The sequence below is a fragment of the Onychostoma macrolepis genome, chromosome 10, assembly GCF_012432095.1.
Source record: "Onychostoma macrolepis isolate SWU-2019 chromosome 10, ASM1243209v1, whole genome shotgun sequence".
Classification (NCBI taxonomy): Eukaryota; Metazoa; Chordata; class Actinopteri; order Cypriniformes; family Cyprinidae; genus Onychostoma; species Onychostoma macrolepis.
In genome coordinates this window covers 25,343,884-25,415,972 of record NC_081164.1, presented here as the reverse complement: position 1 = coordinate 25,415,972, position 72,089 = coordinate 25,343,884, and the positions used below count along the sequence as shown (strand labels likewise).

Genomic DNA, 72,089 nt, shown 5'->3' with positions numbered 1-72,089 from the left:
TCAAGAAAAAGATCCTGAGGTTCAGGAGCGGATCACTCAAAGTCATGACCACCGTATGAGCGACGAACACCTAATCGCAGTGAACTGAAAGCAGTTTGAATTGAAGTGCCAAACAGGGTTACCCTTCGCAGGGAATTTGATTGACAGGTGATCTGACCAATCATAACACTGAATCTGCTTTTGTCTGGCAAACAAACCAGACAGGACAGTAGATTAACATCGGTGGACTTGAACTTGAAAACCATACATTGACGTCTTCGCAGTTAAAACAAGATACCTTCTGATGTTTATTTCATGCTTTAACTACACTCTTAAAAATAAAGGTTCCAAAAGGGTGTTTTTGCATTGATGCCATAAAAGAACCATTTTTGGTTCCCCAAAGAAACTTTCAGTGAACAGTTCCTAAAAGAAACATTTTGAAGAACATTTTAAAAAATCTAAAGAAACTTTTTCGACTTTAAAGAACCTTTTCTGCAGGTTCCATGGATGTTCAAGGTTCTTCATAGAACCATTGATGCCAATAAAGAACCTTTATTGTTAAGAGTGTAGTAAAGAGGAAGAGACGATCGGTTCACGAAGTAGGGTTGCAAAAAGGTGGAAAATTTCGGAAACGTTCCAGAAATGTTCGAAAATTTCCAGGATTTTTTGGAATCTCCCAGGGATTTTTGTAAAGTTTCTGGAAATTTACTGGAAATGTTCTACCCTTTTGCAACCCTAGATCATGTGCAGCTTGAACTGAGGCGTTACAGTGATTTGTCACGTACACACTGCAAGTTTCAGGAGTGATCACCGCATTTAAATGCAGGAGTGAGTCCCGTAAATTATCGTTCCATGTGTGTACGGAACAGCAGTCACTCCTGCATTTATAACCATAGCAACATTTTGTCATCTTGCATGAGTGAATAAGAATTTAGATACTGTTTGGTATCGGTCATCTTTTTTTTTTTTGGCTAAAGACTTTTTTCTACGTCGGTTTTAACTAAACTACCGCTGATAGACATGCTGTGTTTTGTTTCTGCTCGGGAGGCTGTTTTAGAGAGCGCTGTCTTGCAGTGTTGCCATGTCCTCATATTTAGAGTTTTTAGGCATGTTGTTTGGCCTTAGCTCATAAAGCTAGGCACTTTATGGAGTTAAAATGGTCTGTTGCGGATATGAGATTTATGTTTTTGGTGTTACAAAACAAAGCATTTGGGTGTTTTAGTGTTTTTTTTTGTGCTTGTCGATTTAAAAAAAAAAAAAAAAAATTCTGTGAAGATCTGGCAACACTGACACTTTACAGCAGTAAATATTTTACTGTATTTTCTTGCATCTCACATACAGACGAATACACATTTCTGATGCGCGATTAAATACATCATTAACAACTAGTTGTTCAGTTCCGTACACACTGCATAGAATTTCTGTAAATGTGGTTGTCACTACCTGTATTTTAGTGAATTTTGTGTGTACTGAACGCGATTAAGGAGTAAAAGGTGAACTGACAACCGAATTTAGCTGCATTGTGTACGTGGCTATTAAAGAGCCACAAAACGCTATTTATTGTTTGAATTTCTTAAAAATTGACCTCGTTTCATACCAGAGGTAACCTGCTCGGTCTTGTTTGTCGGCACGTTGTCAGTTTCCGCTTTGCTCTGCGATGTATTTTTCACTGCGTGAGAACAAGAGAGCGGCATGGCTTGTCGGACATAGCAACAGTAACTAAGGGGGGCGGATCTTTGCAAAGGATCAATTGTAATATGGATTTTGAAATTCCTTGTTCAGTGGAACAAAGTTCAAAGAAATGCTCATATTTCATATAAATATAATTTATAATGGGTTCTAAATCTGTTGACGACAAAAGGGAAACATTTCAAGGTGGTTTTCTGCCAAAATAAGCTCTATGGCTTAATGTTTGAAAGCAAAGAAAAAACAACCATAAATATTAGTATTTTAAATGTACTGTTGTTATATATAAAATAATAATCATAATAAATATTATTATTATTTTTGTTGTAATTATTATTTTATACATTATATATATATTTATTATATAAATTAAAATTATTAGGAAAGTTCAGTAGTATTATAGTGATGTCTTTTTACATTCATTTTTATAATTTGATATAATAATGATAATATTAATGCTAATAAGTAATAATAGTAACAAAAATAAATTGCGATTTGATGTGTTTCCCCAATTTGTTCTGCCTTTTTTTTTTTTTGGCTGGTAGAAAATTGTTATTTCTTAAGTCACGGGCCATTGCCAGATCAGGCAATATAAATATACAAACATTTCCCTAATAATGCCTTAATTTACCCCAAAGTCTTCCAAATTGGGGCCAAACAGCATGAAGCAGCTCACAGATCTTTATTTCTGGTCTGTTTATGCTGGACTCGTGAAGTTTCTCTGTTGTGTTGAATTCCTTTAAATTGCGGTTCAGTATATTCCTCTTCCTGTCATTCCAGTTGAGATTCCTGTTGAATATCCTGTGTGTTTTGGCCAATTCAGTTCAAATTCACTCTTTAATTTTGATGAATACCAGTGACTGATGACACATCTGATGTGTAGCAGTGTCATTTTCAGCGGTGCTTCTGGACTGAACGTGGCTCATAATGAGACGGTGATGCTTTAGTGCTTGTTTGGGGAGAATCGGATGATAGACTCGCAGACTGAGAGAAACTCAATACGGCTCTGAAGATTCACTCTTACTGACTTCACATGTTGTCTTAACACGCAACACTCAAAAAACAGAAATGAAACCCCGCTGAATGCATCACACGTGTAAATGCCTGTAAATGTTCCCTGTATTTATGAATGTAAACTGTAAATAAAAACCTGCGGCCACGTCTGCAAGATCAGACTTCACAACTGTGCTGCTGAGACCCTCCATCACCGTCGTGTGTGTGTGTGTGTGTGTGTGTGTGTGAAGATTGAGACTCGTAACAGTAGGACAGAGTTCATGTTCAAACTAAAGCTATTTGAGCATTTGTGAGGAAAAAAAGCAGAAGAGTTTTTCTTCTGTGGGACACAAACGAAGCTCTTCATAACAATATGCTCTCAATCTGCATGTTAACCCTTGTGCATCATTTTAAAAAAAGCTACACAGAGGTCATAAAAATATTATATATCCATGTTTTTGTTTTTTTTACTTTCACTGACATAGATCGTTTTACTACCACGAGTCCTGATTATAACTACTACTACGTTTTGAAATGAATCAATAAATGATTTTCCATATATTGAATGCTAAGCAGGTTTTGGGGATTATTACAGTAATATTTGTGCAGTGTCAGATAAAAACAAAATACCATGCACACATACAAACCACACTCTGATGTCTATACAAACTTGAATTCTTGAATTCAATTGGCCTTTTTTCCCCAGAAATGTCAGGAAAAACTATCAGAAAACAGGGATGAAGTGAGTATTTGCTCCCTAGGCTATACAGTAAAAATTTTAAAACAGTATAATATTTAAAGCCTTGCCAATAGAATGAAAGCCTTATTAATAAAGAATGAATGATTGGATGCTTAAATGGCACTGGGATTAAATATTGCCATTTAATGGGTTTCAATGGGGATATTTTTGTCTTTAAGATCCTGAGTGATGCTATTTTTGTCAAATAAATTTATTAAATATTAACGTTCCAATAAAAATACAAACTTTTTGGCCAATTTTATGCTGTTTGGATTAACAGCCAAAACGATCAAAACAAACAAAAATGTTGCACAAGGGTTAAAGTCCCGATGAAACCGAAGTAGCGACAGACTTTTCTTCCGTATTGTGACACATCAGTGTGTAGCAAATTATTGAAAAAGAATAACTGTAGGGCGGGACTTGGTTCAGTGCTGCAGCTGTTGATTGGCTGTTGAGATGTGGGCGTGGCTCTCAAAAGTACTTGCCGGGGCGGAGCTTAATGAGAGCACTTAATGATTGGAGAAGACCTGCAGAGAGAAGATCCAGTTATGACACTCTAATTAAACATTACGACCTCAAAAAATTAAACATGCATGGATGAATTGTTCACAATAACATGCTTTTAAAAATAGAGGACATGCCAACTGTGTTCCACAGAAGAAAGAATGACATGAGGGTGAGTAAATCATGGTGGAGTTGATATTTTCAAAGATGAACTACAGGATGCATGTAGAAGTTTTGCTGATTTGATCTGATGTATGTTTTGTAGGTGTGTTTGTTTGCAGTGATTGTGAAAGAGCCGCATTTCTGGCCTGTGCATTTCCTCTCACATAAACACTTCTTCAGCGCAATAACGAGCTCCAGCTGGAGCAGAACATCCCGCGCTCGCCGCTTTATTAACGCGACGCTGCAGGGAATGAAAGCATTCGAACTGCTGAAGCTCACAGACTCAGAGGAGGGGATGAGGAACAGAGAGCCATTGAGAGAGCTGACGGACGGACGGAGGGAGGAATTCTGGGAGTTTGCATAGTTTAAGGGCCGTTTACAAGACACCGTTTTCAACTTAAAACGGAAAACTTTTTATGCGTTTTGGCTGTTCATTTACACGATAAAAAGGTTTTGGAAATTATACTGTCAGCATGCATATTACATGATTGTGTAGTGTTTCTTTACAATGTGGCATCGCCAACCTACTGGTCTGGCATGAACACTGCAGTGTTTTTAGTTGTTTTCGTGGATCTGTGTGAACGAGGATCGTTCGTCTGTAAACGAATTTTTTCAAAAATGCAAAATAAGTCGTTGTCTGATTGAGTCTCTACAGATGACCAGTGTTATTTTAGTATTGCTATACTATTGTTAATATTTTGAATCAAATTTTATTTTTTTTCTGTTTTCTATTTTCATTTCAATTTTAGTTAATGTTTTGGTAAATATGTTGTGTTTCAGTTTATTATTTATTTTAGTACTTCAAATGAAATGAAAATGAGAAATGTTTCCTTGGCAACTAGCAGCAAAAACATAAGTAAAACAATTTTTTATATATATATTTCAATTTATTTTAGTTAATGTTTATTTTATTTCCAGTAACAAAAATGGTTTAGTTTTAGTTAATAATAATAATTTTGAACTTGAACCACACTGCAAAAAAAAAAAGTGTCCTCTGTATTTTTGTCTTGCAAAAATCTAAAAAACCTTAAATCAAGATACATTTACCGGAGATGCAAAATGACTTAAGATATTAAGTTTTGTTTAAAATGTAACATTAATAAAATCTTAAAATAAGAAATATCTCCCGGTGTGGTCAGAAAAATAAATTGAATTCAAAGGGAAAACAAGATTATTTTTCTTGTTTTAAGCAAAAGATTTCAGAATACAAAACTTAATATCTTTAGTCATTTTCTTTCTAAGTAAATAGATCTTGATTTAACAGGGTTTGTTTTTTATATGTTTGAACTGGAAAACAAAACAAAAACACCAAGTAAGAACATCTTTTTTTTTGCAGTGTAGCCAGAGTATTAACCAGCAAACATCTCTGATACTTTGCCTGTGCTGGTCAATCATCTGGACAGGAGCTAGCCAGCATAAACCAGCCACAACCAGTACAGTGAGACAGAGAGCAGCGTGTGTGTGTGTGTGTGTGTGTGTGTGTGAGTCGCTCCATCTGGAGGTGGTTACAGAGGCATGTTCCCTTCAGGGCCAAGAACCTGGAGCATTTCCTGTGAGAGCCGGAGAGAGCAGGGGAGGAAGACGAAGGAACGAGAGGAGAAAGAGGCGTATTAGCCGCTCCCGCAGCACATCTGGACTCTATCAGAGGAGACGGAGACGTGAGCTCACAGATCAAACCTTCTCTGACCTATTTCTGCTCACGACGCTGCTGAGATTCTCCAGAGCTCCAGAACATCAACCACCTCCTGTCCTGCTCTCTGAGAGTCTACACACACACACACACACACACTGATACACATATCACAGACTGGGATCTGAGCCAATCACATGCTTCCATACTGCTCTTACTGTGAATGCAGTGTGTGTGTGTGTGTGTGTCCTGACAAACTGCCAGCTAACAGGGAAAGTTATGTACAAACCTTCTGGAAACATTAATTGAAGGATAGTTCAAAGTTATCAGCTCTTCAATAATATTCTCAAAATGTTATCACAAAAAACATACTTTGTTCATCAAATTTTTCTTCTAAAATATTTTAGTTGGACGTTCATCTAACATTTTTTTAAATGTTACTATTTGTTTCCGAGAACATTCAAAAGTAACATTCCCATAATGTTTGCAAAATGATACAATTGTTCCCTTAACCTTCACATCATCAAGAAAAACATTTAAAACACTGAACATTTAGAGAACATTCATAAATAACGTTTTCATAACTTAATGGGAACGATAGCAAAACGTTCTTAGAACATTTTTCTTAACTAATGTTCTCAAACCAGCACAAAAAACTTTTTGCACCGTTTTTTGTGTGAAACATTTTAGTTAGATATTCATTTAAAATCCTTTTTAAATGTTGCTACTTCAACATTCAGAGAACATTTAAAAGAAACGTTCCCATAATGTTCTCTTAACGTTCACAAAACCAAGAAAAAACATTTTTAAATCATCTACTGTAAAAACAGGATGTTTTGAACATTCAGAAATAATGTTTTCATAACTTAATGAGAACTTTAGCAAAATGCTCTAAATACATATGTTAGTTGTTGGCGTAGAGCAGATCTTGCAGTGTGAAAAATGAACAGCAGATTTTTTTCCATGACTTATGATTTTTTTTATATACAAAATTGGATTAAACTGCAGAATCACAAAATAATGTTTTTTTTTTAATTTTCTTGAGATGTTATGATAACACAGCACATCTTTGCATTATTGAATTTGATAGTAGGCACTAGGTAGTGTGCAGTGTTGACAGCAGTGTGACAGACAGAGTCACTCAGCTTTAACCCCGCCCCCACTGCTGAAAGGGGAGGGGCCCTGCAGATGATTGACAGCTTGACTTCAGCAGCAGCCTGACAGTATCACAAGAACACAAGCATGTGCAAACAAAACGAACCTCTATTTAATTTACATTATATATATATAAATTTGTTATCATAAATTAAAATATAAATGAGAAAAAACATAACAGTACAAAAAATATATATATTAAGAACATTTCTTCTTGCTTCACTAGAATGTTAGAGGAACATTCCATTCTAACATTTTGAAAACATTATGAGAACGTTACATTTGAACGTTCTCTCAACACAATCTTTATTTATGCAAACATTGGAGGAAAATTTAATATTATCATTTTGAACATGTAATGAGAACCTTCTATTGTTACCGATTGAACAGTTCAGAGAACATACAAATAACATCATAATGTTGTTCATTGTCGTTTGAACATTTGCTCTCAGCATTACGAGAACGTATATCAAATATTAATAATGTTATAAGAATGTTCCATAAACATTAAGCATGTTTTCTCCTAACATTTACATTACCTTTATAATATGTTAAAGTTATGGAAACGTTTCCTGTTAGCAGTGGTTGAGGGTCAGAGGTCAGCTCTCATGGTTAAATGTCTCTCTCCAGCATCAGAGGGTTAACCGTGTTCTTCAGGAATGTGAGCAATGGAAACACGCGTCTGCAGTCATGAGATGTTTAGTCTACATCTCGACTGATTGTGAAGGAGAAGATCAGCTGATCTCTCCGTCCTGCACACTGTGTTTAGTTATTAGCTTCATTTGGTAAACTCTTCTCTTATTATCGTGTGTGCTGGGATTCTGGCAGGACACAGTAAACACAATCTACCATCTGACTGTTTTTTAACATTTACATGAGGAATACCGTGCTCTTGTGTTGTACTGCCCCCTGCGCTCGTGTCAGAAACATCCATCGGTTTATCAGTTCATGCATTTCCTGAAAATCAAACCCACTGCTGCCTTGGTGTTTAATTGTTTGTGCCAGAACTGAAGTTAGACAAATCCAGCATCAGACATTAAAATGGGTTTTAATGCGCATAATCATAGGGAAGACATTATCTGCAATGCATCATACAGAAAGTGCAGTGTGCAAATAAAAACACAAACTCTGAAAAAATACATATAGAACTCAAACTACATCATCTACAACTCCAATATTGGGGTTAAATATCAAGGCGGACTGTGATTCTAACAGTCATTATCATCTGCAATTATTCATACATATTTCTGAATGTGCAACATGCTTTCAGTGAACAGATTCATAATGTACATCTGAAACCACTAGAGAAATTTACATTCATATTTCTACATTTGGCAGACATTTTTTTTTTAATCCAAAGCCACTTACATTGCATTGGAAGTATACATTAGATCAGTTCGTGCATTACCTGGGAATCAAACCCATGACCTTGGTGTTGCAAGCGCATGCTCTACTGTTTGAACTAGTTTGCATGTTTCTATGCAATGCATATTACAGTTTGAGAGATATGAATGTGAGAAAGCATTTGGTGTCTGGAGCTTCATGAGCTAAACCTGATGATCATTGTGATCTGAGATGATCCAAAGGGTCTTCAATCTGAGCGTCTGTACAAAGAGTCACACGATAAATGACACTCATTTACTTACATGTGATTAGTTGCAGAGAAATACAGCATAGCCGAAGTGATTTCTCATCATTTTGTTTGACATTTTTCAGAATCTCAAAACTTTTCATTTAAAGCAACTGTATGTAGTTAAGTCTATTTTTGCGACTTCGGAGCCCCCTACAGTTACATGAGTGTAATTTACAACACTGTCGTAATACACGTGCATCGGTGGCTGCCGTAAAGCAATCCGATCTTTTCGCGGAATTTCGTACCCGCTCACCATTTGCCATTGTGCCGACATAATGCCTTTAAAACCGATATTCCAAGGTAAAACCGACATACAGTTGTTTTAAACTAGGTTTAAAGGAAAATAATCATACATATGAATGCTTCATTTATGATGAATGAATATAAATACAGTGAAATGCTGTAGATTTTGGTGTTTTTATCGCTCAGCTCCGGAAACGGGGCGGGGCCGCGTGTGATGATGTCGGCGAAGGGGGCGGAGTCAGTCTGCTGTAGTCGATCTGAATACCAGGAATCGATGAACGTTTAAAATGAGGAACTCTGGAACAAATGAACACAGCGGTTTAGTTCAGTCACATACATACTGGTTATTTTCAGGCTGTTTCATCACACATCTCTTGTAACCTTATATCAAACTATATCAGTTCTAATCTGATAAATGATAAACTTTCCCGTCTCAGAACATTCAAACAAGGTTCTCTCAAAGTTATGAACAAACATTCTTCAGAGTAACATTAATAAGACATTTGTTCAAAGTTACCTGGTTTTTAATAATGTTCTCAAAACGTTAGCACAAAAACATTAATGCATCATCCATGGAACGTTTTTTTTTATTTTGGAAAAGTTTGAGTTGGATTCATCTGATGTTTTTTTAAATGTTACTGCTTGTTTCAGAACATTCCAAGAACATTCAAAAGTAACATTCCCATAATGTTTGCAAGTTTATCAAATGTAATAGAAATGTACTAAAACATTCGCATAACCAGTAAAAAAATATTTTGAATGTTCAGAAATAATGTACTTAACGGTAACGATAAAAAACATTCTTAGAGCATATTTTAGTTAGCTGGGCATAAGGCATTAAGATACTAAGATATTGTAAACATTGACAAAATGATTTTTCATAAGGCTGCTTTGAGACAATGTGTATTTTGAAAAACGCTATACAAATAATTTTGACTTGACAAAATATGATGTATTTCAGCATATAAAATATGACATATTTTTGCATATTACACTTTTAGGCCTATCGCAGTAATCAATATATCGACTTATCGCACAATATATGTACACTGTAAAAAGTGATAAGCTGACTTAACTTAAAAAAATTGAGGAAACCCGTTGCCTTAAAATTTTTAAGTAAATGATAATTAAAAAAATAAGTTATTTGAATTGTCAAGTTCACTTAACTTTTTTTAATTACTATGTACTTAATAATTTTAAGGCAACGGGCTTCCTCAATTTTTAAAGTTGTCAACTTTCACTTTTTACAGTGTACATGACCTCAATAATTTTTGGTGACACAATATATTGCTCATTATATTTAGCCTACATAAAAATGAATGCCAAAACGTCAAAGTTCTTTGCGCATTTTTCTTTTTTTTTCTACTTCTTACTTTGCACTTTTTGTTAGAAAATGTTTATTTACTGTTTGTTCAATACTTTGTATCTAATACTTTGATACTTCATTTCCATGATCTAAATATTCTTAAAAATTAAAAGTTTGTTGTCATTCAGAAGTATGTTGGCCTTCTTGCATTATTATGCTGTTACATTATGATTATATATTCAGTGGCATAAAATGGTCTTTAAAATGACAATAGTATCGCAATATATCGCAGAACAAAAAGTTGTTATCGTGACAGGCCTAGCTGCTTCTATTGTGTTTGTTGTCGTTTTTGGAGATTGTCTCTTTAAATCAAGAACAGATGATTTCCACAGAATATGGTATGACGACAGAATATTAATTCATGGGTGAACGATTCCTGTAACTCGTTCTTATGGATATGAATGGCTGAATCAGCAGGTACTGACCCGTCTGCATTGACCTGCTCCCCCTGCCCGGCGCTGTTGGGCTCACAGTTATCCTGGAAAGGGTCTTCCTCCTCCTCCTCATCGGCGGAGGTCTGTGTGTGAAGAGGAGGCCACTGCAGTCCTCCGCTCTCCTCCTCGCTCTCCTCCGACGGCTCCACCACGATGGAGGGCAAACGCTCCCTCATCTGCCCCGGCTCCAGCTGCTCCGAAGGCTCCGGGAAAATCTGCACCAACACACACGGATCACAGAGAAGATGAGACAAGAACAAGGGGCAGTTCACCCAAAAATGAGAATTCTGCATCATTAACTCTCCCTCGAGTTGTTTCAAACCTCTACGAGTTTGTTTCTTGTGTTGAACACAAAAGAAGGTATTTTGAAGAATGTTGGTAACCAAACAGTTGCCGGTACCCATTGACTTCCATTGTATTTTTTTCCCTACTATGAATGTCAATGGCTACCAGCAGCTGTTTACCAACATTCTATCTTCTGGGTTCAACAGAAAAAAGAAACTTTGGAGCAGCTATGCCTTTAAATGTACTGATAAATGGCGTCCCCTTGTGGCTCTCCAAAGAATAACAGCACTGTGTTCGGCGGAAAACTACAATGTGCACAGGTGAAATAAGGTTTAGTATTTCGTCTTGTTATGTAACAGTCAAATGTGCTCAAGCTTTATAAGCTTTATGAACATTCAGGCCATGCACTTTTCTGAGTGGTTCAAATCATGGAGCACAGAATACTTTATCTGTTATTATCAGAGCATGATTTTGACCTGACATGAAGAAAGTTCCCCAAAAGAAGCACATCACTTTATTGTTACTACTTCAGGGATATAAAAAATTAATTAAAAAAATTATAATAATATTCGGTATATTTAGCAGCAGTTTGATACCAAACAGACATCAAACACAAAATTACAAAGCTTTAAATCCTCCAATACATTATTATAATTATTTTTGCCTGTGTGCAATATTAGTCTCATAAAACAAAAGTACAATTAAATTGTTTCAGATGCTTAAACCTAAAAATAATAATACACTCTCATCCCAGGTAACAAATTTAGATTATAAAAACATTAGGTTTCTGAAAAACATTCTTACAGCATTCTACCAGCTTTATTTTCACCCGTAATAAAATGTTATTTGAACATTTGTTTGTAATCATTTTAATAATGTTTAAATGTCCAGTTTTTGTACAAAGAGTACAGATAACATCAGAATGTTTTCTCTCAACATTATGAGAATATATATCAAATATTAATATGTTTATATGAACGTTCCATAAAAAAAATATTTTAAGAATGTTATGTCCCAACATTCATATAACTTTTAAAGAACATTAGCGTAGTTATGAGAAGCTGGTTAATGCACCTGATATGATGTGAGTTCTCTTCTCTGCAGCCGACGCTGCTCGACACTCGAGTCCTGCGGACCTGCGGACATCACACTGCACACACACACACACACACACACACACACACACACTGCTGAGCTGATGCATGTAAGACTGCAACAATATGACATTCAAGCATCATTCACTGATGCCAGTGTAATTACAGTAAATGTGGTGGAAATGCACTTTTTATGTGTCTCAGTTCTGCAGTATAAAGATGCTTTAATTGTAATAACAGCCACACACGTGCAATGACACACAGCTGTGTTATGAAACACGTTTATAGTGTCAGTGTTAAGAGGAAGAGCTGTAATCCCAGTCAGATCTTAATGAGGGAACAGCTCTTCATGCGTCACTGAGAGTCTGAATGACTCGGCATCACCATCAGTGACTTACTGTAATCTCAACACAACGAGCCGCACCGCTCAGAAACACTGGATTCTGATTGGTCCCTGCTGTCATTCTGTGCTGTCATATGTGTGTCTAAAACTATAATTGATGGCCGTCTCACTGATTTCCTGATTGCCCCGCAGTGACAGCTTTTTGTACCTTTATTTCTGAGAGTGCAGGAATGCACTGCAAAAAATGATTCTCTTACTTAGTATTTTTTTTCTTGTTTTCTGGTATAAATATCTAAACATTCTTGAATCAAGATGATTTTACTGTACAAGTAAAATGACTTCTGATATTATGTCTTGTTTTCTGCAAAAAATATCAAAATTGTGTTAGTTTTTGCTTAAAACAAGCACAAATATCTGCCAATGGGGCAAGAAAATTTTTCTTGTTTAGCCTTTGAATTAAGATGATTTTTCTTACCCCATTGGCAGATATTTTTGCTTGTTTTAAGCAAAAAAAAAAAAAAAAAAAAAGATATTTTTTATAAAACAAGACTTTTTTTGCAGTGTGGTACACTCTCAGAAATAAAGGTACAAAAGCTGTCAAAGGTACATGTTTGTACCTAAAGAGTCCATTTTGGTACCTTAAAGGTACATATTAGTACTTAAAGTGTACATATTTGAACCTAATAGGTACAAAACTGTGCCTTTTGAAAAGGTACCGCCCCAGTGACAGCTTTTGTACCTTTATTTCTGAGAGTGTAGCATATAGTTACTTTGATAAATATCATGCACTGAATAAATACCATATTCATTGACTACTGCATTCCCAAGTTCTTCTAAGAATATCATGGTATTAACATGCATAAGCAAACAAAAACTAAAAAATGCTGCTAAATGAGTTTCACCTGTGAGTTTCTGAGTTCAGGTGGAGTCCTCGGTCTGTGCTCTTCTTCTGTGTTTGTCCAGCGTTCGGTGAATGTCCTCCTGATGTCCTTCCGTCTCTGTTCTGTTCCTCTGGTGAGTATTAGCACGCAGAGAGAGCAGGATTAGAGTCTCTGGAGATTAAAGCTTCAGGTTACACAGGACAGGCTATAAACACACGCTCGCTGTGCCATTGTGAATTATTTACAGTGATGTCTTTATAATAAATGTTGTGATTTTTGTTATTGTGAGTGTCTTCCTTTGTGCTGTTTATTGTGCTGATCCTTAAGGAACTCGGTCGTGTTTGTCTAGTGAGAACACACCACTAGAGGGAAAAAGAGGACAAATAATCACACACCTCACTCTTATAGAGGCCTGTTTCATCCAATAACACTCACAAATACTGTCTTTTCACAAATAATCACAAACCTGATTCCTTTACAAACAGCGTTAATGTAGGCTACAATAACAACACACTGGTTTGCGACAGCTCCTTTACTTTATAGATGTTTGTTTCATGTTGTAAATTAAGAGTGTAAGTAAATTTATTTAGTTTTAAAGATTACACTGCAAAGATTATTCTCTTAGTATTTTTGTCTTGTTTTCTAGTATAAATATCTCAAAATTCTTGAATCAAGATGCATTTACTGTACAAGTAAAATGACTTGAGATATTATGTCTTGTTTTCTGTAAAATAAATAATAATAATAATAATAATAATAATAAAAATTGTTAGTTTTTGCTTAAAACAAGCAAAAATATCTGCCAATTGGAAAAGAAAAATTATCTTGTTTTTATCTAGTCATCTTGTTTAGCCTTTGAATTTAGATGTTTTTTCTTACCCCAATGGCTGATATTTTTGCTTGTTTTAAACAAAATTTTCATAATTTTCTTAGAAATGTTATGTTTAGATATTTATACTAGAAAGCAATACAAAAATGCTAAGCAAAAAAATATTTTTTTTGCAGTGTAATTGATATTTTACTGAAATACAAGATTTATTACAGTGTAAAAATGAGCACAATGAGTCACTCACAACCACACACACTGCAAAAAATGATTTTCTTACTTAGTATTTTTGTATTGTTTTTTAGCATAAATATCTAAACATTCTTGAATCAAGTCTTGTTTTCTAAAACAAGCAAAAATATCTGCCAGTGGGGTATGAAAAATAATCTTAATTCAAAGGCTAAACAAGATGATTTTTCTCACCGCATTGGCAGATATTTTTGCTTGTTTTAAGGAAAAACTAACAAAAGTTTGATTTTTTTAAATTTATTTATTTTTTACAGAAAACAAGAGATAATATCTTGTCATTTTCCTTGTACAGTAAATTAATCTTGATTCAAGAATGTTTAGATATATTTATACTAGAAAACAAGACAAAAATACTAAGTAAGAGAATCATTTTTTGCAGTGCAGAGAAAGAGGAAAGAGAGACACACGCCTGAATAAACAGAGGAAGAGAAGAGCAGAAGAGGATAAGAGAGACAGACAGAGAAGAGTTAAACTCCATTCAAACAAACTGACCAACTTCTGTATTTAGAGAAGCTGTGAGTGACGTGAGTTTGATAGCAGAGCAATAAAGACACGAGAGACAGAACAAAACACACACACAGAGCAGAGAGAGAGAGGCTGAGGGACACACCAAAAAAGGGCTGGAGCTGGAGGTTCTGCTTGCTGGAGAAACACAGACACACAGACAGACGGACTGAAGGACTGGGCTTCAGGAATCATGGAGCACGTCTGTGGATGAGCCGGATCTCCGCCATGTCCACGGGCCCCGGGCCCCCAGGGGCCACTCATGTGAACGAGCCGGATCCGAGCGCGGCGGGTCACGCCAAGGGCCCCGTGGGCCTGCAGACGCTGCTGGATCTGCTGGTTGGAGTTTATCAGGAGTTCAGCTCGACTGCTCTGCTCAGAGAGAAACATGTGCAGCGCTTCCTACAGTGGGGTCAGTACCATCTTCATCCTCCTCTGTGTGTATGTGTGTGTGTGTGTGTGTGTGTGTGTGTGTTTATGTGACATATGACAACCATTACGCCTATGGAGAGTCCCCACAATTCACAAAAACAAACATGTGTGTGTGTGTGTGTGTGTGTGTGTGTGTGTTCAGTCAGACAGGGGGCACAAGGTCACGGAGGTCATGTGATCATGAGACACATTTGCTGGTTTGTAAATGGACAGTTTACCCTATAATTACCATTCTGTCATCATTTACTCACACTTTTATTCTATAAAACCAGATTATGATCACACACTGCAAAAAAAATATTCTCTTACTTAGTATTTTTGTCTTGTTTTCTGGTATAAATATCTAAAATTCTTGAATCAAGATGAATTTACTGTACAAGTAAAATTACTTAAGATATTATGTCTTGTTTTCTGTAAAAAAAACAAAAAATCTAAATTTTGTTAGGTTTTTTTTGTTTTAAGCAACAAAATTTTAATAATTTTTTTTTAGAAATCAAGACATTTTAAATCATTTTACTTGTCAAGTAAATGTATCTTGATTCAAGAATGTTTAGATTATACTAGAAAACAAGTCAAAAATGCTAAGTAAGAAAATCATTTTTTTGCAGTGTATGGCGGTCATCAAAACTTCTACATTCCAAGTCTTCTGAAGTCTTGTGATCATTTGTTCGAGGAACAGACCCAAATTTAGCATGTTATTCACAGATAATCTCAGATTTGCATACAGTATGTTGAGATATGCCATGTGAAGCCAAGTCTCATTTATTTTTTAGTGGTTTATACAATACAGATCGTTAAAAAGCAGCTTCACAGAAATAAACAGGAAAATAATGAAAACAAGGAAGTGTTAATGTTGTGAAATTAATCAATTTCCGAAACAAATTCATATTCCCCATATAACAAAAATATGTTCTGAGAACGTTTTGCTAACATTCCCATTAAGTTATGAAAACTTTATTTCTGAATGTCAAAATCTCAAATTTTTAAATGTTTTAAAAACAATTTTTCTTTGTTATTTGAATGTTAAGGAAACACTCAATTTGATCATTTTGTAAACATTATGGAATGTTACTTGTGAATGTAGCAACATTCATAGAAAAATAATTGCAGAAAAAAAAAATAATGAGCAATGTATAAATAATGTTTTTGTGCCAATATTATACAGAGCTGTATTAAAGACCACCAGACCAGAACTTTGGTCAAAGTTTATATAGTCTTTAATAATATTTATAAAATGGTAGCAAAAAAAAAATAAAAAATTTCATGGAAATTTTTATTTATTTTTTATTCTGAAACTAACATCTAACTTCTTTGTTACTATTTCTTATTTTACTGTAAACATTCAAATGTAACATTCCCATAATGTTTGCAAAACTGAATTATGCCTTTAACGAATTTAATTTTAAATTCTAAAATAATTTTTTTTTTACATTTTTTTAAGTAAAACGTTTAAACTTGAAAACATTGAAACTGGATGTTTTGAACATTCAGAGAACATTCAGAAATAGCATTTAGCAAAACCTTTCTAAAACATATTTTTGTTAGCTGGGATGTTAGAATATGCAAAAGCACTCATACAAGACTACTGTATGACTTTAAGACCTTCATATGAGTCATATTGACTGCTGTTTCCATACTTTAATGATGCTCTTTAGTCATTTGTAAGGCATTTGTTTCTGCTCTCTGTCACTGTATGGAAAAGAGCAGCATGTGTTTGGAATGAAATGACAGAACTGATATTTTTAGGTGATCTGTACCTTTAAGGATCACACGTGTGTGTGTCACAGTGGCATTAAATGACACTTTTAGAATTCAGTTGTCGCCGCACAACAGAACATCCTCTCTCACTCACTCACACACACACACACACACACACACACACACACACACTCTTCTGGTCACACCCTACATGGCGAGAGAGAGACAGGCTGTTGGACACAGTTTTCCATTTAAGCTGCTGGCAGCCAATTCTCTGTTGATTCATGCGAGGGAAACAGCGAACAGCAGGAAGGGAGTGACCAGATCCATACCCAACTTTCCATTTCATCTGTACAACAGGGTGTGTACAGGAAGTGATGTCACATGTGAAAACTCACAGAGCAACAGGTCTGAAGTTTATTTATCACACACACATCCTGACAGAGCCAGCAAGAACAGAAAATATACCATCAACAGAGGATTATTAAAATACTGCGCTCTAATCACATCTATGAAAATGAAAGCAAATTTAAACACACGGCACAGATAATGCAAATGATGCTGGTCAGAGATGTGTTTGTATATTCTAGCAAGTTAAAGGGATAGTTCATCCAAAAATGTTGTTACGAATCACTTTAGGCTGATCTCAAAATTTGAAGAATGTTGGGAACCAAATAGTCGATGGTAGCCATTGACTTCCATAGTACGAAATACTATGGGAGTCGATGGCTACCGTCAATTGTTTGGTTACTTACATTCTTCAAAATATCTTCTTTTGTGTTCGACAGAAGAAAGAAACTCGTACAGGTGTGGAACAACACGAGGGAGAGTAAATGATGACAGAATTTTAATTTTTGCATGAACTATCCTTTTAAGCGGCATACTATTACACAATATGAATTCGTTCACAAAGTGAAAAAGTCTCTAGGAGCCCATAAATTTGTCAAGGCAAATGCTTCTTTGCATCTAATAGAATGCCTTCTGAATGTTCAAAAGTCTAGCTTTTTAAAACGTTACGTTTGTTTGTTATATGAACGTTAAGGGAACATTCCGTTTGAAATTGTGGCAATGTTACTTTTGAAAGTTCTCTGAACATTCTAAAACAAAAAGTAACATTTGAAAAATGTTAGATGAATGTCCAACTAAAACATTTAAGAAAAAACAATGTATAAATAATGTTTTTGTGCTAATGTTTTGAGAATGTTATTAAAGACCAGGGGCCTGTTTCATAAAACAAGTTTACCAAATAAGCCAGGTTTATTTCAGTTAGTCTGACTTAAAACTTGTTTTATGAAACAGGCCCCAGATAACTTTAAATGAGCGTTCTATTATATAAACCTGTGACAATCAAGTAATGTAATGAGAGATTAGACATCACAACACAACAAATGACTAGCAATAATGACAAAACAACAACAAAAGTTTAATTAAACTCAAAACTATAACAGTAACAGCTTCATTTATTCAATGCATTCCAAGAAGTTGTGGACATTTCAGCAATAATGTTCTGTTAGATGGGTTTTATGTACTGTGAAGTCATTTCACAGTACTTGTTTTAACTCAAAAGGCCCTTAAACTGAAAATATGTATTTGCTGAAGAGGATTCAGAAGCTGTGAGAACAGAGCCTGTTGTGTGTTCGGCTGATGAGCGGGTCGTGGTGTTTAGAAGCAGCATGCAGTGTTTACAGTCCTGCAGGGAAGCTCTGGCTCCAGAGTGAAGCTGTCCAGTTCCAGCTCTAGCTCCAGCTGCTGTCTCATGCCTTTCTTTGTGCTGGAAATGTGGAAAGTTCTGTGCAGTATAACAGTTTACGCTGTTGCCTTGGTCTCGCTCGCATTCCTGCAGCCACAAGAGCGGCTCGAGTCCAAGGCTGGAAAACTTGCCTTAAAAAAGTCTCAGACATGAGCGCGCTATTCTTAGTTCATCTGTTCTATTTCTGCACCACGCACTCTTAAAGGCGAACGGGCCGGTGTGCATGAGGCGGGGTCATGTGACGATCATTCTCTGAAGAAAGCAAGAGAACTGAAAGTGCAGCCAAAATAATAATAATAACATATATATATATTAGTGCTGTCAAACAATTAAGCGCATCCAAAACAAAAGTTTTTGTTTACATAACATATATGAGTGTACTGTTTACATGCACGTTTATGTGTATATAAATACACACACATGCATGTGTATATTTAAGAAAAAAGTGTTATGTTTATATATTCAATATATTTATATATAATATAAATTATATGAATATAAATATATACATGTAAATACATGTACATATTTTCAAAATATATACTGTATGTGTGTTAATAAATATACACAATACATACACATATATTATGTGAACAAAAACTTTTATTTTGGATGTGATTAATCGCGAATAATCATTTGACAGCATTAATATATATATATATATATATATATATATATTAGGGGTGTAACGGTACACAAATATGATGGTATACCTTTGTTTTAACGCCACGGTTCGGTATGATTTCAGGGGGAAAAACTAAACTTTTTTTTTTTTTTTTTAATAAACAGTGGTTTACTGAACAAGTTGCTGTTTCTTTAAATACATTCAGTTATAGTTAAAATTTTCTTAGTGATAAAAATCTACCTCAGCTTATGCTTAAAACTATATGGAGCCCTTTTACATTATAAGGTTACAATTAGGCCTAACAACTTAACCCAAACTTAAATTTAATTATTTATTTTAAATAGATGATCAACACTCAACTTTTTGAAAAAAAATATGCAAATATGTAAATTGCACATAATACAGTTTTTAAATTAACTTATAGTTGTTATCTCCAAATGCTGTAAGTGCTGTGCCTTGATAAATGCGAGATCTCTATCAAACAAATCATTCATTTTAAATGACTTTTTCATCACGAATTCGCTTGATTTTTTATTTGTGACTGAAACACGGCTGAAACAGGATGATTTATTATCTCTTGTTGAACTTGCTCCTCTGGATTGTGCTTTTTTTTTTTTTAGCACTCCCAGACTTTCTGGTCATGGTGGTGTTGCTACTGTTTTTAAAAGCAATTTTAAAAACAAAAAATTAAATACAGATGTGTACTCCAGCTTTGAGGTACAGTTAATGAGAATCGACATAGGGGGTCCTGATTTTGATGATAAAGTATTGGATATTAAGACACCTCATCTTGATCCATCTATCCTCAGTAATTTCAGATCTATTTCCAAATTGCCTTTTATCTCAAAAGTATTAGAGAGAGTTGTTTACAGTCAGTTGGATTCCTACATTAGTATGTCCAATGTTTTGGATACTTTCCAGTCGGGTTTTAGATCACTGCACAGCACGGAAACTGCATTGTTGAAGTTTAGCAATGACCTTTTGCAAGTTCTCGATACTGGTTCATATGCGCTGCTTGTTTTGTTGGATTTAAGTGTGGCATTCGATACAATTGATCATAGTATTCTGTTACATCGGTTGGAAAAGTTGGTGGGTATTCAGGGTGTCGCTCTGCAGTGGTTGGCCTCTTATCTCAAAGACAGAACCTTCTCAGTGAGCATTGGGAAGTTTTCTTCTTCGTCGGCTCCTTTGTCATGTGGTGTGCCCCAAGGGTCCATTTTAGGCCCTCTTCTCTTTTCACTTTACATGCTTCCCTTGGGTGCCATTTTTAAGAAATATAAGATCTCCTACCACTGCTATGCTGACGATACACAGTTCTATCTTCCAGCAAAAACTGACAGCAGTGACTCTTTGGATGTGCTTCACGACTATTTTGAGGAGATAAAAGGTTGGATGGCTAATAATTTTCTACAATTAAACAAAAGCAAAAGCGAAATTCTGATTTTAGGCCACTCTAAGACTTCATCTGTTTTTAATTTAGGGTCTCTCTCTGCCAGCGTTCAGCCCTATGTAATAAATCTTGGGGTTACATTTGATTCGTTTCTCAACTTTGAGAAACAAATTAGCACAGTGGTAAAGGGCAGCTTCTTCCATCTGAGATCAATTGCTAAACTGAAACAGTTGTTGCCCCACAAAGATTTGGAGACTGTAATCCATGCTTTCATAACATCACGCCTGGATTACTGTAATTTCCTTTATTGTGGCCTGCCTCAAACTGCAATTTCTCGTCTGCAAATTGTCCAAAATGCTGCAGTTAGGCTTCTTACTGGAACAAAAAAGAGGGATCACATTTCTCCAATTTAGGTTCTTTACATTGGCTGCCTGTAAAGTTTAGAATTGATTTTAAAATAGCTGTTTGTGTGTACAAGGCTTTATCTGGTCTTGCACCAAAATACATCAGTGAGCTTCTGATTCTTTACTCTCCTCACTTGGGTCTAGTAATCAGCTTCTCTTAACTGTCCCACATTGTCGCTGTAAAACCAAGGGTGGTGGGGCTTTTTCAGCTGCAGCCCCTAAACTTTGGAATAGTTTGCCTGTAAAGGTGAGGCTTGCTCCTTCACTAGCTAGTTTTAAATCTGTCCTCAAATCTTATTTGTTTTCTCTGGCTTTTGATTAATGTCAGTTTAAGGCTTTGATGTCAATTTGATCTGATTCTATTTTATGTGTTTATTTTTCATATGATGCATGTTTCCTTTTATGCTTTTTATATACTGTGTTTTATTGTAAAAACTCTGTTGCTTTTAAATGTGCTATAGAAATAAATTTTGATTTAACTTGACTTGACTTATAAATAATACAATTTCTAGACTATTTGTTAAAATATATTCAATTACACACTGGCTGTCATAGCTTAACAGATTAATTTAAACATACATTAAATAATTAAGACTAACAGGTTTAATAAAATATAATGAGTATATGGTGTGCTCCTCTCTTGAATACGGATTGTGTCAAAGCACTTAACAGTATCAAATTGGAGGATAGAGTGTCAGTAATGTACAGGTGCTGGTCATATAATTAGAATATCATCAAAAAGTTGATTTATTTCACTAATTCCATTCAAAAAGTGAAACTTGTATATTATATTCATTCATTACACACAGACTGATATATTTCAAATGTTTATTTCTTTTAATTTTGATGATTAGAGCTTACAGCTCATGAAAGTCAAAAATCAGTATCTCAAAATATTAGAATATTACTTAAGACCAATACAAAGAAAGGATTTTTAGAAATCTTGGCCAACTGAAAAGTATGAAAATGAAAAGTATGAGCATGTACAGCACTCAATACTTAGTTGGGGCTCCTTTTGCCTGAATTACTGCAGCAATGCGGCGTGGCATGGAGTCGATCAGTCTGTGGCACTGCTCAGGTGTTATGAGAGCCCAGGTTGCTCTGATAGTGGCCTTCAGCTCATCTGCATTGTTGGATCTGGTGTCTCTCATCTTCCTCTTGAGATTCTCTATGGGGTTCAGGTCAGGCGAGCTTGCTGGCCAATCAAGCACAGTAACACTATGGTCATTGAATCAGCTTTTGGTACCTTTGGCAGTGTGGGCAGGTGCCAAGTCCTGCTGGAAAATGAAATCAGCATCTCCATAAAGCTTGTCAACAGAAGGAAGCATGAAGTGCTCTAAAATTTCCTGGTAGATGGCTGCGTTGACTGTGGACATCAGAAAACACAGTGGACCAACACCAGCAGATGACATGGCAGCCCAAACCATCACTGACTGTGGAAACTTCACACTGGACTTCAAGCAACATGGATTCTGTGCCTCTCCACTCTTCCTCCAGACTCTGGGACCTTGATTTCCAAATGAAATGTAAAATTTACTTTCATCTGAAAAGAGGACTTTGGAGCACTGAGCAACAGTCCAGTTCTTTTTCTCCACAGCCCGGGTAAGATGCTTCTGACGTTGTCTCTGGTTCAGAAGTGGCTTGGTAGCCCTTTTCCTGAAGACGTCTGAGCGTGGTGACTCTTGATGCACTGACTCCAGCTTCAGTTCTCTCCTTGTGAAGCTCTCCCAAGTGTTTGAATCAGCTTTGCTTGACTGTATTCTCAAGCTTGCGGTCATCCCTGTTGCTTGTGCACCTTTTCCTACCCAAATTCTTCCTTCCAGTGAACTTTGCATTTAATATGCTTTGATACAGCACTCTGTAAACAGCCACACCTTTCAGTAATGACTTACCCTCTTTGTGGAGGGTGTCAATGTTCGTCTTCTGAATCATTGCCAAGGCAGCAGTCTTCCCCATTATTGTGGTTTCAAAGAACAAGAGATACCCAGAATTTATACTGTAGGGATGGTCATTTATTCAAACTCAAATGTAAATATTCTAATATTTTGAGATACTGATTTTTGACTTTCATGAGCTGTAAGCTCTAATCATCAAAATTAAAAGAAATAAACATTTGAAATATATCAGTCTGTGTGTAATGAATGAATATAATATACAAGTTTCACTTTTTGAATGGAATTAGTGAAATAAATCAACTTTTTGATGATATTCTAATTATATGACCAGCACCTGTATAATGATAAGATTATTTTCTCAATTTTCAGTTAAAGGCATTTCATTATTGAATTCAGAGATGTCATTGTCTAGCTCAGTTTAGTTTAAATAGTATCTGTGTAATCAATTCAACGATAATCGCTAGAAATTAAGTCTCCCCAACTGAGCAAGCCAGAGGCGACAGCGACAAGGAACCAAAACTCCATCGGTGTACGATGTAACGAGTACATCGTGTGTTATAGGGAGTGTTCCCGGTTCCGGTTGATGTAATTAATGCAGCCTAACAATCCTTTAACGGATTTGAATAATAGAAGCGTCTTAGTGTGTTATGTGTAAGCCAGGCTAAAGAGATGGGTCTTTAATCTAGATTTAAACTGACAGAGTGTGTCTGCCTCCCGAACAGTGTTAGGTAGATTGTTCCAGAGTTTGGGTGCTAAATAGGAAAAGGATCTGCCGCCCGCAGTCGATTTTGATATTCTAGGTATTATCAAACGGCCAGAGTTTTGAGAACACAGTGGACGTGGAGGACTATAATGTGATAAGAGCTCACCCAAGTACTGAGGAGCTAAGCCATTCAGGGCTTTATAAGTAATTAACAAGATTTTAAAATCTATCCGATGTTTAATAAGGAGCCAGTGCAGTGTTGACAGAACCGGGCTAATATGGTCATTCTTCCTGGTTCTAGTAAGGACTCTAGCTGCTGCATTTTGGACCAACTGTAGTTTGTTGATCAAGCGTGCAGAACAACCACCCAATAAAGCATTACAATAGTCTAACCTTGAGGTCATAAATGCATGTATTAGTATTTCTGCATTTGACGTTGAGAGCATTGGTCGCAATTTAGATATGTTTTTGAGATGGAAAAACGCAGTTTTACAGATGCTAGAAACATGGCTTTCAAATGAAAGATTGCTATCAAACAGCACACCTAGGTTCCTGACTGATGAAGAAGAATTGACAGAGCAGCTGTCAAGTGTTAGATAGTGTTCTAGGTTATTACATGTGGGGTTTTTAGGTCCGATAATTAACACCTCTGTTTTTTCAGAATTTAGCAGTAAGAAATTACTTGTCATCCAGTTTTTTATATCGACTATGCATTCCGTTAGTTTCTCAATTTGGTGTGTTTCACCGGGCCGCGAAGAAATATAGAGCTGAGTATCATCAGCATAACAGTGAAAGCTAACACCATGTCTCCTGATAATATCTCCCAAGGGTAACATGTAAAGTGTAAAAAGTAACCGCCCTAGTACTGAGCCTTGAGGTACTCCATACTGCACTTGTGATCGATATGATACCTCTTCATTCACTGCTACGAACTGATGGTGGTCAGATAAGTATGATTTGAACCATGCTAAGGCGCTTCCACTAATGCCAACAAAGTTTTGTAGTCTATTCAAAAGAATGTTGTGGTCGATAGTGTCGAACGCAGCGCTAAGATCCAGTAGAACTAATAAAGAGATACAACCATGATCAGATGATAGAAGCAGGTCATTTGTAACTCTAATGAGAGCAGTCTCAGTACTATGATACAGTCTAAATCCTGACTGGAATTCCTCACAGATATCATTTTTCTCTAGGAAGGAATATAATTGTGAGGATACTACCTTTTCTAGTATCTTTGACAGAAAAGGGAGATTTGAGATCGGTCTGTAATTAACTAGATCTTTGGGGTTAAGTTGTGTTTTTTTAATGAGAGGCTTAATAACAGCCAATTTGAAGGTTTTGGGGACATATCCTAATGACAATGATGAATTAATAATAGCCAAAAGAGGATCTATGACTTCTGGAAGCAGCTCTTTTGGTAGTTTAGATGGAATAGGGTCTAAACTACATGTTGTTGGTTTAGATGATTTAACAAGTTTATACAATTCTTCCCCTCCCACAGTAGAGAATGAGTGGAATTGTTCCTCAGGGGATCTATAGTGCGCTATCTGATGCGATACTGTAGCTGACGGCTGCATGGTTACAATTTTATCTCTGATAGTATCGATCTTGGAAGTAAAGTAGTTCATAAAGTCATTACTGCTATGCTCTTGGGAAATGCCAACACCTGCTGATGCTTTATTTTTCGTTAATTTAGTCACTGTATTGAATAAATACCGGGGGTTATGTTTGTTTTCTTCTAGAAGAGACAAAAAGTAATCAGATCTAGCAGTTTTTAATGCTTTTCTGTAGGATAGGGTACTTTCCCGCCAAGCTATACGAAATACCTCTAGTTTTGTTTTCCTCCAGCTGCGCTCCATTTTCCGGGCTGCTCTCTTTAGGGCGCAAGTGTCCTCATTATACCACGGTGTTGGACTCTTATCCTTAATCTTCCTTAAGCGTAAAGGAGCAACCGTATCTAAAGTGCTAGAGAAGAGAGAGTCCACAGTTTCAGTTACATCATCAAGTTGTTCTGAGCTATTGGATATGCTGAGGAACTGAAATAAGTCAGAAAGATTATTTATAAAGCAGTCTTTTGTGGTAGAAGTGATGGTTCTACCATATTTGTAACTAGGAGTTGGCTTTAGCTATATGGAATATACAGGAGACTAGATAATGATCTGAGATATCATCGCTCTGCTGCAAAATTTCAATGCCACTGACATCAATTCCATGTGACAGTATTAAATGTAGAGTATGATTTCGACAATGAGTAGGTCCTGACACGTGTTGTTTAACACCAATAGAGTTTAGAATGTCTATAAATGCTGATCCCAACGAATCTTTTTCATTATCAACATGGATATTAAAATCACCAACGATTAGGACTTTATCTGCAGTCAGCACTAACTCCGATAGAAAATCAGCTAATTCTTTAATAAAGTCTGTATGGTGCCCTGGTGGCCTGTATACAGTAGCCAGTACAAACATCACAGGGGATTTATCATTAATACTTGTTTCTTTGGATAACGTTATATGAAGCACCATTACTTCGAACGAATTATACTTGAAACCCGACCTCTGAGAGATACTGAAAATATTGCTATAAATTGTAGCAACACCTCCCCCTTTACCTTTTGGACGCGGTTCATGTTTGTAACAGTAATCTTGGGGTGTAGACTCATTTAAAGTAATGTAATCATCTGGTTTCTGTCAAACAAAGCACATCTAGTTTATGGTCAGTGAACATATAATTTGCAAAAAGTGCTTTTGTAGAAAGGGATCTAATATTCAATAAGCCAAGCTTTATCATGTGTTTATCTGTATTATATCTGTTTTTTATTTGTTGAACATCAATTAAATTGTTACTATTACTTTGGTTTGGATGTTTTCTGTATTTTCTAGTACGGGGAACAGACACAGTCTCTATAGTGTGATATCTAGGTGAAGGAGTCTCTCGCTTGTGTTGGATTTATACCAGCACGTTTCTGAACCGTCCCAGAAGAGGCTCTCCAAGGCGTTTATACAGCGATCTGTCATGCCACATCAAAGACTGTCAAAACGGCATTTATAATTTGAATTTCTTGGAAAAATATATTTTTTTTTAAATACTGTATTCGTTCGGTACACATGCGTATCGAACCGAAAGAGCCTTACCGAAACGGTTCGGTACGAATACGTCAGTGGTGTAGTCTAGTTTTTTGGAGCATACTGTGATTTTTCTCTCCCTCACCCATCCCAAAGCGACACCCCATAAGCACCACTTACTAATGTGTACAGAATGAATCTACATGCAACTGACATCATTCTGAAAGACTGCTTATGTGATATCAACATGTCAATTTATTATAAGCAACACAAGACAGTCAATGACATTTACAGCTAGGGAGACTGGACTGATTTTCTACTGTGTTAATCATCTGCCTGTTTTTAAATTCCCTAGCCTGACCTTCAGTCCACAAGGCTGGCCAGGAGTTCTCATCTCTCTCATCATCTGAAACAAGGAGATATAAACATTGTATTCAGTTTAACTGCTGTACACAGACACACTCATATCTGTGTTATCTCTCCCCTTCTCCTGCATTCATTGATCCGCACACTACTGTTACTGAAGTTATTAGCTAGTTATGTTGGCCTGAGAAAGTCAACATACTGTTGAATGTGTGACAGATGCTTGGGACAGCTGACTGATCTGTCACTGCTCCCCGGGCCATATAGCTGGGGTTTGCGAGGCCCCGGTGCAGGTTGTACCTGTGGGCCCTGTTTGAAATAATTTAATATATGTTTGTTATATATATATTTATTTGTGCTATTTACACAATATTTACGTTTTTTCATGTTTGTAGGTGTCCAGGTACAGAAACCGAATAATCAAATATAAAATAGCATTGCATAGTCTTCACTGTATAAATTAAATATAGATTAATTCTTGTTAAACTACAAAGTAGTTCAGTAAAGAGCTGTGAGTGATTTTCTCTGATTTGATTTCTTGGATTAACATTAAGGACACCGACAGCAGCCAGTAAATTAGGCGCAATCACTTTAAGAGACAATACATCCAATATGATACACATCCGATTTTTTTCTCAAATGTTTACCTTCACTTAAGTTTACGTTTGCTCTCTATGTGTGCACTGAACACAGCGCACGAGTACTCATTTTTCCGCGTCCTGTGTTTGAATGCTTATAAACTCTTTTGGATGTTTAAATGGGCAAGGCATAAAAACACGTGCAAATGATATGCTTTCGTGGCGACTAGCAGCAGTGGCGCATTTTTAGTATGTCCTCAGCCAGTCAGTTGAAATGAAAGAATTGCGCAATAGCACTGGTCATCAACAGAAACACAGCATGATTTTCAAAAAGTCAGTGCTTCGATCGCAACACAGACGGGGTGAATTTATGAATGAACCTATGAAAGTTCTGTCGCAAAGATGTTGTTACAGGCCTTTCCAGTCCTTGAGTTCTCTCCAGCGCTGGAAAGCTGATCCGATATTTACACGGGTCCTACTACTTGCCTTATTGTAACACCGTGTCTACACCGGACGCGAGCGGTACGGCGCGACAAAATACTATAGTACTATACTATATGAAAATGTGATATTTATCTGGTTACCCCAAGGGCATGCAAGATGTAGGTGACTTTGTTTCTTCAGTAGAACACAAACAAAGATTTTTAACTCAAACATGGTGGTGGCTAAGAGGTAAAAAACAGAAACACAGCGTGATATAAATACTGTTCAGTTTCTTGCACAGACTGATCGTTTCGTATCTAAAGGCCTCAATGTATCATCAGGAGCAGCAGGGTTTAATTTGGTTTTGTCTGTGTATTTTTTTTTTCTCTCAAAGCCGTGGGTCCCATTGACTGATATTATATGACTGACAGACTGCAACGGTTTGAGTTAAAAAATTTCGTTTGTGTTCTACTGAAGAAACAAAGTCACCTACATCTTGGATGCCCTGGGGTAAGCAGATAAACAAAAGGGTTATGGTTATGGTTATAGTTGTATTGTGTGAACTTTTCTCTCCTCCGATATTCGCAGCGGAGCCTCTGGTCAGAGAGGTGAAGAAGACTCGAATAAGCAGGAATGACTTTGACATCTTAAAGGTGATCGGCCGAGGTACCTTCAGCGAGGTGAGATGGTTTGTGCTGGTTCTGTTATGAAACGGATGAGTATAAACATATTGACTGAGGTGTAAATGCACAGGTGGCTCTGGCCCGCATGCGTAACACACAGCAGGTTTACGCGCTGAAGATCATGAACAAGTGGAACATACTAAAGCGTGGAGAGGTAAACAACAAAAACTAGTGTTCATCTTCTCTAAAAGCACTTAGATTCCCAGCTAACAAAAATATGTTCTAAGAACGTTTTGCTAACGTTGCGAAAATATTATTTGAATGTTCTCTGAACATGTGAATGATCAGTTTTTAAAAAACATGCAAATGTTTAAGCAACATTCCATTTTTATAATTTTGTTATGTTTATTCTGAAAATGTTACATTTGAATGTAACGTTCTGAAACAAGTAGTAACATTAAAAACGTTAGGAGAAAGTCCAACTAGAAATTTGTGTCAGAAATAAAATGTTCCATGAACAATGTATTAATAACGTTTTTGTGCTAACGTTTTGAGAACATTATTAAAGACCAGGGCCAGATTCACGAACATCTTCTTAAGAAATAAGTTAAGAAATTTCTTGAGATAAATTCCACAAAGTTCGTAAGAATGTTCTTAAGAGCAATTCTTGAAAAATTCTCAACAAGTCATTAAAAAGTAGTGTCACACATAGGCTAATCATGACCGATCATTATTTACATTATCAGTCATCGCTGTCCCTTTGAGAAAACTTGTGCACATCACTATTAATATTCCTACTATGTATTATGTAGCCAGTGTTGTTGTAATACTTAAATTTAACAATTCATTGAAATAACCCAATAAATTCATTAAATAATTCTTACTGTTTGGGATTTTAGACAAGTCTGGGGCTATCCTAACTTTAAGAAGTTATTGACAATGATTTTTAAGATTATCTTCAAGAATTTGAATTCTTCTTAAGTTTTGTCTTAAGAACAAAATCTTAAGAAAAAAGATACGAATATTCTTAAGAAGAAATTTTGGGAATACACAATATTCTTAACTTTTTTCTTAAGTTAGAAAATAAGAAAATGGCAGATAAGAAGAAATTTCTTCTTAAGAATGCTTCGTGAATCCGGCCCCAGATAATTTTGAAAGAATGTTCTGTTAATGTTACTGGAAGAATGTTTGTTCGTAACTTTGAGATAACGTTAACCAAAGTTCTGAGAATGTTCCCTGTTAGCTGGGTTTAATTATAATGGATTGTTAATGGAGAGCTGTGTGCGTTCAGACGGCGTGTTATCAGGAGGAGCGGGAGGTTCTGCTGAAAGGAGACCGGTTCTGGATCACTGAACTACATTACGCTTTCCAGGACGACAATTACCTCGTACGTCACTTCATACAACCGACTCACTGATTCACTGATTCAAGACTAAACACAGCCTGACATGTTAAAACACAAACGTTTCCACCTTAATTTGAATCAAAATTTGAATCTGTAAATAAATTTGAATCTGAACACAAATGGACAAGTTCAGTTGATTTATGTTTTATTTGACCAAAAGTATGACATTATATCACTCATGCCCCTAAAACCACAGGACCTCAGATAACAATTCACTACTCTACCTATATGTATAATATTTAATGTTTAATAACGTATTTGTGTATCAAAAATGAAAGAGTAGGCCTAGTTAATTGTCACTTGGTCTGTTTAGCCAAGCTTTCATAAAAACACACAAAACATGCTACAAGTTAATAAAATAGCACATATTATACATGCATTTAGTATTTAATGGTGTTTGGGGATAAAATTTTACAAGCATTTTTTGGTTTGTAAAGATGACATTTTATATGTTTGAACTAGTTCTTGCATTTACACAGTTTTGACCAGCAGGTGTTGCCAGCATGTGGCGTTTCGAGCGCTTTGAAACAGTGAATCATTTTGCCACGCAACTGATTCAACTGATTCGGTGATTTGAAAAGCTCAGTTTCTTGTTCTTTTCTTTTTTTACTTTTCTTTTTTCTCGATTCTTTTACTACTCAAAAGAGAAAATAGGAAAAAAAAATTAATCTGTGTTTCCTAGCTGTGCTAGCTGAATTTCAAATACGTAAACAAATACTGACCTTAAATCAACCTCTCTTTTCTTTATACAAAGTTGATCTACACAACTATATGGAAACTGTCCAAAGTTCTGTTAATCTCCACATTCATCCTATGTGTCCTCTTAAGGTGTAAATGTATAACTTTTTTGTTAACCTGGCAACACATCTGTATCTGTGTATTCTTTCTTTCTTTCTTTTTCTTCGTTTTGTTTTTATTATCCCGGTCTGAATCAAATGATTCGCAATATGCGCTCGAAAGTCCTGATATGAATCAAAAGAATTGCGAACCTGCTCCGAAGTCCCAATCTGAATCAAATGATTTGCGCTCTGAAGTCCCGAACTGAATTATGATTCGCGAACCCGCTTCGAAGTCCTGATCCGAATCAAATGATTCGCGAACCCACTCTGAAGTTCTGTTCTAAGTTAAATGATTCGCAAACCCATGCTGAATCAAATGATTCACGAACCCGCTCCGAAGTCCCGATCTGAATCAAATGATTTGTAATAGGCGCTTGAAGTCCCGATCAAATGATTCGCGAACCCACTCCGAGTCCCGGTCTAAATCAAATTGCGAACCCATCCAAAGATCTGAATCAAGTGATTTGCGAAAACGCTCCGAAGTTCTGATCTGAATCAAATGATTTGCAAACCCGAAGTACCCATCTGAATCAAATGATTTGTGGACCCACTCCGAAGATCTGAATCAAATGATTTGCGATATGTGCTCAAAGTTCCTCTCTAAATCAAATGATTCGCGAACCCGCTCAAAGTCCTGATCTCAAAAGATTTGCGATACGCGGTCTGTCAAATGATTTGCAATATGCACTCCGAAGCAAAGGGTATAGAAGTCATAAGTTCTTTGTCCAAAGTCCTGATTTATATCAAAAGAATTGCTAACCTGATCTAAATCAAATGATTTGCAAACCTGTTTCGAAGTTCGCAATACGTGCTCCAAAGTCCCGATATGAATCAAAAGAATCAAGAACCTACTTCGAAGTCCCAATCCGAATCAAATGATTTGCTCTCCGATGTCCCAAACTGAATAATGATTCGCGAACCCGCTTCAAAGTCCCGATCCGAATCAAACGATTTGCGAACCCGCTCCGAAGTTCTGTTCTGAGTTAAATGATTCACAAATCCATGCCAAATCAAATGATTCACGAACCTGCTCCAAAGTCCCGATCTGAATCAAATAATTCGCGATTGGCGCTCAAAGTCCCGATCAAGTGATTTGTGAACCCGCTCCAAAGTCCCGGTCTAAATCAAATTCACAAATCCATCCAAAGATCTGAATCAAGTGATTTGTGAAAACGCTCCGAAGTTCCGATCTGAATCAAATGATTAGTGAACCCGCTCAAAGTCCCGGTCTAAATCAAATTTGCCGACCCACTCCGAAGATCTGAATCAAGTGATTCGTGATACTGGCTCGAAGTTCCGCTCTAAATAAAATGATTTGCAAACCCGCTCGAAGTCCTGATCTCAAAAGATTTGCGATACTCGGTCTGTCAAACGATTCACAATATGCACTCCGAAGCAAAGAGTATAGAGGCCAAAAGTTCTTTGTCCAAAGTCCTGATTTGTAAACGTTTTGTTCTAACATTTATGCAACTTTCAAAAAACGTTAGTGAAAGTTCTGAGAACGTTTCCTGTTAGCTGAGTGATAAACAATGTAAAAAGAGCAAATGAGAGAAACAGCCCTGCTGAAAAAAAAAAACATTTGTAATTTGTAATGGTTTTACTGGTTATAATGGGACTTGTATTGGTTTTAATGGAAACTGGACCCTGTGGGTTTCTACTGGTAATTGGTCATCTTCTATTGGTGGCTTGTTAAAACCAATAATTCCTAATGGAATATGTCCCAAAACACACTACAGAAAACCAATTTTTAATGATTTTAATGGTTAAAAGTTGATGGTTTGTAATATTTGTAATGGTATTTGTAGTGGAAACCGTTAGAATTCTCTGTGATGGTTTCTATTGTTTTTTTTCAGCAGGGTGGTGCACACACAAAGAAAGATTCATTCAAAGTGATTCCTTGAAACATGATTCAGTTCTGTCCCAGTGTTTTGTCCCTTCTGTTTGTCATTTGTACAGTTCTGTCTGTTTATCTTTTGCTCTGGTTTATGAGTGTCTCTCCTCCTCTGCTCTGCAGTATCTGGTCATGGATTACTATGTTGGTGGAGATCTGCTGACGTTGCTGAGTAAGTTTGGTGATCGGATCCCGGAGGACATGGCTCAGTTCTACCTGGCTGAGATGGTGATGGCCATCGATTCAGTCCACAGACTCGGTTATGTGCACAGGTATCTGTACTAACGCTGATCAGTTCATCTAAACATGCAAATCATGACAATAAACGATTTGAATATATCTATCTATATATATATAGAGAGAGAGAGAGAGAGAGATAGATATATATAGACAAAGGTGGCATGCGAAAGTTTGGGAACCTTCAGGATTTTTCTGAAGAACAGTGCTCAGTTCAACTGTTCAGAACAAACAAGGGACTCATGAACAACCATCACAAAACAAAAACAGTCGTAGATCATCCAGGTAACCACACACAGTATTAAGAACCAATGGTTCCCAAACTTTTGAAGGGGGTTATTTTAATAATGTCTTGTGCACTATGTGTAAACATCTCTTATGTAAAATATCTTACTCAGGACAGTACTAAATAAAAAATAACATGCATTTTTTTATGATCTCTCTTATTTTGTTAAAATTATTCACATTTTCACAGATTCTACAAGGGGTTCCCAAACTTTCACATGCCACTGTATATATATATACACACACACACACACACACACATGAGTAGCTAGGATGTTGTATAGGAATATTCGGATGTTCGGTTTGATGTCTGCTCTCTTCCTGTAGAGACATTAAGCCTGACAACATTCTCCTGACGGCGGATGGTCATGCGCGATTGGGTGATTTTGGCTCCTGTCTGCGTCTGGAGGATGACGGACTGGTGATGTTTGTCAGACGTAAGCCTACATTCAGTCATGTGTGATTGGCCCGCTGTGCTCATATGTGTGTATATTCTCAGGTCCACTCGTCTCTGGCCGTCGGGACTCCAGACTATCTGTCTCCAGAGATCCTGCGGGCGGTGGAGGGCGGCGGAGGCTACGGCTCTGAGTGCGATTGGTGGGCTCTAGGCGTCTGCGCATATGAGATGCTGCTGGGAACCACACCCTTCTACGCCGAGTCCATCTCTGAGACCTACGCCAAAATAATACACTTCAAGGTAGGGCTGGGCAATGTGGCAAAAAATTAAATCTCCATTTTTTCAGAACATTTGACCGATTCTCGATTTTTAAAATTTTAACTACTCAACTAAAAAATGTAACTACAACATGATTCAAGTAACTTTTTCTTTAATAACTTTCTAGTGAAAGACAATTTTATTCCAAATGCAGCACACATGAAGTTGTCAACATGATGTAAATGTTAATCAAATCACTTGTTTAATATTTTTCCAGAAAAGATGCATGAACTACAACATCTTGTACAAACTTGTCTTATACATATTATGTGTTTAGAAATGATGCGAGGAAAATGCTTTTAAAAAATTCTCAAGAGTCAAGGTAATTCAAATTTAAAATGAAAAACGTATAACACCGGTAGACTATTATTATCTATAAATGGTCTGTAAAAACAATGAACAGCAGCTTTCAGTCTGTCACCGTGAAGCAAACATGAAATATCAGACAAGTAGTTCTTTACAGGTTTTTTATTCGATTGCGCTGCTTTTCCATTGTTTTTTCAATGTAAACAAGGATGCGTTTGACTTGCGCTCGCGTCTCTTGCAGCGTCTCATGCATGAAACGACTTTCTAAAAACACAGTGCTCAAATTAAAAGAAGTTCACTCCCATCTTCTTGCAATATTTCCTATTCCACTGCTGAATTGCATCTTTGTCAACACAAAATCACATTCTGTGTGACTTTAATTTACTTTAGTTACAAAATGGCTTTAGTTAAACATCACGTGTGTGTTTGTGTGTGTGTGTGTGTGTGTGTGTGTGTGTTTTAAATTATTGATCAAATAAGACTGTTATTGTTGTTTTTTTTGTTAGCAAGCCCAGCCCAAGTGAGAAAAAAGTAATGCAAAAGTAATGTAACAGATTACTTTACAAAAAATGTAACAAAGTAACACAATTAGTTACTAATTTTGTGTTACTAATTAATATAACTTTCCCAATACTGTATATTACTGTTATATAACATCTCAAAATAATAATAATATAATTATTTAAGGAATATCGTCCAACCAAGATATTTTTCCATCCATCCACAGTTCTGTTGTGCCGCATCTTATTTGACAGATTTTATTATTTTTTTTAAAAGTGGGAAACGGTTTTGTGGTAATATTTTTCACCTAGCTCTTCTGCGACCAAACATCATTCTAATACAGAAAGACTCTAAATGTTCAGTAATAGCACTGATTTAACTGCACTGACACTATGAGACTAGAACAAACCTGGATTGAGCTGGATAATGGCACTATTGTCTTCTGTAGTGCTGCTTTACAACAGATGAATTTTGCAACATTATCTGTTATTCTCCTGTGTATTACTGTGAAGTTGCTTTGACACAATCTGTAATGTATAAAGCACTATAGAAATAAATGTGACTCGACTTCAGAGAGGAAAGTAGTTTATTAGTGACCACTGGTGAACTTAAAGAACTCACACCATGAGAATCTGACTCTTCCTTGATCATTTTTATTAGTTCATTGTACGATAAAAACATTCTGTATGTTTCAGAGCTTCCTCTTCAGTGAAAAAAAAAGTGAAACTAAACAGTAAAAACAACTCTTTTGACATCAAAAGGTTAAAGGTGAACGTCCACATTTACATGTCAGTGACAGCTGGAGTTCAGGAAACGAACTAGTCCGGTTGGGGAAGCAGTGTGGAGGAAGTATTATAGATGCTATTATTCCCAAACAGCAGGAGATAATGCTCACCAAAAATTAAATGATGTCTGTTTTTGATGAATAGGACAATAGAAGTGTTCATGTAGCTCATACAGTGGAACACAGCACTAAAATATAAGTTATAAAACATGTAAACATGTACACTGTACCTTCAATTCAATATAACTAACATTTACTTTGAATAAAATGTCTGCCTAATGTAGGTCTCTATGAAATTCCATTTTCTGTTCCTGTTTTAATGGTTTGAAATAACTTTTAATATTCAAAAACCACGTCTAATCAATTGAATTCACAAAACAGTTATGGTGCCTTATTTTTCAGAAAATTCTGTTTTATCTGTTTCAATATTTCTGGGTTCTGTGTTTTATGATTTAATACAAATTTATTATCAAAAACCATGGCAATCAAATGAATGTATAAAACTTTAACAATTTGATGAATCTTTTAAAAGGTGGTTAAATTACTTCGTAAAACTCTAAAAATTGTATTAACCCTTTAAAATGTAGTCAAATGAAAATTTTACAATTCCTATAATTTTTTAGCAAACAAAGTGATGCACAACAGAAGTTTTCTGTTTAAATTAAAACATAGAAATGTTTTTTTTATTTTGGTGGGCTGTGGTGAAGAGTTTTAGCGTTTTTGTGTTGTAGTAAATTATTATTTATTACTATTACTATTACTATTACTATTATTATTATTATTATTATTATTATTATTATTATTATTATTTCTGTTTTGAGAAGTAAGCTTTAATATACAATAGTAATATATTTCTGTCATAATTTCTTCGTTAAACTGAACTTTTAATTTATTATTACTACTATTATTATTATTATTATTATTTCGGTTTTGAGAAGTAAGCTTTAATATACAATAGTAATATATTTCTGTCATAATTTCTTCAAGTTAAACTGAACTTTTAATTTATTACTACTACTACTACTACTAATACTATTACTATTATTATTTCTGTTTTGAGAAGTAAGCTTTAATATACAATAGTAATATATTTCTGTCATAATTTCTTCAAGTTAAACTGCACTTTTAATTTGATAGGTTGTCATGTATATCTCTGAGTCTGCCAGCCAATTTTTGACAAGTTCCATGACAGTTTTGCGATTTGCCCATGTTTGTAAAAAAATAATGCCTGAATATGGATGAAGCGTTGACTGTGTGTTTCTGTCTGAACAGGATTATTTTGAGTTTCCTCTGGGGTCGGAGGTGTCCGAGGAGGCGCGTTCACTCATCAGCGCTCTGATCTGTGACAGGAGTGAGAGGTTGGGCTCACAGGGCTCCGGGGACTTCAGAAAACACCCATTCTTTACAGGTTTGGACTGGAGTTCCCTTCATCTCCTCCCTCCTCCGTACCGTCCTGATGTCTCCGACGCCACAGACACCTCCAACTTCGATGTGCTAGACGACTGTTTGAGCAACACGGTACCTGAGCCATCCGATCCGTCACAGAGATGGGGAATCTCAGCATGATCTGACTCTTCTGCTCTTGTGTTCAGGAAAGCATGAGTGACGTGATGGAGCGAGCACCGGTTGGGCTTCATCTGGCGTTTGTAGGCTACTCTTACACAGCCACCAGGTTAGTGACTCTTCATCAGCAGCTTTATTGTTGAGCGCAGCTTTAATGGTGTGTTCACACCAAATGGGAAGTGAACATGCGCATTGCGTCACTCGCTCTATATTACTCACAGGATGCGAATAAAAACATCACGCGATCCACCATGGTGGTGATAATTACGATTGCTGCTTTGTAGCCTACCTATGGAAGTCCCATATACGCTGGAAAGCCAAATGCTGATGTGTCTGGTTTCAGATGAGTATTGATTAGTGCTATCAAACGATTAATCGCAATTAATCGCATCCAAAATAAAAGTTTTTGTTTGCATAACGTGTGCGGAAGACGCGATTGAGGCAAATATTGTGCATCGTGTATTTCGCATCGCCCAGTGAGAATTCGCCTCTATTCAAATTTTTGCATTGACATTGTATGCAATTTAGTCATGCAAATAATTAAATTCGCTTTTGGTGTGAACACACCATAAGATGTTCTCACTCTGCTGTGCCGTACAGAGAGACGGGAGCGCTGGACCGCAGCAGAGACATCATGATGGAGATCAACCAGCAGCAGGATAGAGATCAGCTCCACCTGCAGGGAAAACTGGTACGATAACTGATGATGAAAACATGGACAAAATCATGAAATTCAGTCATAAATATGGAATTTACTGTAAATATGTATTAATTGATAAAGTTTTTTGAATTCAGTGGATTAGATGTGCTTTCTAATTATTCAAATTAAATCAAGCCATTAAAATGGAATTCAGAACAGAATTTGGGAAAAAATAAAACAAAATTTCTGAAATAAATGAAATGGATTTCATAGGGCCCCAAGTAGGGCTTTATGTAATCTGTTTTATTTATTAATTTATTTTACCAAATTCACTTTTTTTTCCATTTGATATTAAATTTTAGTGATCAAAATTTATTAAAAGTTTAACAAAAATTGCATTTTAGGGCCCTATGAAATACATTATATTTTTCCCAAATTCTGTTTTTTACCACATTTCGATTTTTGGTTTTGTTTTGACTTTTCTGGGTTCCATTTTAATGGTTAAATAAAATGTAATAATCTAAAAGCATGACTTATTAATTGAAGTCATGAAACTTATACAATCTAACATGGGTTTATTAAAAAATTAACCACAATAAGTAATCTTCTTGATGTACATTTAGAAAGAGATTTATTTCCATTTGTGCTTCCACACACAATAGCCCTATTCACACGGGATTAATATTACCTGGTGATCTCTAGTCATTTGTAATGATTGCGGAGGCTGTGTTGCAGTGTTTTGATAGTATTTTGGGTGCTGGGTCATAAAAAGAGAAAGCTGAAAACCATCAGAGAAGCAAAAACAAAAAGAACGATTAGATAAAGATGGATGACATGTATAGCAGCATGCATTAAGGACCATTCTTCTGTTTATGATATATCATACTTCATATCTGGGAGATAAGTCAGTAAATTGGAGTAAAATCACAGGCTTTGCTTATCCTGTGCGAATACGCCACACGAAATTCAGATGTGGGGGGTAATTTATAAATCACACGAGGTCCCCAGACATATTTATAAAATAGAAATTTTTACAGATTATCTCATATTTACAGTTTTGTGAATAGTATGTGACTCTGTACCACAAAAACCAGTCATAAGGGTCTTTTTTTTTTTTAAATTGAGATTTATAATTTTAAAGAGATTTAATCTGAAAGCTGAATGAATAAGTTTTCCATTGATGTGTGATTTGTTAGGATCGGACAATATTTGGCTGAACTATTTGAAAATATGAAATCTGAGGGTACAAAAAAAATCTAAATATTGAGAAAATTGCCTTTAAAGTTGTCTAAATGAAGTTCTTAGCAATGCATATTACTGATAAAAAATTCAGTTTTGATATATTTACAGTAGGAAATTTACAAATTTACAGAGGCGTCATGTATTCACATTAGTGATCTTCATCTAGCAGCAGTCTGAATCAGATCTCAGTGTGAATGTGAATGTGCTGCAGAATCAGGTGTGTCGGCTCAGAGAATCCATCACCACTGAGCTGATGTCACTTCCTGAACTTCCTGCTGAGCAGAACAAACCCCAGCCAATCAGCAGCAGCGCAGAGACGGAGCAGAGTGACGCACACGCTTACGAGCTACAGAGGTACACCAACATACACTCAGCTATTATAATCCTATCTGATAATAAATGCTGTTGTTTAATATGATAAATAAACTCAACTACTAGTCAAATCTAATGGTAAATGCTGAAAAGTGAAGCCAAAACATTTCGATCTGGTGGCTGGCTGCAGTATAGGTCATAGGTCATAAAAGGAATCACTACTGCGCAGACTCAGACTCCCAAATGAATCATTACTGCGCAGACTCAAGCTCTAAACTAAGCACTACTGCGTAGACTCAAGATCCAAATGAATCACTGGCGCAAGATGACAGCGGCCATACTGGGATGTTTTGACTTCACTTTTCTGGAAAGAATTTTTTTTATGATACATATGATATATATGTATTTATGTGTGTGTGTGTCTGTGTATGTGTGTGTCATGTGATTTTACCGTTTTCTACTATATATATAATATGGTAATTCATAGTTTTTACTACCAAAAATGATACATTTGGGATTAAACAGGTTCTTCACTGTATATGGAATGTTACATTTAACCATTAAACAGGTTTTTACTGTAGTATTTTAGATTTGTGTCTTTGTGACATTTGTTAGAGTGGATGACTGCGCTGTAGTTTTGATGTACTGCTAGTAAACAGTGCTGTTGATGTTCTCCAGGCGTCTGCACAAAGCCGAGCACAGGAACACAGAGCTCGAGCAGGAGATGGCCGGACTGAGAGAGGAGATCCTCAGACTGACCGCCGGCAAGGACCAAGGTCAGGAATGATCTGTGATCTGGAATTAGCATTACAGATGTCACGCTGACAAGATCATAAGAGATGTGTGTGTAATATTATCTGTAGAGTGTGTTTGAAGCTCTGCCCTGAGAATAGCGATAAATATCCTGTCCGGGAATAGATAATGAGACACAACAGAACAACTGCAGGATCACATGACTAGACTTGTCACCAAGTTCATGCCTGACGACTGTCAAACAAATAATAACTGTGATTAACCGTTTAATTGTCACTTTTATTTATATTTTTACATGGAGACGTAATTAAATAGCTATTTTTAATGCTATGAATTAAATATTTGAACTTCAAAAATCTTTTTAAATGAAATTAAATATATATATATATATATATATTTAAGTTATTTATTAATAATTTATAGGACATTTATTTTTAGTAGTGTAGCAATGTTTTAGCCCCAATTATTAAACTTTATGATGATCAGGTTTTGAAGCTCTTAGAGATATATATTTATTAATATATTATATACAGTATCAATCTAATTTTCCACTGATGAGAGAAGCTGTCTACAACCAATTATGCTATTAACTTAATTTTCTAACTTTTATTCTTAACTTTTACATCACATATATTTGTTCTTCAATTAGTGACAGGCCAACATAGTTCTATAAACAAGAACAATTAACAAAAAAATATGCATTTTTATGTTCATATTTGGTTTGGGCCCAATTATTAATCTTCAGTGAAAGTTTAGTAATGTTTTGAAGCTCTTACAGGGTTTCTGTGGGTCTTAAAAAGGTTATAAAAGTCTTAATTCGCCCCTTTCACAAATTAAAACATTAAAAGGCCTCAAATCATAGCAGTAAGTCTTAAATTTGTAAAATCGTCACTTTAAATGTTGCATGAACTGCTAAATGAATCTCTTCCTCAGTATTTTTGTCTTGTTTTCCAAATATCTAAACTTCCTTAATTCAAGATACATTTACTGCAGATGCAGCATAAAGACATGAGGTCTTATGAAACTGAACAAAATGAAGTGAATTTATGATTAAAACAAGAACAAATATCTGTCAGTGGTGAATGAAGACAAGTTTCCCTTTGAATTAAGATGATTTTTCGAAGCCTATTGGCAGATATTTCATAAAAAGGTCTTAAAAATCTTAAATTACCTTCATAAAACCTGCAGAAACAGAGCGTGACCCATTTAAGACAGTGTTCTGCTTGTGATGAGACATAATGTCTCAGATTCCGGCACATCTTCTGTCTCTGGTTTGTTGGACTGAATGGTTCTTTGTAAACCTGCGATCACGCATGATGTTTCCTCACGCTCTGCCATCCTGCTCACAGCGGCATCACTGTGTGTGTGTGTGTGTGTGTGTGTGAGTGTTTTTGTGACATATGAGGACATAAATTTGTATAATGACATGGGTATGACCGGTATTACAAGGAGAAGGTGACTTATGAGGACATTACTCCATGTCCCCATATTTCAAAACGCTTATAAATCACACAGAATGGAGTGTATTGAAAATCTGAAATAGCAGAGTTTCCTGTAAGGGGTAGGTTTAGGTGTAGGGCGATAGAATATACGGTCTGTACAGTAGAAAAACCATTACGCCTATATGGAGAGTCCCCACAATACGCAAAAACAAACGTGTGTGTGTGTGTGTGTGTGTGTTGGCTGAGGCCGATCTAACAGCTGTTTCTCCTCCAGTCACAGAGCTGTGTGTGTGTCGGCCGCTGCGCTGTCTGGACTCCGTGTGGGACGTAAGCCTCTCTTAGCACCTTTAGCACTGCATCTGTCATGGCTGCGTGTCACCTTTATCTGTTCTTGTGTCTTGATCTGTGTGTGTCATTCCTACACGTGTCAGTCGCGTTGTCCACTGAAAGCTGATTGACAAACCTGATGTTTGTAGAGCTCAGTGACGTCCCCTGCCTGCCATTACCCGCTAGTGACCCCGCTGCACCGACACCTGCTGCTCTTCAACAGGGTGAGTGCACTTACAAGCACTACTGCGTCAGCATATCAGCAATGCATTTGCAATGCATAAAACACACACACATATATATATATATATATATATAGGGGTCAATATCACTGTAAGGTGCCTTTTGGTGTCCTGTACATAAATAACTCATTTGCCATGATAGCTTAACATAAAAATTACTATGAAAGGGTGTGTTATATTAGGCTAAGTTTTTATATTCATAACAAAAGCATTATTTGGCTCTTTAGATACATTTTCTAGATTTTTTTTAGTTTTGTGTAAGAGGATGCATGTTATTTTAGATGCCTGCGTAATTACTCTTGATGATTTTTCCTTGTTTACAGCTGAAAGAGAGTTAAACCAAGAAACAATGTTAAAGGATATAACTGATTCCACAAGTGAGCGATACACTACTGTTAAGATGTCCTGTCTTACATTAAAGCCCTTTAGCCTTCTCAAAAGAGATAATCGTTGTTGAGCTTTCTTATAGACACTATTTACCTGCTGTGTAAAAGATAAATGCCTGACAATCTCAGTGCCCGAATACGTGAAGGCCTCAACCAGCTTAAGTGGGATGCGCAGAGTTAAATGGACGAAGCCTCCCACAACACAGCTCTTTAGTCTTACTTATATTTAACTCCAGCGAACTTTCTTGGAACCAGAGAACCATAGAATCAACAAATTGCCTATATGTGACCAGGGATTGCTCATCTCTCATACAAGCCACTAAAGCCATGTCATCAGCATATTTCAAAAGTGGCATACCACTGATATCACACTTGATTTCGTTTGTATAGATAGAAAATAAAATAGGCGATAACACATAACCCTGTGGAACCCCCGTATTCACAGTAATACTGTTAGATTTAAAACCACACAGCCTAACGTGCTGAGGTCTATCTTTTAAAAAGTCCTTAATCCATAGCACAAGGGTTGTATTAACTCAAACTCATAGTCTCTGGAGACGTTCGAGTAATATATATAATTGAAGCTCAAAATGTCCACCCTGTCGACCACTTAGACTCAATAGAGTGGATATAAACATGACAGGGTGGACATAGCATTCATTTGTAGTTAATATTGCTAAAAACTAAAATTAATGGGGGAAGGGGGTATATTAATGTGATTGAGGATGTAATTATATATATATATATATATATATATGTATATATATATATATTTTTTTTTTTTTGAAGTTGAATAAATGTTTCGTCATATTTTGTCATGATTTATGTGTTCTACATTATGTGTCCACCTTGATATTTTACAATAATATTTTAAACAATAATTCAATCATATCTGTATAATCCAGTGTGTTCAATAGCTAGGTGTGGGGCAATAACCTGCAAACAAAAAACAGCATCCAAATATCACAGTTTCCTCCAAATAAGAAAAAAATTAATAAATACATGTGCGAATTGTATGAGTTTCTTTATAAACACATGGTTTACATAAAATCTTTTATGTATTTATAATTTGAAAGCAAACAAATAATTTAACAGTAATGTACAGTACATGTCCATGGCAGGGTGGACATATTGTCAGGCTGTGGTCAAAATGAGGCACACAACAAAGGGATAATCAAACATAGAGGCTTTAATTGTATATTCAAAAGCAAAACCATAGTAAAATACAGGAGACAACCACCACAAACCAACTTCAACACAAGACAAGGGAACTGAGGAAAACACAGGGCTTATAAACACATGGACCGTAATCAGGGAGAACTGAAACAGGTGAGGAGTAATCAAGGATAATAAGGTGCAATGAAACATAAAGCAATCAAACTAAACAAGAACAGGAAAAATACCATATAAGGAAAACCAGGAAGAACTCAGGGCAAAACAAGACCAAAAACCTGACACATATCTTATGGTTATGCTTCAAATAATAGCCCATAATTATCTAAAAATATGTGTGGGAGCTCAGCTAATATGTTTCTATAGTATTTGAGTGTCTATGACATGACACAAAGCGAAAGGGAAATTAAAACCAAACCTTTTGAGTATTGTGAGGGTTGAAAGGCACTAAATGGTGATATTGACCCATAGACTGTGATTTTGTGGCTTGTGTTTTAGAAAATCTAATATTTTTGTAATCTTGACAAAACACATATCATTGGAAAGGTCTGACAGTCAAGGTTCCATATTTGGTGACTGATTTGAAGCAGAAGTGATATTGTGACAGAAAATGATTTGTGACGGGGAACTGCATAAAAATAATTCAATAGAGTTTGTGTGTAACCCAGTGGTTATTTATGGTATAGCACCCAAACAAAATCTCACAGGAACCACAATTTTTGTGATGTCAACTTCAAATTTGGAACATAAAATCACTAACTAAAGCTATTAAATTTTTTTTTTTGTTGAATGAAATGAAGATAAAATAAAATATAAATATTCAAGGAAAAACTAAATGGAAATTAGAAATGTTGAAAAACTAACATTGAAAAACTAAAACTAACTTGAAAGTTCTCAAATTACTAACTAAAAACTACAACTGTGTCAAACCAAAAACTAATAAAAAGTTGTTGTTTTTTTGTTTTGTTTTTTTAAATGTAAATATACAAATATTTGTATATTTAAATTTGTTTTTATTATAATTTTTTATTAGTTTTTGGTTTGATATATTGAAAGTTAATATTTTCTGTAAAGCTGCTTTGCAATAATTGGTATCGTGAAAAGCGCTATACAAATAAATTTGAATTGAATTGAACTGAGTTAAATATTGATGAAAAAAAAAATATATATATATATACAGTATATATTGATATATTCAGTGTTGGGGGGTAACGCATTACAAGTAACGCGAGTTACGTAATCAGATTACTTTTTTCATGTAACTAGTAATGCATTACTTTTTAATTTACAAGAAAATATCTGAGTTACTTTTTCAAAAAAGTAACGCCAGTTACTTTGTTTTCCCGCTTATTGACCGACAAGTCTCCTATCCCCATATTGGGAGAAATCAGAAGTACAGAGGCGTTGTGTGTGAACATGATGTTACTGTAGTTCTAGACTAAATGTGAATGTGCATTAATTCATCCGACTCGCAAAAAAACTGATTTAGTATTCATCAAAATGAATTAAAACAGTGAAATGCAAACTCAGAATATGACGCAAACCTGCAAAAATTAAATATGTTAAACAACACAAATGTGTCTAATCCCATTTTATTAACCGATGTCTTTGCTGCTGACCTTTGATGATCCAGTTCAACCATACTAATAAGCAAAAATGACAATTGTGGTTCACTGTTTTTTTTTTATTGCTGAAGAGTGTTGAATTTTCTTCTCCTGTATTCTACTGTACAGACGAGAATTTACTTTTCCTTCAGCCTGAGGTTTATTCATTACACGTTTTGGTGTGAAAGGGCTTTTACATTTGCTATAAATAGAACTTCTTATATTAATAATAATCAAGCCCTGCTCATATTTAAAAAGTAACGCAAAAGTAACGTAACGCATTACTTTCCATAAAAAGTAACTAGTTACCGTAATTAGTTAATTTTTTAGGGAGTAACTCAATATTGTAATGCACTACTTTTAAAAGTAACTTTCCCCAACACTGGTTATATTTTGATATAATGATATAGATAGATATCCATGTGTCCATCAGCGAGTGGTCTGGTGAACATGTGTCTCCTGTGCGGTGTTTGATTGACAGGTGCGGATGCCGCAGGTGAGGAGTGAGTCGTATCTGCTGGTTTGTGCCGAGGGGACTGAGCTGCAACTGTGGGAGCGACAATGCAGTGCTGATCTTTGCTGAAGAACACTAGATAGACAACAGCAGACGCTTCAGTTAAGCTGCGTGGACTGTGATCTACTCTATTGTGCAGTAGTCTGATCTCTTCTTCTCTGTTCTTCAGTTCCAGTCTATAAAGCCTTTTCAGCATCGTGGCCACATGATTGAGTGAATGATTTAAATCACTCAAGTTTCCTGCTTTAAACAGCGACTCGCCAGAAAAACGCGCGGGCATGACTCTGATTCACTAGTCACGTTTACAACTGTTTCAGCTCCATATTCTGATTGCACTCATATTCTGAATATGATGTTTATATTCACAAATATGGTTGTTTTAGGTCTGATCTACACATGTTTTTTTTTTCTTGCTGTTTCTCAAAAGATTTCCCAAGAGAGTCCAGACGCTGCCATTTGTTATGCAGTATGTGCTCAGTTATTATTACACAATTTAATTAGAAACTCTTCAGAAATGCCCCAAAACTCTGACTCCAACTGGAAAGAACTGGGCAAATGTCAATAATAATAAGTGTTAATATAAATTTTAATTCATTGCCACTTCAGAAATGAGTTTCCATTCTTTAACACCTTCAGCTAATTATTATCACGGTGTCATCACCCATAATTCTCTGCGGTTTGAGCATGTGAATCTCTTTTCAGTGGATTTTCTGAATAAGGTGTTTGCATGCAACAAGTTTCTCGTTAAAACCGCCTTATTTCAGGAGTGGGAATCAGAATTTGGAGAATTAAAATATGTGACCCTGGAGCACAAAAGCAGTCATAAGCAGCACAGGTATATTTGTAGCAATAGCAGTTGTATGGGTCAAAAATTTTTCTTTTATGCCAAAAATCATTAGGATATTAAGTAAAGATCATGTTCCATGAAGATATTTTGTAAATTTCTTACCGTAAATATATCAAAACTTAATTTTTGATTAGTAATATGCATTGCTAAGAACTTCATTTGGACAACTTTAAAGGTGATTTTCTCAATATTTAGATTTTTTTGCACCCTCAGATTCCAGATTTTCAAATAGTTGTATCTCAGCCAAATATTGTCCGATCCTAACAAACCATACATCAATGGAAAGAATATTTATTCAGATGATGATGATGTATAAAACTCAATTTCAGTTTTTGTGTTCTAAGGTCACATATAGTCTTAAACTGAATCAGGTGATCAGATTGAGGTGTTTAATATGTGACTCCATACTAATCTGAATATTGCCAAATTCTGATTGATATCAGAATATTGATGTGTATGGCTGTAAATGAAAAACCGTTTGCCTTACGTGATTCAGAATCTGAACTATCTGGTCTGTCAGTGTCGTTTGTTTGCAGTTTGTTGGGTTCATCTTGCGGTCCTGCTTTTACCTGCTGTTTATGGGAATCTGCACTGAGAATCATGTAGTTTTTTTCTCACGTGTTTGTTCAAACTATCATATACTACATCATTATTGTCAGAGATATATTTTGTACAAAAAAAATGAAGTTGTTTTAACATTAAAAACTATTTAAGAGTGAGTAACTTAGAAATAAAGTTGGCTTATTTATTTAACACAGAGTGAATTTAAATTATTTGTCTTGGAAAGATGTGTCCGTTTGTTAAACACATGTACTGACTTTGCTCTGTGAGCAGTGTGGCTTTTGTACACTTGAATGAGTGGGTGTGGTTTTTGTCCTCCGGATAGAGTGGGTGTGGCTTCTGTCATCTGCATGGAGTGGGTGTGGCTTCTGTCCTCTAAATAGAGTGGATGTGGCTTCACTTCTATGTATGGAGTGGGTGTGGTTTTTGTCCTCTGGGTAGAGTGGGTGTGGCTTCTGTCCTCTAAATAGAGTGGGTGTGGCTTTACTTCTATGTATGGTGTGGGTGTGGCTTCTGTCCTCTAAATAGAGTGGGTGTGGCTTTACTTCTATGTATGGAGTGGGTGTGGTTTTTGTCCTCTGGGTAGAGTGGGTGTGGCTTCTGTCCTCTGTATAGAGTGGGTGTGGCTTCTGTCCTCTAAATAGAGTGGGTGTGGCTTTACTTCTATGTATGGAGTGGGTGTGGCTTCTGTCCTCTAAATAGAGTGGGTGTGGCTTTACTTATATGTATGGAGTGGGTGTGGTTTTTGTACTCTGGGTAGAGTGGGTGTGGCTTCTGTCCTCTAAATAGAGTGGGTGTGGCTTCACTTCTATGTATGGAGTGGGTGTGGGTTTTGTCCTCTGGATAGAGTGGGTGTGGCTTCTGTCCTCTAAATGGAGTGGGTGTGGCTTCTGTCCTCCAAATTGGGTGGGTGTGGCATCTGTGCTCTGAAATGAGTGGGTGTGGCTTCTGTCCTCTGTATGGAGTGGGTGTGGCTTCTGTCTCTCTGTTTCAGGTTGAGGTTCTGATGTTGAGCACATTGACTGACCTGTGTGGTTTTGACTTGGACGGCTACAGAAACATCATCCTGAGTGAGTGTGTTTTATGAGAGCACATGACATACAGACATTCATTTATTAAAATGAAATATATATTTACATTTATTTTCTGTAACAATCCTGTGTCTTTTGTGACTTGCACAGTATATTTCTGTATTCTAATACTGAAAGTATTGTTGAAAGTATTGAAAGTGTCCTAAAATGTTTTACAAAACTGTTATATAGCTACTCACATCAAATAATTATATATAAAAATTCGTAAAATGATACACTGTTCAGAATTAAGCTGAATGAGTGGTATTCTGTATGTTGAGAAATAGAGATTTATTTGGATTTTTAATCATGGAAAACAGTTGAACAGAATACAGTGAACAGAATATTGCCTACTACTTTAGAAAAGTAGTATGTGAAATAGCACACATTATGCAAAGATATATATTCAGAACAGAAGATTGTTGCATTGTTGTCATCGATGCTGCGTGTTTTATTCCTCAAGTGCCAAAACTTTCATATATATATATATATATATATATATATATATATATATATATATATATGCACACAGCTTTTATTTACACATGCACACACATCAGTGGCACACAGAGGTCCTATCGCGTGGCAATTGCTGTCAACACTACCCCGTGACTTTTATTATAATAAAATAGTTTCTGTACTGAATCACTATATTATAGTGCAGGTAACAGATGCAGGTAATTCACACATGTACATTTCATCATCATCATCTCTCTCTCTCTCTCTCTCTCAAAATCCCATATTTGAGAAAAAAAAGTCAAGTAGTTTGCATCAATGCATATAGCTGTTCGTTATTTAAAATTTCTATCATAAAACTGTAGATTACCGTGAAATGATTTGCAGCTTTCATCTCTTGTCGCTCTCTTTCAATGTTAAACTGACGTTTCGTGCTGGAATTCGTGCTCTGCTCCTGTGAACAGTAAACCCCGCCTACTTTGATTTGATTGGCTAGCTCAATTAGTTTGAGAATGACAAGCACTAAGGCAGAGCAGGCTGAAAATAATTTTAAAGCTTTTTTATCATCCTAACTGTAGCGCTGCATAATGGAGAGCAACATATCAGTCCAAGAATTTCACATATTGGAGGGGGGACAGTTTTGCCATTTCTAATTATTGGGCGGGACTTGTCCCCTCAATGTCGACACTGTAAAAAATTATTGTGATTTTAATGGTAAAAAATTGTGAAAATGCAACAGTAAAAACCTGTTAAGTGGTTAACGGTAAGTTCCCCTACTATATACAGTGAAAAGCTGTAATAGACATCTCATAATTTTCCGTAAAATATCTGTAATTTTACGGTAAAATACAGTTTTTTTTTACATTGTTTTTGGAAAAAGAATGTATAATTTACAGTGAAAACCCGTAAAATTGACGTTCCCAGAATTCTCATGCATTGCATTTCAAATTCAAATTTTTCTTTGAAATAACTATGTTTCTTCTTAGTTTTTTTCTTATCAGTTGTGTTTATTAGGGTTGTATGTTACATCTAATGTTGTTAAATGAATGTTTATTGCATATTTCAGATTCATGTGTGTCACTGTGATGGTGTTTAGTGTTTGTGTGAATAACATTGTACACCTTCTATATATATATATATATATACTTCTATCTATCTATATATATCTATATATATATATATATATATATATATATATATATATATATTAGTATTGGCCTTCTTGGCTTGTGGAAAAGCTGCTTGTGGTGAGCTTTGGTTCATCATGTGACTTTCTCATCACTACCTGATGGTTATCGGTGTATTACATACAAAGGTACAAAACTGATTTCAGAACTTTAATAGGTTGGTATATTAATTCTTGGATTTATGTGTAAAGTTTTGGGGGAAAAAAGAGGCAAAGTTTTGAAAATGTGTGTGAGTAGATGAAAAAAACAGTAACATTATATCAGTTAATGAAATTTTTCAAAATTTCACACATTTTCAAAACTTTGCCTCTTTTTTTCCAAAACTTTACACACAAATCCAAGAATTGAATTTACATCTCTTTAAAAATTAAGCACTGCATTTAAAATATCACAAACACATCTCAAAAGCAAAAATTTGTCTTATGTTGCAACACCTCTGCCAATGATTTCTTGGTGTTCAGTGAAGCACATGTGAGGAGTTAGTGATAAATTAGGGTGTCGTTCTGATTGCTTGTGTTGTAAAAAGAAAATCAAGATACTTCCTGTCAGATTTTAGTGTTTTGTGTTTTGAAAAAAGTGCATAAAGTCAAAGGCCAAGAATTAGTGTATAGTGTGTTCTTCTGTTGTTTGAGTGTCAGCTTTCAGAAATTGTGTGACAAGTAAAGATTTTGTGTGTAAGCAGTTGAAAAAAACTGTAAGTGTACATTTAAGTTAAATCCGTAAATGTTGCTACTGTATTTTTTACGGTAAAATTCTGGCAACCAGTTTTCTACCGTAAATTCTACGGAATTTGTTTTACAGTGTATGGCGGTTCCAGCGCTGGTATGCACACACACTGAAGGTGGCGCTGTGCTTCACATGTAGAGTCCGGCGGCGGGGTACAGCATGAAGGGGGCGATGCTGTGCTGCGCTGGGCTCTCCAGCATGTGTTTGCGGTAATAACGGCGCAGCACCGGGCTGCTGGGGTGCTGCTGTCTGACGTGGAGAAAGTATTCGTCCGGCCGGTTGGAGGTGAAGCCGCAGTCCTCGCACACGAAGATCTTGGAGCGCCGCTGGCGGTATGCGTACTGCTGCCGGACGCCGTGGATCTTCCGCAGGTGAGACTCCAGAGAGCAGCGTTGCGTGAAGGCTTTCTCACACAGATCACAGCGGTACGGACGGATACCTGCACACAGAGAGAGACTCGAGCTGCTCAAAACCTGCAGAGGGCCTGCTTACTGTTTATGGGAATCAGGGTTAGTGCAGTTTTTCTTTTATGTCAAAAATCCTTAGAATATTAAGTAAAGATCATGTTCCATGAAGATATTTTGTAAATGTCCTACCGTAAATATATCAAAACTTCATTTTTGATTAGTAATATGCATTGCTAAGATTTTTTTGCACCCTCAGATTCCAGATTTTCAAATAGTTGTATCTCAGCCAAATATTGTCCGATCCTAACAAAGCATACATCAATGGAAAGATTATTCATTCAGTTTATTTATTTTTTGATTCTTGTACATCAGTGTCATTCGTCTATCATTTCCTCTGATTTTAGGGATTACTCATGGTTAGGTTTAGGTTTAGGGAAATGGTCAAGACAAAAATTTTGGATTAAAATGTTGTTTCAGGGTCAACAAAATGTGTTGACCTAGGAACACAACTAACCCTTGCGTTTTGTAATAAATCTTTCCCTCACGGGTCAAAATGACCCAAAGGCCTAAAATGATTTTTTTTTTTTTTTTTTTTCTTGTTCCAGAAAACTTACATTGATCCATTTTTATAATTTTTTCCTTAATATTTATTTAGGGTTTTTTTTGGTGGTTTTTATTTTATTTAATTTTTATTTACCTCGTTTTCTTTAACTCTTTCCCTGACAGCATTTTTGCTGATTTTCACTAAAATTTCAAGGCCCCCATCTGGATCATATTCAGTAATATTATCAAAGCAAAGATGCAGTAGATGGCTTCCATCAGTATACCAAAGCTTGCACAGGCCTTTAACACTCTCTGGATCCACATTTGACTCGGTAACATTAGGCAGTTTTCATTTAAATGCGGTTAGTGTTGATGATCACATTATTTTAAGTCTTGTACCACTCAGATGAACACTCAATTTCTTAAAAATTGGTTTTAAAAAAGGGGGCGTGTCCATTAATGAAGGGGAGGTGACTGTGTTGCATAGCGTATTTGTGAATTTGGGGGCGGAGCTATCAAGATAGGGGTGTGTTTGTTTTTGGTGATTTCAAATATCAACAGTGTTTCTCAGAAATCACTGCACTTTAACTGTTTAACCTCTTTAGGAGCTGCTATTATCACGGTTTTCAACATCGATAATAATCAGAAATGTTTCTTGAGCAGCAAATCAGCATATTCGAATGATTTCTGAAGATCATGTGACACTGAAGACTGGAGTAATGATGCTGAAAATACAGCTTTGATCACAGAAATAAATTACAGTTTAACATTTATTCACATAGAAAACAGATATTTTACATTATAATAATATTTCACAATATTACAGTTTTTAAAAAAAATCAAATTAAATTAATGAGCCTTGGTGAGTATTGCTATACTTCAGAGAGATTCTATTATAGTTTCTAATATTTTGAATTAGATTTGAATCTATTTTCCAGTTTCATTTTGATTTCAGTTAACATTTTAGTCATTTTGTTTTGTGGTTTTGTTAGTTTATACATGTGTATAGTTTATATTAATTTTATTTTAGTTTTAGTTATTTTAGGACATCAAGTTAAACTGAATGAAAATGATAAATGTTGCCTTGTCAACTAGCTAAAATAAGTTTTTAAAAAAATATATTTTATTTGAGTTACAGTTTTTTTTTCAACTGCTTACACACAAAATGCCTCACATCTCTATAAATACCTCAAAATGTCACAAACACATCTCAAAAGCAAACATTTGCAAACACCTTTGCCATAATATTAATTCCTGTTAGATTTGTATGTGTTACATAGAGAATTGTGTGTTGTGTTTTCTGAAATTGAAAACTGAGTCAAAGGCTGAGAATCAGTGTCTGGTTTTGCAGGTTTGGTGTGTGCTTCTGCTGTTTGAGTGACAGCTTTCAGAAACTGTGTGACAAGGAAAGATTTAGTGTGTAAGCAGGAAACTGTACTGAGATTGTGTTGGTGTGAGTGCGAGTGATGTGATCTCACCGGTGTGTGTTCGCATGTGTCTCTTCAGGTCGAAGGTGTCGTTGAAGCCCTTCCCGCAGAACCTGCAGGGGTGTCTCTTGATCATACTGTGGCACTTCAGGTGACGCGTCAGCATGCGCTGCAGGGGAAACACTTTATGACACACGGAGCACAGGAACTCAGACGAGCCGCCGGATTCACGCGCCTGGAAGCAGAGCGAGAGACACATGAGCTTCCTGAAGATGCAGGTCCAAACCCTGAGGATCTGCAGCGCATCTTCACCTTGTTCACCGGCACTGAGGCCAGTGCAGGAGGAGGAAGAGAACTGTGTGACGGCTGAACTCTCTCCATCCCATAATCCTCCCTGTGACGCTCCAGAGCAGGTGTGTGTTTGTGGATGGCATGAGAGCGCTCAGACACTGACTCCAGACCAGCGCTGGGAGTCTGAACAGACACTGAAACACACACATTGAACAGTTACAGACTGTCATTTGTTTTCCCAAAATAAAATAAAAAAAGATATATTTATATATATAAAATTTATTTTTCTTTATTTTAATAATAAAAATTATGGAAAAATAACATGCATGTACAAAGTAAAACCTCCAGAATGAAAAAATTAACTAGTATAGTACAAACAAACAAATAAAATAAATTAATAATAATAATAATAATAATAGTAATTTGTTTTGTTTTTATTTTATATTTTTGTATTTATAATAATAATGTAAATAATAATATTTTTTTTTTTTTTTTTATAATAATAAAAATAAAATATTAAAAATAACAACCCTATACAAAATAAAACCTCCAGAACCCAAAAATAAACCAGTATGGTATTTATTGCTTTATAATAATAAATAATGTAAATAATAATAATAATTATTTTCATTGTGTATTTCATAATAATAATAATAAAATAATCAAAAATAACAACCATATACAAAATAAAATAAAAAATATATAAAATAAAACCTTCAGAACCCAAAAATAAACCAGTATAGTATTTTATTCTAATGTTATAATAAGAAATAATAATGTAAATAATATATATATTTTTATAATAATAAAAAATTTTATAATCAAAATATAACAACCATATATAAAATAATATAAAACCTTCAGAACCCCAAAATAAACCAGTATAGTATTTTATTTTATTTTATAATAAGAAATAATAATGTAAATAATATTTTTATTATTTTATTTTATTTTATTTATTTTTGTATAATAATAAAAATAAAATAAAAATTAAAAATAACAACCATATACAAAATAAACCCTCCAAAACCCTAAAATAAACCAGTATAATTAAAGATAATAATTATCTAAGCTGTGCATAACTGAGAATTTTGGACTGAGTAAGAAATGAATCTCTTTTGTTTCTATTATATATTTCAACAAAATAGACAAAAAAAAAACTCTTTCCATTTATAATGTTTCTTTATTTCTAAAATGTTTAAATAAATGTAAACTTCTGTGAACAATTCTTGATTGAAAGTCTTTGTTCTAACTTAACGAATAAAATAAAGCACTTCTGTTAGCCGACGAGTGAGAAGAGCGTAGTTTGGATTTCCATTTATTCACAAAGAGTCTCATAGTCAACATTCATATGAGAATATATTTACATAAATACAGTTCATGTTTAAAAATCGGTCGTCGTGTCGTCGTTCAAACACTTTGACTTTCTTCTGTGAAACGCAAATGAAGACATCTTGAAGAATAGGGTTGAAAATGCAGATTTCTTGATTTTAATTGATTCTCATTTTGATTCTCTAATTATCGATTTTTAAATATCAACCATTTTCACTTGATGTGTGGACAAAACTCAATAATATCAATAATAACGTCACATTTAACTTATAAAGTTTATAAACTCTATAGTCAGCTGAAAAAATAACTCAATATGATCAATATGCACAATATTACACATATTTTACTGAACTCGTTCTTTGATATTTAATATATGTCTGAATAAATCCATCATGACAACAAGTTATGATATCCACTGTATAAGTGTTTATATTCCAGCAACAAACTAAAGTACAGAAACTACAATGTTTTAGCACTGTTTATTTTATCATTAAAACTGAATAATGATGAATAATAAAGTAATGATAATTAAATCAGTAGAATAAAACAGAAAACACAATGTTTATTTATGATTAACAGTGTTACAGTGTAATTAGGCATTTAAGTACTGAGTTATATTAACTAACTACATGTATTTATATGGTTAGGGTTACTTCCATGTAATTATGCATAATTCAAATAGTACGTACATGTAACATGTGTAACAAGGACACCTTAAAATAAAGTGTTACCAAATAGAATAATTATTTTATTTTAATTATAAAATAGTTATATAATTAAAATGCTCTTATACACTGAAAAAAAAAAATGATTCATTGAATTTACTAAATTTTTTTAAGATAAGTGGTTGCAATCAATTTATTTTAGTTACATTTAAATAAACAAATTTAGTTGACTGACTTTCAACATTTTTTTTTTATTATTTAAATGTAGCTAAAATAAATTGTTTGCAACTACTTAATTTAAAAAATGTAGTATCATTTTTTTCAGTGTAATCATTTTTATTACAAAATTTGTTTTTATTATATAATACTTTTTATGTGCAATTTAACAGTTTGTTTACAGATACCTTTAATATTAGAGTAATGTAGACTTTCATCACTGCACTTGATTGCCTTTATGTCCAAATGAATCAAATTGAATCGAATCGCAAGCTTGTGAATCAGAATCTCCGTCTCTAAGCCTGCAACCGAACCAAACACTGGACTCCGCCGGCTTCAGACGCAGAAGGTTTCTCTTCGTTTGTGTTGCGCAGAAGAAGTGCGCTCAGGTTTGGAGGCCACGAGGGGAACGGTTGAAGGCGGTCTGATGGTGTTTTTGGGTAGCCTACCTGTGTTTGGACTGAAGCAGGGCTCCGGCTCCTTCCACTGCCATCCGGCGCAGGCCGACTGCTTTCTCTTGACCAGGAACGAGCGAGGCATCTCCAGACTGCTTTACGGCTTGCTGTCTAGAGAGTCAATCTGAGAGCGGATGATTTCCATATCTCTGGAGAGAGGAGGACACACCTGTGCTTTAACTGCTGCTCCGCTGGTTTGCATGCCAGGTAGAGAGAATCTGGTCTCCTCATTTAACTGGACCTGCCATGCAAATGGTCCTCCGGTGGCGCGGGGCTGAAGGGCACAGCAAGCTCAGCCGCACTGCTAGGAAAATGTTGCTTTTATTTCACGTTCCAGTTGATTGTCTGTCGGGTTTATGTCACCTAAACTGGGACAAAAGCAATTCAAATCGCCTGCTTTACTGTTGACTATCTGTTAACCTCCCGGTCGAAGAGCTTGAATGGCTTTCTCTAGTCCTAACAGGTGTGCTATTCTTCTTCACATGTCAAAAGCTTCACCATCAGTTATCTGTCAGTCTAACGGCATCTGTGACAAAAACAGTGCAAATAAGCTGCTGCATAGAGACGTTAACTCTGAAATAAATACATCTAAAAACCATATTTCTCATTTTCATTTACTTTAAGCCGATGCGCTGAAACGATGGCAACTAAGCTGTGTAAACGAACTGAAATGAGAAGCACTAAAATTGCACAGAACTGGAAAATAAGCCTAAAGCTGAAATTAACAAAGTACAGTAAAAGTAATGATAATAAAAAGGACAAAAAGTCACAACAAAATGAATAAAAAAATAAGTGACATTAAAATGAGAAACTGATTTTAAAAGAAAAACTAATTGAAAATATTACTCAGTGATTGTTCATTGAAATGAATGTTAACTCTGAAATCAAAATAAACATTTTATTTAAGCTGTATACCAAGGCAACATCTCTTATTTTCATATAGTTTAAATTGATGTACTAAAATTTAAATTGGAATAAAAACTGTAGACATTAAAAAACAAACTGAAATGAGATTACAGTGAAACACTAAAATTGCACTGAACTGGAAAATACAAATAAAGCTGAAATTACAAAAAAAAAAAGGTATATACAAATAATGATAATAAAAAAGACAAAAACACAACAACAAAATGAATAAAAAATTAAAATTAAAAAAATGTTAATTGAAATTAATGTTAACTCTGAAATCAAAATAAAAATCTAAAACAATTGAAACATTAAATAAAAACAAAAACTATATAGACATTTAAAAACCATTTGAAATGAGTTTTAGTTGAATGACTAAAATAACTAACTTGAAATGTGTCAGAACTAAAACCGGCATAAAAATTAATCGGATAGTAATATTAAAAACAACAACAACAATAATTTATTCACACTCATTTACACTGAATAAAGAAACTGAAATAAAAATATATAGACACCCTTAAAAGCTCGCTGAAATGAGTTCAAGTTGAAGCACTAAAATAACTGGAAACAAAGGCAATCAAAATCTGACATTTAAAAAATAATACAATTGTTATATTAAAAATAATAAAAATGACAAAACACAACAAAATTAATACACATTTAATATTAACATCGAAAACAGAAAATATATATATAAAAAAAGATGAATAAAAACAGATACTAAAATAACACTGCATTGCACTGGATTCTGAACAGCAGATAAAGCCTGGTTGTGCCTTTATAAACTGTGTGGTTGCATTGTAAAAAGTGCTTTATAAATAATGGTGACTTGACTTGGTTTATGCAGAAGGCTGATGTTCATTGCTGTGTTCATGTTGTGCTGCTGAAGGACACACAGGTACACTAGATACCGTCATGCACACACTCGCTGTAACTGTATGCAAATGTGTTGAGGGAGAGCAGGAGCGAATCTGTGCCGAGCTTGCTGGGAGCCGAACCGTACACAGCCGACAGGAGACACACGTCAAACAGTCCTCGCTTACAATGCACACTCATTTGCATGTTTCTGTGAGCGCTGGCCTGCTCAGACATGAAGAAGCTTGGGCACAGCGTTTGACTGGAAAATGTCTCTGTTTGTAATATGAACCACACCCGCTGGACACAAACACAGCCAAGAGTCCTGCAGCACGAGCCTCTTTTAATGTTTCCAGTGCTTCGGCAACGTCAGGACTTTTTACAATGCAAATGAAGCACTTCAATCTGAATCCGGTTTTGAGGAATATATGGTGGATTTGTATCGATTAGGTCACTTTATGACTTTGAAATGATATTTTGCATCACTCCGATTGCTTTATTTCACTATCAGGCATCATTTGGACAGGGTTAATAACAGTACACTAAGGTTAAAATGAATTAAACACCAGGCCTACTTTAGATTTTTCTTAATAAAAAGCCATTTTGCTTTTGGTAACAGCATCTGACAAATGCATACATGTAAAGCGTTCATAATATGTGACCCTGGAGTACAAAAGCAGTCATAAGCAGCACAGGTATATTTGTAGCAATAGCCAACAATACATTGTATGGGTCAAAATTATTGATTATTCTTTTATGCCAAAAATCATTAAGATATTAAGTAAAGATCATGTTCCATGAAGATATTTTGTATATTTCATACCGTAATTATATCAAAACGTAATTTTTGATTAGTAATATGCATTGCTAAGAACTTCATTTGGACAACTTTAAAGGTGATTTTCTCAATATTTAGATTTTTTTGCACCCTCAGATTCCAGATTTTCAAATAGTTGTATCTCAGCCAAATATTGTCCGATCCTAACAAACCATACATCAATGGAAAGATTATTTATTGTGATTGTACTGTAAAAATTTTAGCTGTTTCAACTACTATTTAGTAACTAGTGTTGGCTCAACCTTTACTGAAATAGTTTTATAGTCCATTCAACTAAAATGTTTTAATTGGTCAAACATTTAGAAAAATACAGCAAATTCAGTCAATTAAAATTTAACTATCGCTCATATTTCATGTGTTACCTCAACTAAGGTTTATTACTTGGGCATCTTAAGAAATTGCTGTGGAACTAGTTAAAATATAATATTATAAACTGGAAAATTATTAACTGGTGTCTATCAATCACTAAAAACATACACATTATAACATATAACAATCTGCATTTATAACATTTGTCATACAGACTAAACATGCAGGCTTAAAGGGATAGTTCACCCAAAAATGAAAATTTGCTATTGATTGACATTTTCTTCAATTGAACATTAAATAGATTTTTAGGTGAAACCATTGTCTTTGGCAGTTCATAAACTGCACGTCTCTGGCTTCCGGCTTTTAAGTGTCAAATAAACATGTACAGACAAGACCAAATTACCAAAGGCTCCGGAGGACACATTGAGGTCTTATGAAGCTAAACAATCAAAAACCGGCAGCCACAGACATGTAGTGTATGAATCGCCAAGGATCACTGTTTCAGATAAAAATCTTCTTTACTGTTCTACTGAAGAAAAAAGTCACTGACATCTCGGATGACCTGAGGGTCAGTAAAATAACAGCACATTTCCATTTTTGGGTGACCTATCCCTTTAAAGTGCTCCAGTTGTCAAACATTACATTTGTAATACAACTGCAAAATATATTTTAAACATTTGAACTTAAAAAAGACTAAAGTTAAACAAAATGTTTCCAAACAAACATTTACAAATATTACTACTGTTCACAATTACATCTTTAAAATGAGGCATTAGTAAGAAAAAATAAATGAACCAGGTGTTACAGTTCAACTGAACCGAGTAAAGTAAACTCCAGTCACTGTACTTATATAGTGCTTTTTACAATACAGATTGTGTCAAAGCAACTTTACCAAAACTCTATCGTTCTCCACTGGTCGGACAAAACCAGCAGTTTAATTGCAGGCTGCAGCAAAGTCAGATTGTGCAGAGGACTGGTCTGGTTCTTGTGATAACGAGGTGTAACGAGGTCTTTGGAGGAGGGGATCTGTCTCTGGGGCTCATCTAGCTGTGGCTCCTCTGACATTCAGGGCTGTAGAGGTTGTCTCTAGGTGCTGATCCACTATCTGGACTGCATACGGACTGGATCCGGGTGACTGCAGTGACCATGTGACCTGGATACAGTCTGGATCTGGGTGGCCACGGTGACTGAGAATGAGACTGTCTAATATTAGCGTAGATGCCACTGAGAACAATTAAGCACATTTTAATTGTAGTAAAAAACTCGAAACATTTACACATATTACCTTAAAGGGGGCATAACACACACAGTTTCACCCAATCTCATGTTAATCTTGAGTACCTATAGAGTAGTATTGCATATCCTTCATATCTTCATAAAGTCTTTAGTTTTGTCATATTTATAAAAGAAAGATACAGCTTTATGATTCACTCCAAAAAAAGCTGAGCTCCTGGAGGCGTGCCGTGGGCGGAGCTAAAGAGTGACGACCAACAAAACACAGACATTTGATGCGTTTCACTTCCCTGATAGCACATGTACATCTAGGAGATGTCTATTTGACCTCTGCATTTACATCTGCAAGACGTATTTTTTAGGGTGTTTGCTCATCTGCACACGCCTATTGGACGCCTCCTTTTAGATGTCAAATAGACGCCTATTAGATGTCTCTAAGATGTTTATGATTTAGAATGTATGTAAAACAGACATCTGAAAGACGTCTGTCAGACGTTTGTAGACTGCAGATGCTTTCCAGATCAAGAGATCTTTAATAGACATCTTGCAGACGTACGTGTGCTATCTGGGTTACCATCTGCAGTTCTGAATCATGACCGGGATCTTTTATAGCTGGGACCGCTTCATCTTTCAGTATCGAACGATGTGCAAATCCAGCGTCGAACTGGAACTTATAAACTTGTTTATAAAATGTTCATCAACAAACACACTTGAGAAACTCCGTTGCTGCCCCGGAAGAACAAACTGCATCCACTGTTTGCGTAACGCTGGGTTCTTCAGGAAGCTGAACAAGGTTATCTTTCCCTCACAACCAAAAACACACTTCTTTAGAGACATTCTACCCGAGCGAGTCCTGTGCAGTGCTGCCGAATGAAGCGCGTTGATGGGCGCGTTCTTGCTCTCGCTCTGGTCAATGCATGCACGGGCGCGTTCTTCCGGGAGAAATGCCCATATAAGGAGTTCCACCCTCGTTTACGTCATGAAGAACCACGACTGAAAAAACTCTCCGAAACTTGTACAAACCCAAACAACTTTGTCCATGCTTAAGGATGAGAATCCAACTCTTTAACAGTCCAAATAACTCTGAATGCATGAAACAGCATTGTAACCCCCCTTTAAGTCTGAGTGTTGAGAGTAAACACACACTATGTAGTTGAAGTGGAGCAAGGTCACATGGCAGTGTTTGGTGCCTTGGGAGAACTGACTGGCCAGCATCTGAAAACTTGCAATGATGACAAAGCATCAATGAAACCTTTGGCCACACCCTGATGGAGAAAGAAAAGTACAATTTATCTCAAAAAATGAAATGATGCCTTTTAATCGTTTAAAATGTAACAATATCGGTTAATTAAATTTGTGATGAAACAGAAGTTGCAACAACGAACCGAAGCGCCATTCACGAGAACAGAAACTCCATTTGGAGTTTGCTCTTGAAAAAAAAAAGAGATTTCAACGAGGAAAAAAAGTTTGCAAGCGCAAAAACACATTCAATACGCCCACATCAAATAAGCTAAGCGCATTACTGTGGTTTACATTGCACGTTTCATCGTATCAAGCATCAATGGCTTATAAAAGAGAAAGACCGCGCAATCTCTTCATGCCATCTTTTCACTTCACGGAAACACAAAAATATCATACAACACGTCAAAATTAGACCTAAAATTCATTATAGTAACACGGCTTTTGACATTAAGTTTTTTATGGATTAAACAAGAAGAAAAACCATGTGCCACTTAACTTAAACAGCTCATTTCCCTCAGACACATACAACGCTTATTCAATGTTTTTATACATGTTGTAGGCCGATTGTGTATAAATATATGTTTTAAATAACACGTTTACACCTTTTTAATATAAGTTTTGATAAATTCAGTCTAAGTACAAATAATTATTCAGTGCTACTTTCCTGACGCATTAACTTGACACAACTTACACTTAACATAAATTCAGTTTAATTCAGACGACTTAAAAATCACTTCTAAATATCCACTCAAAAACATCGGATGTACGTTTTTGTCGATAAATTTAGTCTAAAAAAATAACATTTATTTAGTGCAACTTACCTGACGCGTGAACTTGACAAGATGGCGGCGCTGTTTCTCCCGCGAAGTCACTCGTGCACGTGCAGAATGATCTCTGGCTGGATTTGTTTTTATTAGTTTAGTCAACATTTAGCATTCTGAATGTTGACTGGATTTGAAAATAACCCTTCATGCAATGTTTTTAAAATATATTTGTGTAGACTTAATATAATAGGCTATGTCTTCTCAACTAGGCCCAAGCAATAAAATTAGCTCAACTTATGCCCTTCCAACATTTTGTTAATTGGATTTTTTACAGTGTGGTTTTGTGGTCCAGGGTCACCTATGAGGTTTCCTGCAATGTTGAAACTCATTTTCATGCTTAAAGGGATAGTTCACTTAAAATTAAAACCCTGACATTGTTTACTCATCCTCTTGTTGTCACAAACCTGTATGAAAAGATCATTTGAAGAATGTTGGGAACCAAACAGCTGTTGGTAGCCATTGATTTCCATGTATGGAAAGGAAGTCAATGGCTACCGTCAACTGTTTGGCTACACACATTATTCAAAATATCTTCTTTTGTGTTCGACCGAAGAAACAAACTCATAAAGGTTTGGAATCATTTGAGAGTGTGTGTACATGATGACAGAGTTTTTATTTTTGGGTGAACTATCCCTTTAAGAACACTTTTGTAAATGCAAAGTCACACTGATAAAAATGAAGCATGGACACTGTTGATTAAAGAGAAACTTCTTTACATTCCTTCCAGTGTTTTCATAACATCTCCTGACTACAGTTCAGTCTGTTCGCAGATCAGTGCTGTGACGTCACGGTATGCAAATCAGGCGATCCGAAGAACACGCCCACACACCTGTTCCCGTGTGTCCTCTATCCGTTCTTCACTGCTGCTTTCTCCATATACACAAATGTTTTATGTGTATAGACATAAATAAATTCACATTCTATACTTTATCTGTACTTTATTTTTACTGGTTTGTGTTTTTATTGTGTGAATGTGTTCTGCCAGAATCATTTCAATGCTAGTGAACCGTGAATCACCTGTGCAAATGCCCAATAAACAACTTGACTAATCGCTTAACATGATGAAGAAAATGGATTCATTCAATTAACTCATTTTTATTTCAAGTGAAATAAATGTAATATTCACATAAAGTCTAGAAATGCTTTATTTAGATTGTGTGACTGCTGTAGATAAATAAATGCTATTTTCTGTGAATGTGCGAGACTTCCGGTTCATTAGCCGCTATGGTAAATAACTAAAAGAAAAACAAAGTACAGTAAACGGTAAAACTATTTGCACTACAAACAGTGTGTTTGTGATTATGATAATACATTAAAATAATATTTATAAAAAAACAGTTTGCACTATCCAGCAGCTTAATGGACTGTTTTTGTATGGCTATAAAATAACTGGAAGCTATGACACCGGAAGTCTGGCACATTCAAAGTACAAACGTTCGCGCAATTCTTGCGTTCAAAATAAGGCGGATACTGTGATTGGAGATTGTATGTATATTTTAGTGTCTTGCATTACAGATATGTTGGATATCAACAAGTGTTTTTCCTGTTTAGATTATCTGTGCACTAGTGACATTTACACAAAACATCCACAAGAGTTCAGCAAGAGCTCGAGTCAAATATCATCATCATCCGGTTCTTTGGAGACATTCAGTTCACGAAATTAATAACTAAATCAGATCTGCTGATCATTCTTATCATTCATGCATTATAAACTCATACTTCATAACAGAAATCCATGTTTTGATGATATGCTACCAGTGAACGTTCTCAGAAGGTTTCCTCAAAGTTATGATGAAACGTGACTCTAACGTTAATAGAATGTTCTTTCAAAGTTATCTGGTCTCAGTGTTCTCAAAACATTACCACAAAAACGGTATTCATATTTTGTTAATGGATTGTTTGATTCTTAAATGTTTTAGTTGAACATTCATCTAACATTTTTAAATGTTACTAGTGTCAGACCTTTCAAAGAACGTTCAAAAGTAATTAACGTTCCCATAATTTTTGAAAATTCTAAAATGGAATGTTTATTCACATAACAAATAAAAGTTTTTAAAAACTTGTTTTCATAACTCAGAACATTCTTAGAGCATGTTTTTGTCAGCTGGGTTGCATTATAAATGAAAGAAGTCTACAAGTGTTTTCCCAGATCCGTTTCAATAACTAGAGACATTTACACAAAACCTCCACAAGAGTTCAGTCAAACACCCCTGTGTTCATCACAACTTGCTTATTTGGAGACTAATAGAATAGAGATACAAGTATTGATCAGCGTTTGTCAGGGATAATAGGGAACGTTCTCATATGGAGATAGAATTGTTGCTTAATTCCAAATAAATAGGTTATGATTCACAAATAAATGTAAATGTAGTTGGACGCTCATCTAATGATGTTTCAGAACGTTCATTCAAAAGTAACGTTCTCATGTTAGCAAAATTATAAAATGGAAAGTTCCCTTAAAACGTTTTTAAAGTTTGGACGTTTTGAATGCAAAGAAAACATTCAGAAAACGTTTTCATAACTTAATGGGAACGTTAGCAATACGTCCGTGGAACAAATCTTGTTACCAAAAAGTAGTATACTTCAATTTTATTTTATTAAGTATAGCCTACTTAAGTGAAGTTCAAGTATATTTTTAAGTATAATTTATTTAGTAAGTATGCAAATATCAGTGTACTTGTAAAGTATACTTGTAAGTGTACTATTTCAATACTAAATTGGCCCACTTTCTAGTATATAAAAGTATACCTTTTAGTATAATAGTAATAAACTTTGAGTACACAACTAGTTTACATCAATGTTTTTAGCTTGTACTGCAACTATACTAAAAGTGAACTTAAAGGTATACTGATAGTTTAGTAATTAAATACTAGTAGTAGCATTTTTAGTACACTTTGAAGTATAGTCTCAGTAAACTACTAGTTTAGTAGTTTTATACTGAAAGTATACTCGTATGTTTTTTTTTTAAGTGAACTTCACATCATACTTTAAGTATACTACTATGTCCCTATTTAGGTATATATTTTGTTTTATGAATACTGTATCTGAAGATTTTATTCTAGCTTCTTGCATTCTTTTTTTAAACACTTGAAAGTGGGTAAGTTTCATAAATAAAAAATAAAGAAATTAACAACATTTTGAACAAAAAGCTGAAAAAAGAATATGAATTGGATTCAGAATCATAATCAAAATGTAGATGGAGTCGATCGACACCCCAAAGCTTGACAGTCATTATTACCTCGTCATTGGTGACATTTTATTCCATAACGTTACACAGTTTTGATGCTGTTTTATGTCAGATGATTGTGTTAGATTACACGTGGAAGCATCCCCTGATAGCACACATACATCTCGGAGACGTCTATTTGACATCTGCAAAATGTATTTTTTAGAGTGTTTGCTCATCTGCAATACGTCTATAGGACGTTTCCTTTTAGATGTCAAATAGACGTCTATTAGATGTCTTTAAGATGTTTATGATTTAGAATGTATGTAAAACTGACATCTGAAAGATGTCTGTCAGACGTTTGTAGACAGCAGATGCTTTCCAGATCAAGAGATCTTTAACAGACATCTTACAGACGTACGTGTGCTATCTGGGTCGGTTGTTTTAGTTTCTTCTTCACTTGTGTTTTTTTGGAAATTCTATGAAGAAGACGTGTACTAGCGACTCTAGGAGCACATATATTTAGACTTTTTCTAAGTATAAGTCAAGTATGTGTCATTTTAAGTATATTTCTGAGAAGTACATAAAGCCCATTTCTGAGAAGTACGTAAAAAGTAGACTAAAAGTATACTTTCCTATTTTATAGTTTAAAAGAAGTATACTAATAGCACACTTGAATAAACTTCTTTTTCGTAAGGGGGGCTGGTTTTGAAGGACTGTTTTTTGTTAAGCTGATGATGTCAGGTGTGTGTGTGTGTGTAGTTGTTTATGCTACATTGAGGGGACCAAATGTCCCCACAAGGATAGTAAAACCTGAATTTTTTGACATTGTGGGGACTGGTCTGCGGTCCCCACATGGGGAAAAAATGATTAAAAATAGTAACTGATGTTTATCTGAAAGTGTAAGAATGCAAACAAGTTTTCTGTAAGGGGTAGGTTTAGGGTTTGGGATAGAAAATATTGTTTGATCAGTATAAAAGTAATAGAAGTCTATGGAAAGTGCCCCATAATTCACAGAAACAAGCGTGTGCGTGCGTGTGTATGTGTGTGTGTGTGTGTGTGTGTGTGTGTGTGTGTACCTGTTTTTCTATTCAGGTGGGGACTTAAACCTGAATACACACGGACTCATGGGGACTCGTGTCACTGTGGGGACCTAAATTGAGGTCCTCACAGGTAAATAACCCAGATAGCAAGCAGTGTCGGCCCAGATCTGGCCCACATCTGGCCCGCATGGACGTGGGCTGGATCTGGGCCAAAACTATGTTGTTGTCTGAGAAGCTAATAAATCACACAGAATTAAGTTTTTTGAAAATCTAAAAATGCAGAAAGTTTACTGTAAGGGGTAGGTTTAGGTGTAGGGTGATAGAATATACGTCTGTACAGTAGAAAAACCATTACGCCTATGGAGAGTCCCCACAAGGATAGCAAACCAGACGTGTGTGTGTGTGTGTGTGCGTGTGTACCTGCTTTCTATTCAGGTGGGGACTTAAACCTGAATACACACAGACTCATGGGGACTCGTGTCACGGTGGGGACAAATTGGGGATAAATTGAGGTCCCCACGGGTTAACAAGCTAATAAATCACACAGAATTAAGTTTTTTGAAAATCTAAAAATGCAGAAAGTTTCCTGTAAGGGGGAGGGTTAGGTGTAGGGTGATAGAATATACGTCTGTACATTAGAAAAACCATTACGCCTATGGAGAGTCACCATAAGGATAGCAAACCAGACGTGTGTGTGTGTGTGTGTGTGTGTGTTCAACATCCAAAACGTGCAGAAGTTGAGCAGCAGGATTGAACTTCTGGAGATCTCACTCTTGTCAGTCAGTTCAGTCCTCAGTTATTCCGCCATTCATTCGTGTGTTCTCCTCTCAGATGATGCGTTATCGTTCAGCTGTTCATGTAGCCTAGTGTTTGATTGTGTTTCCCTGTAAAACCAGGAAATGTTTTAAGTTGAGCGGATGTTCAGCTTCTCGCTCTCTATCTTCATCAGCAGCGCGGGTGAGATCGAGCTCCATCATAATGGGGTGAGTGAAAACTACGGCATATTTCGCTCAAATTCTGTCTCGTAAACTCCGTGTGAGTTTTATTAAACCTACAGACTGTAATACACCTGGTGACCGTGTAAATATGAGCTGTTATTGAGTCGGTTCAGCATCTGAACTGTATTTATGAACTACAGAAGAAACTTCAGGTGTTTATTTGAGATGTTTCTAACTCAAAATCTCAGCGCAGATGTTTAGTGTTTTTCACTGTAACTCAAGAGACTGATGATCTGTTCAGATAAGCATCGTTCAGCTCAGGTCAGAAGTTCGTTCAGTGCATCATCATTATAATCTTGAGGAGTTTGTTCAGGTCCATCACTAACGAAAATGTGACTCTTAAAACTTAAGAAATATAATTAGCCTGGGTATTTTAGTGATCTCATGCGGATTCACTGTCTAATTCACCAATCTGTGACTGCAAGTGAGCTCATCTGAAGGATCATGATTCATTTAATTTCTGACTCAGTTTGACTTTCATTTGTTTCCTGCATCATTCTTCATCATTGAGGAAGTGAAGCAGCAAACTCACACTGGAGTGAACTAGTTAACTCTGCTCTTCCTGCTAGTTTACCCTCTGATTGTGTGAAATATGACTCTGAACACACACACACACACACACACACACACACAAACACACAAACACACAAACAAATATAATAATCTCTAACATAAGTCACATTTATTTCTATAGTGCTTTATATAATACAGTTTGTGTCATAGCAGTTTCACGGTGATGAACAGGAAAACAACAGTGTTAGTGTTGCAAAATCCATCAGTTATGAAACATTCTTACAATTTTCACTAACGCTTTTAAACATTATATGTTAGTACAAAATGTTTATGGAACGGTCTTACCTTATTAATATTCAATATACATTGCCCAGATAGCACACGTACGTCTGCAAGATGTCTGTTAAAGATCTCTTGATCTGGAAAGCATCTGCTGTCTATAAACGTCTGACAGACGTCTGTAAGATGTCAGTTTTACATACATTCTAAATCATAAACATCTTAAAGACATCTAATAGACGTCTATTTGACATCTAAAAGGAGACGTCCTATAGACGTATTGCAGATGAGCAAACACCCTAAAAAATACGTCTTGCAGATGTAAATGCAGACGTCAAATAGACGTCTCAGAGATGTACGTGTGTTATCAGGGTGTCAATGTTGAGGAAACACGTTCTGAGATCATCGTTCTTGAAATGCTCTTATGATATTTGTGCTTGATGAGAATTCTAAGAAATACCTATTTTAATGTTCTTAGAATATTAAAAATAAACATTCAAATAATGTTATATTTTGGGAGGTGCTGTCAAACGATTAATCGCGATTAATCACATGCAAAATGAAAGTTTTAGTTTACATAATATATGTGTGTGTACTGTGTATATTTATTATGTATATATAAATACACATGCACATACAGTATATATTTTGAAAATATTTACATGTGTATATTTATATTCATAAAATATATATTATATATACATATATTTAGTATATAAACAACATATTTTTCTGAAATATATACTGTATGTGTGTATTTATATATGCATAAAAATATAAACAGTACACGCATATGAACAATGCGATTAATCATGATTAATAATTTGACAGCACTAATTTTGGGTGAAAATAATGCTAGTAGAATGTTGTAAAGAATGTCTGATCAGTACAAGAAAACATTATAACATTTTAGAAACATTTCAAAGCAACATTTTTATAACCTAAATTTTACTGTCATTATTCAAATCAATTCATTTCAAGTTTTATTCTCTTCTGATAGTATCAGAGCCGTCAAATAAATAATAATACTGAATATTAATATAAAAAGTCTTTTAAACCCAACTAAGCAAGCCAAAGGCAACAGTGGCAAGACGTTTCTAGCATGTCTTTTTGGGCATTGTACCATGGTAATATCAAAGGAAGGAAGTATTACTTTGCAAATGTATATGAATATGGTAATCCCTCAGTAACATGATATATGTCAAAGTGCCTTGATAAAACCATCTGATCTGATGTGATCACAGTACATTTGTACCAAATACTGCGCCATATTTTGAGGTGAGTTAAACCTGACGTCCTCATTTGTGACTTTTTTTAGTTGTAAAAATGCAGGAAGTTTTCCGTTAGGGTTAGAGGTTGATTCTAGTATTAATAACTAGCTGTATAAAAAAACTAATCGAAGTCCATGTCCTCATTTGTGTTTGACTGTATTGATCATTTGAAGTGTGTTCAGTCAGTGTTTGTTTCCTGAGATGTTCATCAGTGAGTAGTTTGAGGTGAATCTGTCTGTAGATGAGTGCGTGGTTTACAGTCAGTCATCAGATGCTTCCTCTTTACCTTTTCACTGTCTCAGACAGAAATACACTGCTGATCTCTGATCTCGTGAAAGCAGCATCGTCTGACCATTCATTTTGTCATTTGCACAAACTTTAATAAATAATCCCAGGCAGAGTTTAGGATTCATGAATCCAAGAGAAACCCAGTGAAGGAATGTGTAATCAGGAAGAGTATTTACCCAACTAACAGAGAACCTTCTCACAACTTTCTCTAACGATTTTTAAAAGTTCTCATAATGTTGAGAGAAAACATCCTGCGGTCAGCATTCTCAGAATGTCCTTTCGATGTCATTTGCACTTGATGAACGTTTTAAGAAATGTTTTTTGTAAGCTTTTAACACTTCGTGACAAAAAAAAAAAAAACTGGACGTTTTTAAAACTTTTTTTCTTGGTTAATGTGAATGTTAAGGAAACATTGCATTTTATCATTTTGCAAACATTGTGGGAACGTTACTTTTGAATGTTCTGAAACAATAACATTTAAAAAACAGCAGATGAACAGTCAACTATAACATAAAGTGATGAACAAACGTTCTTCCAGTTACATTCGTTATTAAAGTTATCCATTCTTTAATAATGTTCTCAAAACATTTGCACAAAAACTTATCTACGTATATCTATCCATCTATCTACAGTATCTATCTATATCTATATATATATATACACCCACACAGTGGTGTGAAAAAGTGTTTTGCATGTTTGTCACACTTTAATGTTTCAGATCATCAAACTAATTTAAATATTAATCAAAGATAACACAAGTAAACACAACATGCAGTTTTTAAATGAAGTTTTTTATTATGAAGGGAAAACAAAATCCAAACCCACATGACCCTGTGTGAAAAAGTGCTTGCCCCCTGAAACCTAATAACTGGTTGTGCCACCCTTTGCAGCAACAACTGCAATCAAGCGTTTGTGATGACTGGCAATGAGTCTTTCACATCGCTGTGGAGGAATTTTGGCCCACTCTTTGGCCAGAATTGTTTTAATTCAGCCACATTGGAGGATTTAAGGTCATGCCACAGCATCTCAATCGGATTCAGGTCAGGACTTTGACTTGGCCACTCCAAAACCTTAATTTTGTTTTTCTTGAGACATTCAGAGGTGGACTTGCTGCTGTGTTTGGAATCATTGTCCTGCTGCAGAACCCAAGTGCGCTTGAGCTTGAGGTCACAAACTGATGGCTGGACATTCTCCTTCAGGATTTTCTGATAGAGAGCAGAATTCATGGTTCCATCAATTATGGCAAGTCATCCAGCTTCTGAAGCTGCAAAGCAGCCTCAGACCATCACACTACCACCACCATGTTTGACTGTTGGTATGATGTTCTTTTTATGAAATGCTGTGTTGGTTTTGCGCCAGATGTAACGGGACACACACCTTCCAAAAAGTTCAACTTTTGCCTCATCAGTCCACAGAATATTTGCCCAAAAGTCTTGGGGGTAATCAAGATATTTTTTGGCAGATGTGAGACGAGCCTTTGTGTTCTTTTTGGTCAGCAATGGCTTTTGCCTTGGAACTCTCCCATGGATGCTGTTTTTGCCCAGTCTCTTTCTTATTGTTGAATCATGAACACTGACCTTAATTGAGGCGAGTGAGGCCTGCAGTTCTTTAGATGTTGTTCTGGGTTCTTTTATGACCTCCTGGATGAGTCGTCTTTGTGCTCTTGGAGTAATTTTTGTAGGCAAGCCACTCATGGGAAGGTTCACCACTGTTCCAAGTTTTCTCTATTTGTGGATAATGGCTCTGACCGTGGTTCGCTGGAGTCCCAAAGCCTTAGAAATGGCTTTATAACCCTTTCCAGACTGATGCATGTAAACTATTTTGTTTCTCATCTGTTTATGAATTTCTTAAGATCGCAGAATGATGTGTTGCTCTTTAAACATGCTTCACTTTGTCAGACAGGTTCTATTTAAGTGATTTCTTGATTCAACAGGTCTGGCAGTAATCAGGCCTGGGTTTGGCTAGTGAAATTTAACTCCGCTTTCTAAAATAATGTGGTATTAATCACAGTTCCTTCATGATTTAATAGGAGGGGGCGATTAATTTTTCACGTAATTTTTTCCCTTAATAAATGAAATCATCATTTAAAAACTGCATTTTGTATTTACTTGCATTATCTTTGTGTAATATTAAAATTTGTTTGATGATCTGAATCTTTTAAGTGTGACAAATATGCAAAAAAAATTAAAATCAGGAAGGGGCCAACACTTTTTCACACCACTGTATATATATATATATATAGAGAGAGAGAGAGAGAGAGATAGTGCTGTCAAACGATTAATCGCGATTAATCGCATCCAAAATAAAAGTTTTTCTTTGCA

The 72,089-nt window shown here is 35.5% G+C and overlaps 4 protein-coding genes across 8 annotated transcripts in view; 3 read left to right on the top strand and 1 right to left on the bottom strand.

Moving 5' to 3' along the window:
• dact3a (dishevelled-binding antagonist of beta-catenin 3a) overlaps window positions 1–2,861 on the top strand; it is an 18,156-nt gene extending 15,295 nt beyond the window's left edge. The window contains exon 4 of the mRNA XM_058788313.1: window positions 1–2,861. This exon is cut by the window's left edge and continues 1,035 nt beyond it. Within this exon, the coding sequence (XP_058644296.1) occupies window positions 1–59 (59 nt within the window). The 3' untranslated portion in view covers window positions 60–2,861.
• Window positions 2,862–14,640: 11,779 nt separating this feature from the next.
• Window positions 14,641–47,417, top strand: LOC131548589 (myotonin-protein kinase). Of its 5 annotated transcripts, none has more exons than XM_058790025.1 (15): window positions 14,641–15,118; window positions 28,622–28,713; window positions 28,817–28,870; window positions 29,948–30,043; window positions 32,915–33,063; window positions 33,641–33,734; window positions 33,813–34,010; window positions 36,892–37,137; window positions 37,212–37,291; window positions 37,783–37,873; window positions 39,276–39,418; window positions 40,055–40,152; window positions 41,846–41,898; window positions 42,048–42,122; window positions 45,785–47,417. In XM_058790025.1, exons 1-15 carry the CDS (start codon window positions 14,917–14,919, stop codon window positions 45,884–45,886), a joined length of 1,773 nt encoding a protein of 590 aa, XP_058646008.1. In that variant the 5' UTR covers window positions 14,641–14,916; the 3' UTR covers window positions 45,887–47,417. The 5 variants fall into 5 exon arrangements, with proteins under 5 accessions (XP_058646008.1, XP_058646007.1, XP_058646009.1 ...); XM_058790024.1 differs by having other exon boundaries at window positions 28,787–28,870; XM_058790029.1 differs by lacking the exon at window positions 14,641–15,118 and adding an exon at window positions 28,121–28,132 and having other exon boundaries at window positions 28,787–28,870.
• A 2,816-nt stretch (window positions 47,418–50,233) lies between these two features.
• zgc:171929 (uncharacterized protein LOC100124596 homolog) lies at window positions 50,234–58,460 on the bottom strand. The gene is made up of 4 exons (XM_058788727.1): window positions 55,888–58,460; window positions 54,708–54,762; window positions 53,093–53,482; window positions 50,234–51,103 (listed from the first exon to the last, which is right to left on the bottom strand). The coding sequence occupies exons 1-4, from the start codon at window positions 56,083–56,085 to the stop codon at window positions 50,793–50,795; spliced, it is 954 nt and encodes a 317-aa protein (XP_058644710.1). The 5' UTR covers window positions 56,086–58,460; the 3' UTR covers window positions 50,234–50,792.
• Window positions 58,461–67,247: 8,787 nt separating this feature from the next.
• The window catches only part of vaspa (vasodilator stimulated phosphoprotein a), a 23,670-nt gene continuing 18,828 nt past the window's right edge, over window positions 67,248–72,089 (top strand). Inside the window, exon 1 of the mRNA XM_058789331.1 lies at window positions 67,248–67,402. Within this exon, the coding sequence (XP_058645314.1) occupies window positions 67,398–67,402 (5 nt within the window). The 5' untranslated portion in view covers window positions 67,248–67,397. The remainder of the gene's footprint in view (window positions 67,403–72,089) is intronic.

Excerpts from the sequence above, each read along its gene's own strand:
- LOC131548589 (XM_058790024.1), top strand. The coding sequence starts at position 14,917 with ATGAGCCGGATCTCCGCCATGTCCACGGGCCCCGGGCCCCCAGGGGCC. Across the intron at positions 15,119-28,621 it reads GCAGCGCTTCCTACAGTGGG|CGGAGCCTCTGGTCAGAGAG; the intron begins GTCAGTACCATC and ends CGATATTCGCAG. Across the intron at positions 34,011-36,891 it reads CCAAAATAATACACTTCAAG|GATTATTTTGAGTTTCCTCT; the intron begins GTAGGGCTGGGC and ends CTGTCTGAACAG.
- zgc:171929 (XM_058788727.1), bottom strand. The coding sequence starts at position 56,085 with ATGCCTCGCTCGTTCCTGGTCAAGAGAAAGCAGTCGGCCTGCGCCGGA. Across the intron at positions 54,763-55,887 it reads AACGAAGAGAAACCTTCTGC|AAGAAAGTCAAAGTGTTTGA; the intron begins GTCTGAAGCCGG and ends TGCGTTTCACAG. Across the intron at positions 51,104-53,092 it reads ACACATGCGAACACACACCG|GTATCCGTCCGTACCGCTGT; the intron begins GTGAGATCACAT and ends CTCTGTGTGCAG.